This window comes from Lolium rigidum, unplaced genomic scaffold, assembly GCF_022539505.1.
Source record: "Lolium rigidum isolate FL_2022 unplaced genomic scaffold, APGP_CSIRO_Lrig_0.1 contig_28943_1, whole genome shotgun sequence".
Lineage (NCBI taxonomy): Eukaryota > Viridiplantae > Streptophyta > Magnoliopsida > Poales > Poaceae > Lolium > Lolium rigidum.
This window is the reverse complement of record NW_025900101.1, coordinates 105162-177250: the sequence shown is the minus strand read 5'-3', so window position 1 is coordinate 177250 and position 72089 is coordinate 105162. Positions and strand designations below refer to the sequence as shown.

At 45.2% G+C, this 72089-nt stretch overlaps 3 protein-coding genes across 3 annotated transcripts; all 3 read left to right on the top strand.

The window, feature by feature from the left end:
• The first annotated feature begins 11950 nt into the window (after positions 1 to 11950).
• LOC124680816 (hsp70 nucleotide exchange factor fes1) lies at positions 11951 to 15784 on the top strand. The gene is made up of 6 exons (XM_047215855.1): positions 11951 to 12191; positions 12799 to 12941; positions 13664 to 13714; positions 13816 to 14037; positions 14423 to 14525; positions 15084 to 15784. Exons 1-6 carry the CDS (start codon positions 12091 to 12093, stop codon positions 15595 to 15597), a joined length of 1134 nt encoding a protein of 377 aa, XP_047071811.1. The 5' UTR covers positions 11951 to 12090; the 3' UTR covers positions 15598 to 15784.
• An 18856-nt stretch (positions 15785 to 34640) lies between these two features.
• LOC124680823 (sugar transport protein 8-like) lies at positions 34641 to 36437 on the top strand. The gene is made up of 3 exons (XM_047215865.1): positions 34641 to 34785; positions 34884 to 35839; positions 35938 to 36437. The coding sequence occupies exons 1-3, from the start codon at positions 34641 to 34643 to the stop codon at positions 36376 to 36378; spliced, it is 1542 nt and encodes a 513-aa protein (XP_047071821.1). The 3' UTR covers positions 36379 to 36437.
• Positions 36438 to 37117: 680 nt separating this feature from the next.
• LOC124680807 (purple acid phosphatase 23-like) lies at positions 37118 to 57818 on the top strand. The gene is made up of 8 exons (XM_047215846.1): positions 37118 to 37195; positions 37366 to 37506; positions 42904 to 43373; positions 52215 to 52604; positions 56317 to 56540; positions 56620 to 56810; positions 57271 to 57552; positions 57687 to 57818. Exons 1-8 carry the CDS (start codon positions 37118 to 37120, stop codon positions 57816 to 57818), a joined length of 1908 nt encoding a protein of 635 aa, XP_047071802.1.
• Positions 57819 to 72089: the final 14271 nt, after the last annotated feature.

Genomic DNA, 72089 nt, shown 5'->3' with positions numbered 1-72089 from the left:
TAACATTGATTCTTAAATTGGTAAAGCTAGAATTAGTATGATTGGTCTCTCTCTCATTTGGGAAGGACTTGCATATTACTCTAGGGTTCCTCTTGAAGATGATAATTTGAATACTTGGATGTATATCCAAGGTTTAACTCAAGGTTTGTTATTGCTTCTTTAATTATTAATATAGAACTCTCACCTCTCTAGGTTTGATGTATAATAACATGGAATAGAGAAAGATAAATATTTCTAGGGTTGATCTCCTTGTCATGATTCCATGAATGAAGTAAAATGAATACCATGGGGTTCATGGTAGAATCAAGGATTAGTTTAAGACATGGGAAAGATAAGTCTAGAATAGTTTCTCCAATTATTGTTACTTGATTTCCAATTAAATTGATGTTCATATGTTATGGCAAGGAATACCATGTTGTGATCTTTAATAAGATCAAGTAGTTGATCCTTGATTAAAGGGTTGTTGTGTTAGTTTTAATTCCATTTGATCTAACCCCTTAGATCAAATCATCTCTACCCAAAACAAGGGTTTAGCAAAGTCACATTGAGGTTTATAGCGCTTGACTTGATGAGCTACTTCAATTCCACCAAGGTCAAGTGAAACTTCGCTATCATGTGACTGTTTTACTTTAAAGCGCGAAAATTCCCCAGATTTTCTATGCATGAATGCAATGCACACATCTGTTTCCTCTATTTCTGTAACCCCATTACCTGGGATATTACACTCGTACTCATTCTATCTCATTTGAACCCCCTTCTTAGAGCAAGGCACCGAAGGAGAAACTACCGTGGAACTCAAAGACAAAGAAGTCAACTGCAACGAGATGAAGAATCCAATCAAAGAAGTCAATGGAGTCAACTCCTGCATCAGCTATAATGGAAACCTAGACTAGTAATAGATGGGAACCTTTCCCTAATCATAGCACCTAAGTAGCTAGATTTCTATAGCAAGCCAAGTAGCTCTTGAACTTGAGTTAGCAATAAGATAGATTACGAGTCGTTCTTCTGGAGCTTTATTTGAAGTTTTACCTCACTGTAAAGTAGGAGGTTGTGTTGATCTTATGTAAACAGTTCGTGTGTACTTCTATAGACATACCTTGGACTCGCATATGTTTCTGTTGTACCACTCTGAGAGATGTAATATAGGTGGAACGGTGTTTCACTTGTGTTATGTCAACGACTTGTGTACTACACCATGCAGTGGTACGCCGGGTCACCACAACTGGTATCGGAGCAAATGCTTTGACCTTAGGATTAAAACCCTTTAAAGGAGACCTATAGGTTTGGTAGTGTCTATAGGAAGTTGTCTTAGTTAAACCAACTATTATTTTGACTTGAGATGGGTATTCACTTGAGAATAATCCTGACACACTTGAGTCAATCTTTCTTATCTATTTTCTTAAGTAAAGTTAGTTAGTTATCTTGCTTCATTCCAAATAATTAGAACACCATTGGAGTTTAAGATAAATGGTAGTAGTAGACCACAGTTGGTATACAATACATGGTAGTCCAAAGAGAGGATACAACCATAAGGAAGATATCCTATTGGAAGAAGTATACCAATGCAAGTTATGGTTATGTAGGAGTCATTAAAAATGTCAAATGACTGATGTTAAGTAAGGGAGATAAGTTATATAAGGTAGTATATGTCTATGATGAGTCAATCATAGGAGGTAAGGAAGAGTGATAGGAGTTAAATGAGTCTACTTTCAATAATAAACTAGTTACTCATATATGATTCACTTGAGAATCATGGTATGATGGAGTAGAACATCATAAGTACGATAACAAAAGGATGATAAGGAGTAGGATTTAGGGAATAGTTCGAAAGCTTAGGCCTTAAAATCCTATAAACTGTGTCAAGAATGTTAGAACCATAGTTCTTAATTTAAAGAAGGCTTATTTAGAGCATATCACATAGAGAAATCCTAGAGTTATAGGTGGTATATTCTAAACAATCATGTGTTTAGAGTAGACATATTAGAACTAATTATATTATAGGAAGTAGTCCTCAATAGCACATATATATGGTATACTATTTTGTTAGTACTTCCAAAGAAAACTAGGTTAACTCCAACTATCCCAGGCCATTTTGTTTCAAGTTTGTCTCATTGCAAATGTGCAATTTAGATAAATGTTGAGACCACTAGTAGAAATTCACGTATTCGTGCTAAGTATCACGACCTAAACCTATGTAATGTGGTGTTATATATTACACATCTGATCCTGATGTTTAGGGATGTCTTACGCAATTATTATATTCAGGCATATAAGGATGTGTATTATAAGCACAAAGCTGGATTTTCTTGAATTTTATTGGATTTTCATTGTTTGACTAGATCCATACATGAAGTTTGACTTTGATATGCAAATGCATGTTGCAATATCAAGCTCTTACTTGATGTTATAGGTCTAGAGGGTAAAGGTATTCGTGTGAGGAAGTGACGAATTCGAAGATTTTGAAGATAAGATGAAGGTTCACTTGAAGAAGGAAGTAAAGTTGTGGGAAGTAACCACAATACTCCGAAGGTAGGACCAATCAAAACTCACTTTTATCCTTAATCAAGGAGTACTTCAACATGGAAGTATCATGAAAGTGAGGAAAATAGTGAATATGGAGCAGAAGAAGTGGAGCCATATTCATTCTGGAAGAAGGGAATGCAAGTGAAGTCACTTATAATACGAAAATTCGTCTTGGCTCCCGGGAGCATTTGCTCCCGGATTTTTGGGGAGCAAATTTGTTTTTTCAAAACTTTTCAAAAAATTCCGAAAAAAATCATGCACGTACCTGACCATGGCACGCACCACCTTGTGAAATTTCGCTGCGAAATGTCATCGTATGCGTCCTGGGCAAAAATAACAAATTTCCAAATTTGAGATTCAAATTTTTGGATCTCATTTCATGTCAGAAATTTGTCATTTTTGCCCAGGGCGCATACGATGACATTTTGCAGCGACATTTTACACGGTGGTGCGTACCATGGTCAGGTACGTGCATGATTTTTTCCGGAACATTTTGATAAATTTTTGATTTGTTCTGATTTTTCGAAAAATCCGGGAGCAAATGCTCCCGGGAGCCAAATCGCCACTCCCCTTATAATACTATTTTCATAGTATCAACAAGTGGTTTTCTTGCAAAACAAACCCTGGAAGAAGGAAAAATAGACAAGTGAAGTCGTAGCTGGTATAATAAGACCGCAGCTAATATAGGATAACCATGAAGAGAAAGAATGTAAAGTGAGGTATATCCTAACCAAAATTATGTAAGTAGCCACAGCTGGTAGGTAGATATTACCTAAAACCATAACATAGTCACAACTGGTATCCAATAAGCCACATCTGGTGCTAGATAGTCTGCAGCTGGTATCAGATAGCCCCACAGCCTGAACATATTTTTCTTTACCCTAAAAGAAAGGGGGATTCCGCAGCTAGTATTCCACAAACTGGTATTCCGTAGCAGGTAAACATTTAGTCGGGAGATTCACATCGGATACCCACAACTGTGTGGATACACCGCAAAGAATTCTTCGTAAGACTTTAGAAAGGTACAAAATATAAACCAGACTTAAACCAACTACCTAACCTTGGAGTTTAATGATTAGAAGAAAGGAAGTTTGAAGATCATTAGTAAACTCCAAGGAGGAGAGGAAGGCTGAAGGAGAAGTATTAAGATATAATATTTGGATAAAGATGGACCAAGAAGAAGGTCTGAACTGAGAGGAAGTCCGATCTTATTTTTATAAGGTTGTTGGGAAGTACCCATATAATAGTACTCTCAGGAGGATGTCAGACCAGAAGCCAAGGTTCATATCTCGAGGAAGTAAGGGTTAGACCTTAACTTGAGTGGGTAATTGTAATTACTCGGAACCAAGAGAACTCAAGTAAGTCCAAGATAATGAAGTTGGATGAAGAAGTTATCAGAGGACAATCAAATCCTAAAAAGATACTATACAAAGGACTTTGACCCTACTAAGACATAAGCCTGTTAAAAAGATTCCTTTCTTGGAACCTAAAGAAACCAAAGGGAAGATAATTAGTATAAACTAGAAGCCATGATTGGATGGACTAAATGAGTCTAATCCATTCGTAGGACTAAACCACCAGGACCATGCCTATTGTAAATACCTTACCAAGTACCATTACTTTCGTTATGGTAGTAAGGGAAAAACAATACCTTACTTTAAACAAATCCTTTAGAATTAGGTTTGGACATCGCAGCCGGTACACCATAGTGCCATATTACATCGCAGCTGGATTACCGCAGCTGGTAGAACCAAGTTTTAAGTACCTAAATAGGAAGATGTCATCACAACTATTAGTAAGGCTCATTAACACAATAAGATGTCTTAATCCAAGAATCTTTGGATAGTAAACCTATAAGCTTAGAGTGTTGGAAGGAATCATAGAAAAGAAGAAAGTATCAGTGCCAGACATCAGAAGACTTCCGGAAGAATCTGGACAAGGGATATATCCAATTATATCTAGTGTGATCACCATGGAGTTGAAGGATGGTGATCTGTTCAAGACATTTCAACATTCCGAAACTTGAGAGCGTTCGAACTTCGGGACGAAGTTCAGTTTAAGGGGGAGAGGCTGTAATATCCCAGGTTTAGAGGTAATAAAATGAGAGAAACACCAAAGTGTGCATTGCATTCATGCATAGAAAATCCGGGGGATTTTCGCGCTTTCAAATAAAACTTACCACGATGAATCGAAGTTTCACTTGACTTGCTGGAATTGAAATAGATCATCAAGTCAAGCGCTATAAACTTCACTCGTGATCTTTGCTAAAACCTTATTTTGGGTAGAGATGATTTGATCTATGGATTAGATCAAATGGAATTAGTTTTACAACAAACAACACCTTAAGTAAGGGTCAACTATAAGATCTTATAAAGGATCTCAACATGACATTCCTTACAACAACACATTCTTTAAGAATCAAACACTAACTTATTAACACTTCAAAGTTAGCAACTACTTTTGTGTGTAATTTAATTCACTTCTAAACTTATTGATAAATAAGGTAAATCACAGGGTCTAAAGTGCATAAAGGCTACACATTCTTATTTAAATCATAACTTATTAAATATATGGAATATCATAAAACTAAATCCATTTACATTACGAATTATAGTTCAAACTATTTGAATAAAATTAACTATGAGTACTTTGAAACTCATATGATCATGCTTTGGTGAAATCAAAACCAACTATCCAAATTTGAGGAATAACCTTCAACCTTGATCTTTTGATCAATATTATAATATAAATCCAATCCAATATGATATAGTGACTCATCCACAATAATAAAACCATCCACAAGATATTTAGTAACAAATGCCACTTGGCTATCCAAAAATAAATCATATGAGAGGATAATGATCTTGCCACATAGGAGAAAAATATCTACATGACTTGCATCCCAAGCTTTGCCACCTCATGCTCAAAGGATTGCTATGGATGAGGGCATGACAACCAAGCACCTTACTCATCAAACCAAAACAAGAGTCACCCACCTAGGTGTCATGACACTAGAGCTTGCCCAAGCCTATAAATAGAGCCCCATCCTTCATCCATTTGGTCATCAAGTACCATCATACATGGGAACAAACACCTAGAGCCACTCCATGTGAATTAGTTAGGATCAAGATGAAGAAGCTAGGAGGTGGAGGCATACCACAAGATGCAGGTTTATTCAGATTTCCTGAAGAACAAGCTACATAAGATACCAAGGTAGAATTCCTAGGCAAACCATATATTTAGAGGATCATATCATCATCTCTTGAGTAGGACCTTAGGCTATTCCAAGACATTGAGAAGTGAGAGAAATTATAATACTAACCATAGCCATGTTCATACAAGAATATTAGAAAAATACTAATCCTAGTTGTTCAAGTCAATATTTGATCTTGGAGGTGAGAGCCATGTCCCATTAGTAAAACATAACCAAAGCTTATGCCATATCCTAATTCAAGTTGTGTATCATATTGGTGGTCACAACTTAAACCCTAAACTACATGAGAATTCCAACCCATGGATTACTTTGGATTATAATTATAACCCTGCCATGCCTCATGCCTATTTAATACTTCAATTAGTAAAGCATCACCAAAACCCTAAACCTTTCACATAGGAATCACTTCACATAAAATATTAAACCCTACCTTTCCATCCTAGTAGACCAAATGAAGTAGTGTTCTATAAATTAAACCATCATTAGCAAATGCATTTCTTATTATAAACATAGGATCCATCTTAATTAGTTCAAGCTAAAGTTTACTAAAACCAGATTAGTGATTATAGAACTTTCTTAACCATCTTCTTAAAACCTTAGGAATAATTCTCCACATAAAATCATGAACCAATTCCATACCCTTTTCCATTTGTTAAACCCTAGGCATAATTAAATTATATGTGAATGATCACTATGGTTAAGCACTAGAAAAATAAAATGTGTTCACCATGCACATGTTCTAAATTTCAAATCATTTAAATAGATATGGTTCCTAAATTAAAAAGGAAATTGAAATAAATAACTAACCCATTTCTATTTTACTCAAGCAACACAAGATATCAATTAAATCCTAAACTAAATATTTTTTAAACAACAAAATTATACAGTGAGCATTGCTATCAAGTTATATTGATATTCAAATGTTTTAGAACCTGCAAAGCAAAACCAGAATTTAAATTTGAATCCAAATAACAAATAGAAACCAGGAAATAAAAACAGAAAAGAAAATGGAAAAGAAAAGAGGAGAGAGGGGCTTACCAGGCTTATCTGTTCGGCCGAGCCCAGCAACGCAGCCCACCAACCTAACCCAGCAAAGGACCAGGAGCAGCCCAGCCCAAACCAAATACCGTTTCGGTTGCTTTAATATTCGTGCGAGGAGAAAAGACTCGTCGTCGTCGTCTCCGAGCACGACAGCGCGGCGAGGACAGTAGGCCACGACCTCGTCGACGATAAGCACGCCTCGGACGTTGCCAGACACTCAGAACCACGCCCAACCTCTCTCGCGTCCGAGCTTATCCGCGGAAGAAAAGATCTTCGCCAGCTAGAAGCTTCCAGAACTGCCACCTCTTCGACCATGGCCGTCGCCGTGTCGAGGCCATAGGGCTACCCTTGGCCTATAAATAGGTGGAGAGCATCACCGTCCATGCCTTGTTCACCTCCTCCCTCCATTGCTGCTCGGACACCTTCTATCTCTCATACGCATCCACTCTCTGTCGCCGGAGTCGAAGACGAAGCCGACGGAGGAGGCCACCCCAGCCTCCGGCGTGTGGTCCAGGAGGAGCGCCTGGACTCAAGGAGCATCTGGGAGGATCCCAGCATCAAGGGGAGCACGGAATCAGGGCAATTTCATCGATCCCTTCTGCATCACATCGCCGGGAGATCTCCAATCGTCGTCGTCTCCGACCACCAACATCGTCGCCGACCACACCTTGAGCTTCACGGTGAGATTCCGCGTCTGTAGAGCATACTCACGCATCCTATCGACGTCCGTAGCCCCGATTAGCCACCTCGCCGGAGTGCACCGCCGCAGGACATGGTTTCCGACGAAGCTCCGGTGAGTCCCCGCACAAACCATCACCACCAGTAGCCTTGTTTCGTTCTTCTCGTTCGATTGGTACAAACCACGCATCCGGGGTGCCTTGTAGAGGCGGCGCCGTCTTCGTCTGACCGCCGGCGTCAAGCCGCCGGTAGAGATGACGTGGCCGTGGGCTCCCCGCACATGTTTGACTTAGTCGTTGCCCTCGTGGCAGGTGACCTGGACTAGGTCCCACCTGTCTGTCTCTAGGGCTAGCAGTGAACCGGTACCTTTAGTATTTAGTATTAATTTCAAATTCCGTAAAATTGCGTAAACTTTGTAAAATCATAGAAAAATAATTTCAACTCAGAAAAATATGAATAATATATCAAAATGCTCACAAAAATAAACTCTATTCAAATAAAATATAAAACAAAAATGTGTGACAAAATAAAAATCCATTTATTTTTAACCTTATTAATTATGCCATTTCATTTATTTACAATACAATTTCAATTCAATAATTAGTGAAGTTTCAAAATTAAATTTTAACTATTCAGTAACTAAGTAAAATGTTAAGCTTAATTTTCTTTATCATATTTGCATTAACTTAATTATTAGTGGTAATCCATAAACCCTAATTAACAAATTACCATTTACCATTTTCTTTAAATAGTAATAACTCAAGAAAATATTATAAGCCAATATTATTTTGGTAAATCAAAACTTATTTACTTAAACATCTTTAGTTAACAAGTTAATTATTTTAAACCCTAATAACAATTATTAAACCCTGATTCTAAATTAAACCTAAATAAGAATTACCCTAATTATTAAATCTTGTGGAGATTAATAAAATGTTAAACCATTATTAATTTGACTCAAAGTAATTAGTAACCACAACTCTATTACCAATTATCATTTTAGGAGTTGTGCCATAATTTAGAAACCCTAAGTTTAATTTAAGTAAGACATTGATCTCATTATTTCATGTGTTCATCCATAGTAGTTGCAAACCTAAAACCCTAAGGATTTAACCCATGTGATCATTACACTTTAGTAGTAACTCTAAAACCCTAGTTGCTTATCACATGTGATCATGTGAGATTCATCTATACCTATAGAACCCTAGTAAGAAACCAATGAATGCATGCTTATAATCCATCAACATAAAACCAATTCACATGTGATCATCATTTCATGTCTTTACTTTTAGTAAAACATATATGATCCACTAATGCCACCTAGGTATAAACCCTAACTTGTTAAGTGGATTAGTACCATTGATCACCACTTCTATATGTCATACCATTAAAATCAACCTCAACCATCAAACCCTAGTTAAACCATGATGATAAATCCTAATACCAACCTTGTGTAGCAAATCACATCACATGTTCCTATCCAACTAAACCTTACTTAGGAAATGATAAACCACTTAGCTTAGAAACAATTAGAGATTATTTAGTAAAGCAATTGTGAAACCATAGTAAACCCTAATAGCTAATTTATAGAACCATCTTAAATAACCATCCTTTGATATAATGCTTAGAAGAAACCGTAGCAATAAACCTACCAATACTTGCTATATGGAAATCCATTCCAAGTTAAAAGCCCAACTAGTTCCTATCCAAGAACTAAATGAATTCAATAGTAAACCCTAGAAAGCCATAACACCTATATATAATAGTTCATGTTCTTAATTAACCTGTTCTTCAACAGTTATTCTTTTGAAGTACAAATACCAATCAAACCTTAGAAACCCTAATCCTTCTTTGAAATACTCATTAATTCTTAAACAACATGTTCTTCAAAAGTTATTCTTTTGAAGTATAGCATAAGTAATCATCAACCATGTCCTGTAGAACTTAAAATTGACAACTGTTTTTTTATATATTGTTCCACCACTATTCTTTATATATATGATTGTTATAATGACTTATATCACTTGGATATGATGCTAATATAACCAAAACCTAATAAGAACCTTGTTTGAGAACCATTCTAAAAGTGCAACCAACCCTAAAGAAATCTTTACAACTCATAGATCCTAAATCATCGAGGTTAGGTTACGCTCGGGACGATTGCATCTCATACTATGCATTATAGCATCTTTGCCAGTTCTTTAAACATTGTCCTTACCGGACAATGATGGTATTTCAGAATTTGGAGTTATCACGTATCGAAGCTTTTGCCTGCATAATCTTGCAGTCAAGAAAGGAAAGTTCATCGCTTGCTCATGTCATTTGATTATTTTTATCAAACTATATGCCAAGTATTATACTTATCACTCATGCATTGAAAAGCAAATATTATTTTACAATTATGAATATGACTATGTGGTGGGCAATGGAACCATGGTATGTGTTGATATGGTGGAGGTTCCATTGCATGGGTTTATATCACCCTAGGATTAATTACCAATGCCGTCCAGGTGATTCTAGCGCCGTACAAACCGCGTTGACCATGAGATCTATAATGGCTCGGGGAAGCCAGCCGTATCTTTTCCCTTCTGCACGCCAACGGATCGGAGAGCTGGTGGGGTGCTGGAGGCACTGCCGCAATAGGTTGGGAAATCCTTTTAAATCCCCATCCATTAGTGATGATAAGCTCAACGATCTATGAGGGATTGTCCGGAGTACACCATGAGTAAAGCCGTATTATCGGGGGAAGTCTACTGGAGGTGTACGGTCGGACAAAAGGGTGGGTTTGCGGTCGCGGAGAAGGCGGTGTGGGCTTGGATCTTACACCCGGCCTCACACCAAAGGAAGTGTGGACGGGAAAGCTTGCACCTGGTTGGCAACAAGGATAAGGTCTCTTATGGGAAAAGTAACGCACCTCTCGCAGAGGATACCGAATTGTGATCGTCACTCCCTGTTCCGGGAAGGGAACTGCGAACGCGGCAGGAAAGGAACTCCACGAAGTTCCGTTCAACTCCGTGAAGACCGACGGGCATAGTTTTCGTAATAAAATAAACCTTTTGAAGAAATGTTTACAAAAACTTGCATTGGCCTATGACTTTCTGGTCTATGGCTGTAGCTAGTGCATGATACACATATTTCCTAATATGAACTTGCTGAGTACGCTCGTACTCATTCTATCTCGTTTGAACCCCCTTCTTAGAGCAAGGCACCGAAGGAGAAACTACCGTGGAACTCAAAGACAAAGAAGTCAACTGCAACGAGATGAAGAATCCAATCAAAGAAGTCAATGGAGTCAACTCCTGCATCAGCTATAATGGAAACCTAGACTAGTAATAGATGGGAACCTTTCCCTAATCATAGCACCTAAGTAGCTAGATTTCTATAACAAGCCAAGTAGCTCTTGAACTTGAGTTAGCAATAAGATAGATTACGAGTCGTTCTTCTGGAGCTTTATTTGAAGTTTTACCTCACTGTAAAGTAGGAGGTTGTGTTGATCTTATGTAAACAGTTCGTGTGTACTTCTATAGACATACCTTTGACTCGCATATGTTTCTGTTGTACCACTCTGAGAGATGTAATATAGGTGGAACGGTGTTTCACTTGTGTTATGTCAACGACTTGTGTACTACACCATGCAGTGGTACGCTGGGTCACCACAGAAACCGATAACACACACCCTTAACCTAAGGCTTTTGATGATCTACCATTTGCCAGATTGTCCCAACATCAAAACAGTGGAACGGTGACCATGAGGAGGGTGACTTCCTCCTACTTGGCCGCAAATGAGAGCCACGACACAGGAAACACATATGCCTCTAGTTAAGATAGATCGAACCTAGGGGCAATAGAGTCCTAGAAGAGCGTCAACATCGAGTTGTAGAGTGCAACAAATTCGAACAAGCTGGTGTTCTCGGCGCCATGCCGACGAGGGTGATCCTTTGGTAGAGCGACCCAAGACTCAGTGCATTGCAATGGGAACCCCACATGTCTCATCTAGTGCATTGTTGGGAAAGTTCCTTAGCTGTTTTATAGGAGTTCATTGGGTTTTAGTCTTAGGTCAAATAGGTGTTTGTATCTTCCTAATACATGGAGCTTCCAATTTCTCTATAGCGCGGTTTCTCACTTACTCGAGTCATTAGCGAGAAAAACGAAAGGCTATTCTTAGGGAGATATTTTTTAATGAAAGTAATTTTTTTCTAGTGGAAATCTATTGCAATTCTATTATGCGTGGGTTTTGATTTTTTAATGTCTTTGGTATTGTGTGGGTATCGATGGACCTGAAAAACACAATCTAGGCCCACACAAGAATCGGCTCAACTGAGTGAGTATAGCCCAGCACTGCCCACCCAACACAGCTAAAAATCCTGTGGGCCTTGATGGGGGAAACAGAAAGGCGGCCCAAGTCTCTTCTCCTCCTGAGGAAACACCCCGCAGGTTCGGGAACACTCTAGAGTCTGGACTCCGCCGCCGCGTCTCTCTCCCTTCCCCTCCCCTTCCCACGAAGACGAAGAGAAAGAGAGCGCTACAAAAGGGGAGGAAGGCCACCGAGAGGTAGCAGCTACAACTTCCCGCGACCGCGCACACCTCAATCCAAACCCATCGCTTCGCCTCTCCGGCAGCAGCAGTAGCAGAGGATGGCCAAGGAAGGAGCGGGTGGAGGGCCCGACTGGAACGGCCTGCTCAAGTGGAGCCTCGCCCACGGCGGCGACGGCACCACCCCGTCGCGCGTGCTCAGGTCCGTCCAGATCCCCCCGAACCCTCCCTCTCCCCGATTCAGATTTTAAGGAAGGCTAGAGTTGCTGCTGTATCGGTCAATTGGGATTCAGATTTTACGGCTGGAGTTACCAGTGGGTTCTAGTGTGTATCAATCAGTCGGGGTTCAGATTTCAGGGCTAAGGTTACATGTCAGTTCTAGTGTGTATCAATCAGTTGAGGTGTTTTGGTTAACGGTGTGGTTCCCGACTGCCTCCTCCCGGTGTGCTGTTTTGTAGCAGTATCATACCTGCTACCAGAGTCATGATTGATACTATTGTCTGTAGCTATATTGTTTCGTGAAATTGTGGTCCTACTTCCTGTTAAAATGCTGTTCTATTTGGATTGATGAAGTCCAGTGAGTCACATTTTAGTACTGACTATAATTAGTGAAAAATGAAGCTGTAGTAGCCGTAACACACTGAGTCATCAACTTGTTAGTTTTGTCTAGAAGTCCAGGTACTACTATTCAAGCCTTCGAAATTTCTTGCTTGGGGCCGATGAGTTTCCTGGATTTTAAATGCTCGAAAGACATTCCGAGCGGGGCAGGTATTCCTGTTGCTAATACTCCCTCGACATTCCGTTTGCAGCGAGGAGGACAGGAAATGGTTCATGGAGGCGATGCAGGCGAACACAGTCGACGTAGTCGGCAGGATGAAGGAGATCGCCCAGGTGATGAAGACCCCTGATGATGTGCTGCAGTCTCACGGCGTGACTACAGAGAACATTGAAGGTACCTTTTTCATGTGATCATGTTCTCTTCTTGCCATCTCGATTCGTTCTCAAACAAGCATTTGCTTTATCATGGCTTCTACATTCTGGCTGCTACATAGCTGTTGTTTTGTTGTATACACAGTTTATTTATGTACCCAACACACTGTTTAACTGCTAGTGCTCACATCTAAGAGCGTTTTCATCATTGCAATAGAACTAGTGCTGTACAACATGCAAACCTTTCATTAGTTATATAACTAGGACCTAGGAAATTTACTCAAGTTCATAGTATTTCTGAGCTAGAGGATATGGTAGATGAACAAAACGTGGCAAACGGACAAGTGGCTACAGCGATGGGCAATAATTCCTGTTCTGAACTTCTGATTTTTACGCAGTTGGCTTGCTTTTCTGCTGCCTTTATGATGTAAATTTGTTTTTCTTTTACTTGATTGTGCAATTGTGTGCCTTGTCGGATTGTTTGACACTTTATGATATACATGTGGTTTGAGGGAAACATTGTTGCAAGTGCCATCAAGTTTTTCTGCTATGTGTTTCTGTATCTATTTCCTTCCTGCTTGGCCACTTCATGTTGTAAATGCAGTATATGACCATTTCGACTAGCTACTGCTTTTCCTTTCATACCCTCTGTACATGTATAGAATTCCCTTTTGCACCTGAATCTGATTTTTATGTGCATGCTAAAAGTCCATTGAGCTAACCATTCTATAACTTCATGCCCAGATATGTTGGATGAGTTACAAGAGCACGTGGAGTCCATTGATATGGCAAATGGTACGATCATCGTTGTCGAATCAAATGATCTCTCTCATCTTATATGGTCATTTTGTGGTTAATCATATGAAATTTGTTAAATATCTATCTTGTCCATGCAGATCTTCATTCTATTGGTGGATTAGATCCTCTACTTGGTTACTTAAAAAATTCACATGCTGGCATCCGAGCAAAGGCAGCAGAAGTTGTGAGTACAGTTGTGCAGAATAACCCGAAAAGCCAGCAACTTGTCATGGAATCTAATGGACTGGAGCCACTGTTGACAAACTTCAGGTCTGATCCTAGCATGAATGCACGCACCAAAGCTCTCGGAGCTATATCTTGTAAGTTGTTTCTCATTTGTTTTCATCTTTCTGCATTTCATATACTCCCTCTGTTCCTAGATATAAGCTATATAGTTTTTTGAGAAAAAGTCCAGAATATAAGGTGTATTGTATGTACAATATTTTTAGAAATTTGATTACGTTTTCTTATCTTATGCAAGGTTTTCTATTAGCTCATGTTAATTGCCTAGGGTTAATCCCCTCCAAACATGGTGTAATTTTTCCGAAATTTGCATGCTTCAATTTCCGTGCCAGAAACTATATGGCTTATAATTAGGAATGGAGGGAGTATATGACAAATAATAGCTTGCAAGGACCACTAGGTCAATTTCTGGTAGATTTGTTCATTCATGCTAATCATTGGGTATCATTCCCTCTGTTGCAGCTCTCATTCGCAATAACCAGCCTGGACTTGCTGCGTTTCGCCTAGGAAATGGCTATGCTGCTCTGAAAGATGCACTTGGTTCTGATGATGCTAGACTTCAGAGGTACGTCCTGTGATATTCGAACAGCCATGGCACACAATCTGTCCCTGTAATACTCCCTCCGTCCCACCAAAAGTGTCTCGAACTTTGTCAAAATTTGGATGTATCTAGATACATCCAAATTACGAGAAATTGTATCGTCTGGTCAGCAAGGATGAATCTCATATATTCATTGCAACCATTCAATTTTAATCATGCTATCCATGCTTTGCTTCTGTTCTGATAGGATGGCCGTTTATTGTCATAATAATTTCTAGGGCAATGGTACTGCGGCAACAGGGTTCTTTATTCAGAAGTGGTCCATGTGCACTTCATTAAGAATCCTAGTGCTATAACTAAAACATGGAACATGCGTACATGTGAATCAGCCCATGTTGGATAAATCTCCTGTGTGCTGTTCTAACTTTGGTACGAAACTATCATATCAGCATATATGAAGGCATTGTCTGTTCATGCTGGTGTTCTTGTCTTGAATTTTGGGGTTCTTGCTCAATTTGCACTGCTACTTGATTTATGTACCTGGAATGTCCATGAACTGTCTTGTTGTCTCTATCAATCCAGGAAAGCTCTGCATCTCACACAGTACCTGCTGGACAACAAGGCGGACAGGAACGTTGCTGTAGAGCTTGGTCTTCCTAATCTTATGGTGCACCTCGCATCCAGTGATGATTCTGGAGTCCGAGAGGCTGCCTTAGGCGGCCTTCTTCAGCTGGCGCGGGACAGAACATCGGCTGCAGGCAACACTCTACCTAATCAAGACAAGCTGAAGGACATCCTCAGGAGCCGAATCGAAGGCATCAGCGCCATGGACGCTGACGACCTCCAAGCAGCCCGTGAGGAGCGACAACTTGTGGACTCCCTCTGGAAGGAATGCTACGATGAGCCATCATCTCTCAGGGAGAAGGGCCTCGTGGTGCTTCCTGGGGAGGACGCACCACAGCAGCCGCCACCAGATGTTGCAGGTAAAATGTTTGAGCCGCCACTCCGGGCATTTGCTGCACCGAGGCCTGCTCTAACGGAAGACTCCGATTCGGGTAGTGGGAAGAAGGATCCACCTTTGCTCCTAGGCCCATAAGTCTGTGACCATCTCCAACTCTCCCAGCTCCATCTTGTTGGACTTCATAGAACCTATTGGAACCCTGCCTGAGAGTAGGCATGTTAGAAGTTGGAACTTCGATAATTCTGCGTGTACAACTCTTTAGCGTTTTATGCCCCTTGTACTACTGATCAGTTATGTGGTTGATGCGAATGTTTTGCTTCTACGAGGCTGAGAAATGCTTGTGCTAGTATTGTTTTTAGGCCCTTTTCTTTTGGGCTCATGCTTATAGAGCAGCAGTTTATGGAAAACCAGTAGGAATAAGATGCGGTATGGAGAAGCTACTAGAAACTGATGTCCCTCTTTTTTGAGCTTATATGTCAGTAGATGAGTTTTTTTTTTTTTTTTTGAAACTAGTCATTAGATGTGTTGATGTTTTTTTTTTGCTGATAAGTTGAGTGACATGGATACGTGAAGCTATCATGTGTATAACATGTAGTAACATTAAATAAGATGAAAACAGGTTGTTATGTACGTGTTAAAATAAAAACACGGCATCAATGCAATATTCAGTACATGCCAAAATACGTAGGCTTGGTAATTAGGAAAGTTTCAATAATGACTCCATAAGCGACCAAACTTCAATGGCGAACTTTGCGTCAATTCATCTTAGAATGGCAAACCTTCTTTCAATAACATTTTGGAGAGCTGAATAACGATGGTTGAATTACATGTTATGTGGTGTTGCCCTTGCCCCTTCGAAATCTGGAACACGGTATCCAGAGTTAATAAGAGTGTGTTTGTGGACAGGGTGTTTCTGCACCTGGGTGCATATGCACCCTTTATTTGAAATACATATTAAATATATTTACAAATGTCAAAAAAATATAAATAAAAATGCCGCATGTATACCTTGACATGTTACATGCTCACAAAGTTGTCTCAGCAAAAATCAAGATGTTTTGTACTCTGTGCAAAAAAGACAAATTTTTGGTACTAAAATAGTCTATTTCTCGAGGCATTATTTGTCTTTTTTACACAGGGTATAAAAATTGTCGGTTTTATGTGAAACTTTACGTGCACACATAGAACATGTCCCTCTACATGCTAAATTTTTTTCCTAAATTTTTTATGTTTTTGAAATATGTTTTATACATACCGGGTGCATATGCACCCGGGATCAGTTTTGGTTTTCTGTGTGTTTTGATTCTAGAGTCAACAAGATAGTATTTTCCTGTACAGACGAAATAAGAACAACACTACACAATATATATGAGCAAATATGTTATGTACATATTGCATATAGAAATAGATCACCATGATGGGGTGCGGAAAAATGGAGAAGTGTGGGCAGGCATCAGTGCATAGACAGTGTTGTGAACAGATTCAGGCCATCCAGGAACAGCTATGGTGAACCTTATGTCAAAATTGCACATTGATAGAACATTCTGGCTTGTATAATTTTTCTTGTTTATGTATTTAATTTTGCCCTTCTCAGCAACTATGATAGGAATGTGTGTTCCATCAATTGCCCCAATAACATCTCTGAAAAAGGGCCAGAATTTAGGATTTCTAAGTTTAAGGTGAACTTGGGTGAAAGTAGGATCATTAGGTACATTGTAATCACCAACCATTCGGTCTATACTGACCTGTGTAAAAGATGATGAAACACAATGCGCTTAAAACGGGACTAGTTTTCAGGTTCCCGGTCTTGAACTGAATGAATGCATTTCCTAGCATATATTTCCTGGCGTTGTTATTAGCAGCAGCAGCAACAAGACAGAAATCGGTGGCGTGCCGACCAAACATCGCTGGGAGTGAGAGCTTCCATGAGTGCATTGCTTGTGAGCGGTCGAGTTCCTATGGTGGATGCATTTATCCGGGCGGGAGCGTGATCTCCGATGTCGACCACGGCGGCGGCTGGTCGAGCAGCGGGAGCCTGAGTGCCTCGTCGATACATCTTTCTAACAGCGGTTAAAGAAAAGTGTGGCAAATCATAAAATATCCTAACAGAGAGGGCGGAGCAAAAGGAGGCGCGGGACTGGCGAGGGGAGCGTTGGAGCGCGGCTTCCGTGACTAGGAGGATTCGACGTCCACCCGTGCGAACCCTAGGCGGCGGCATCGCTCAGCAACCTTGCAAGGAAGAGAAAGAAATAACGGGTGGGGGAGCGTACGGGTATGGTCGTTTCGGGCCAAACGGAGGGGAAAACTGGAGAACTATTCGGCCTATGGGTGGCACTTTTGTTATAATTTTCTCGAAAAATAGGGGTATCGGTTAGTACCTATTCGGTGTTACTATTGTGAAGCTCGGGAAGCTTCCTTCTGAATGATTCCGTAGTCTGCCAAAATTTTACTACTTTGATAGTTTAAGGTGACAAAAGCCCGACATAAGGAGGCATTTTGTGGAGCTTCTCCGGTGAGGAACCTATAAGCCACTCATAAAAGCTCAAAAGAAAGAGGCATTAGTCTCTTATTGATGATCCCATTGCTTACCTGCAGGAGGATATGTCTACACATTTTTTTTTTTTTGGAAAGGAACTGTTTTTTGCTTGTTATATGGAGTGAGATGAAAGGAATGCCCTTTTCTCGGTATATAACATCAAGACTTTGCCCATGCATTGCGACATATTGATTTTCTATTTAATATTTTGTAGACCGTGAACAGTTAATTTGGGCTTGAGTGAGTACTGAAAATTAGAGAAATACTATTTCTCGAAGATGCGAACTTACAATAGCTGTCCATATAAGCAAAATTTTATGTCATTCTGACAAAACTTGGAAGTACTGCATCTTGATAGGATAACACAATTTCCAAAGAAAAACACATTTATGCAATGGCAGTAATACAAAGTCCATAAGAAATTCCATATCTAAAAAAACATTATATGAGACATGCCTCACCAAAAAATGTTCTTGCATGGAAATTTATTTGACATTGTGTTTTCTATGTTAAATGAAACAATTATTATTATTATTATGGAGAATCTGTTACTGTATTACAACAATATCATGAAGAAGATTAACTTTTTTTCTTGAGGTAACTACACGATTTCATCTGAATTTTCAGTACTTGCCACTGATGTGGAAACCATCGCCTCGACGCCCAATCAGACACCGCCCCAGCAACAGGAATCGCTGGTGGTTTTAGTAGCCAAATCCATCCCAACTAATGCTCTCTTTCCTCTATGCGAACTCCACGGACTCTTGACCAGCACGAGAACACGCATCAAGGGAAGTGAAACTAATCATCAATTGCTCACATGCTAATGCTGCTAGGTACCATCGCCTCCTATGTACAAAAAAAATTCAGAGCCAACCTATTCATCTGATTACAGAAACATGACTTTCCCAAACCAGGAAATCTTGTCGATTCCGCGTCAAACCGATTGAAGCAACCGCTGTGCTTGGGCCGACAATGCAGCAGCATGGTTTCATGCAACTCGTGCTTTCTGAACCGATGAATGTGTGCCAAGGTGAAACCAGTCTCATATCCTTGTGCACATCGTGATGGCCCTCCTCACCGGCGTCAGTGGGACGCGTCCTAGCAAGCCGGTGGATCCGTACACCTCTTCGTCGAGCACCCACACGCCGGTTTCGATCATATGCCACCTCCTCATGCCGCACGATGTGTTCGTTGCTGCTCTCCATCGCGGGGACGATCCTTGCATCCTGTGCGTAGGCGACGTATGTCAGCTGTCGTACGCCTTGGAGTTGTCTTGGCCACCACACATCCGCCCGCCGTCGAGATCCTTCCCGCTATGTACCTTCCATCCTCGGTGATCTTCTCTGCCTCAAATCTCGGAGTCACCATCGAGACTGACGAGAGAAACGTACTTGAGCATATCATAGGGAGAGGAGGCCGCTCAACCGTAGAGGCGGGACTGGGCATCGGCCTCAGCCTACCTTTTTTTTGCTGCCGTGGAGGCTCGTCGCAAGTGTAGTCGAGGCGAGCGCGACATGTTGGCTCACGCCAGGAGCCCTCTCGCTGGCTCGGCCGCTAGGGCGTTAGGAGCCGCGCCAGCAGCTCTCTCGCCGACGCCGCGAGGAGCAATGACGGAAGGTTATCACAATCAGTTGTCTTCTTCCATGTCCTGTGAGTTCCGGGCTCTGTGTAGAGTTGGCCGTCAACAACACCGCCCTCCTCCTCCCGATGCCCGACCATGCGGTCTCCCCCCACCTCCTGCGAGTCCCAGCACGGTGGAGAGTACAACTGCAGAAGTCGCTCCCCTCAGGGACCATGGCCTTCCGCCTGGCTTCTCTAGCGGCGGCGCCTAGGTCAATGGTCCTTCATTGCGCTAGCCCTGACACACGGTTCGGCTTGTTGCTTCAACTTAGATGTTGATCGTCGCGTTTGTTGATTAGTTTATATTAGTAATCATCAAGACACGAGTTCCTTGTCTTACACGTTACTCCCGGGTGAGACCAGGGGGCATGCATGCCATGCCTCACTTAACAAACAAACTACTCCCTCCAACCGGCGCCATTTGCAAAACATGCAGTTTCTTTTCTCCCTGTTGATTTAGGCGTCTTAGCATTAATTGCTGTTTAATTAGCGTATAACTCTCCTTCCGCAGCCCCTTCCCTTGGACGGGGTTTTCCTGCGTCCGCAGCCATGCGCCCATCCGTGTGCCGCGCCGTTTCACAACCATCGTACTCTTCCTTTTCTTTCCTTCACATTTAACATTTATCCCTTTTATTGGTAAAAAATAATCGCAAAAAATACCACAGAAATACATGTCTAGTCCCTCCGAACGTGTGATGCCAACGTGCTGGAGCTGATAACTCATTTTTTTTTATAATGGACGCTTTATTACTCATCAAAAGCAATTACAGCCATGGCGGACGACGTTGCTGGAGCTGATAACTCGTGGCGGGTGACGTCGCTCGAGCTGATAACTCATGGCAGCCATCGTCACCGGAGCTGATCGCTCGTGGTGGCCGATGTCGCCGGAGCTGATCACACGCGACCGCCGCCTGGTTAGGCCGGCACCACCACCATGCGCCTCTCTCATCATCATGCTACCATCTTCCATCAATTATTGCTGGTCTTTATCGAAAAAATCAATTATTGCTGGTCAAGGAGGACGTGCGGATGAGGTTCATCGACGCTAGGTATGGAAAATAGAAGAGTAAAACGGTACCCCCTCGGGTTGTCTCCTCTAGGCGACTCAGGGGGCGGAAACCCTAACCCCCCACCCCCCTCCCCTCTCCTCGCCGTCCCCTGAGGCTGCCGCCGACGAAGCAGGCCTCCGCGCTGGGCGGATGGCCCCGAAATCTGGCGGCGTGGTGGCCCTCCTCTCCCTCCCTCGCCTTGGCCTTGCCGGTGCTTGGGTGGTGATACGTCTCCGACGTATCGATAATTTCTTATGTTCCATGCCACATTATTGATGATATCTACATGTTTTATACACATTATATGTCGTATTTATGCATTTTTCGGCACTAACCTATTAACAAGATGCCGAAGAGCCAGTTGCTGTTTTCTGCTGTTTTTGGTTTCAGAAATCCTACAAAGGAAATATTCTCGGAATTGGACGAAATCAACGCCCAGGGTCCTATTTTTACACGAAGCTTCCAGAAGACCGGAGGGGAGACGAAGTGGGGCCACGGGGCGCCGCCACACTAGGGCGGCGCGGCCTAGAGGGGGCCCGCGCGGCCCTAGCGTGTGGGGCCCCCGTGACTCTCCCGACTCCGCCCTTCCGCCTACTTAAAGCCTTCGTTGCGAAACCCTCTATACCGAGAGCCACGATACGGAAAACCTTACTGAGACGCCGCCGCCGCCAATCCCATCTCGGGGGATTCTGGAGATCACCTCCGGCACCCGGCCGGAGAGGGGAATCATCTCCCGGAGGACTCTTCATCGCCATGATCGCCTCCGGAGTGATGAGTGAGTAGTTCACCCCTGGACTATGGGTCCATAGCAGTAGCTAGATGGTTGTCTTCTCCTCATTGTGCTTCATTGTTGGATCTTGTGAGCTGCCTAACATGATCAAGATCATCTATCCGTAATACTATATGTTGTGTTTGTCGGGATCCGATGGATAGAGAATACTATGTTATGTTAATTATCAATCTATTACCTATGTGTTGTTTATGATCTTGCATGCTCTCCGTTATTAGTAGAGGCTCGGCCAAGTTTTTGCTCTTAACTCCAAGAGGGAGTATTTATGCTCGATAGTGGGTTCATGCCTCCATTAAATCTGGGACAGTGACAGAAAGTTCTAAGGTTGTGGATGTGCTGTTGCCACTAGGGATAAAACATTGATGCTATGTCTAAGGATGTAGTTATTGATTACATTACGCACCATACTTAATGCAATTGTCTGTTGTTTTGCAACTTAATACTGGAAGGGGTTCGGATGATAACCTGAAGGTGGACTTTTTAGGCATAGATGCATGCTGGATAGAGGTCTATGTACTTTGTCGTAATGCCCAACTAAATCTCACTATATTTATCATATCATGTATGTGCATTGTTATGCCCTCTCTATTTGTCAATTGCCCGACTGTAATTTGTTCACCCAACATGCTTTTATCTTATGGGAGAGACACCTCTAGTGAACTGTGGACCCCGGTCCTATTCTTTACATCGCATACAATCTACCGCAATTGTTCTTTACTCGTTTTCTGCAAACAATCATCTTCCACACAATACGGTTAATCCTTTGTTACAGCAAGCCGGTGAGATTGACAACCTCACTGTTTCGTTGGGGCAAAGTACTTTGGTTGTGTTGTGCAGGTTCCACGTTGGCGCCGGAATCCCTGGTGTTGCACCGTATTACATTCCGCCACCATCAACCTTCAACGTGCTTCTTGGCTCCTCCTGGTTCGATAAACCTTGGTGTCTTTCTGAGGGAAAACTTGCTGTTGTGCGCATCATACCTTCCTCTTGGGGTTCCCAACAAACGTGTGAGTTACACGCCATCAAGCATATTTTCTGGCGCCGTTGCCGGGGAGATCAAGACACGCTGCAAGGGGAGTCTCCACTTCCCAATCTCTTTACTTTGTTTTTGTCTTGCTTTATTTTATTTACTACTTTGTTTGCTGCATTATATCAAAATACAAAAAAAAAATTTAGTTGCTAGCTTTACTTTATTTACTATCTTGCACTCTATATCAAAAACACAAAAAAAATTAGTTACTTGCATTTATTTTATCTAGTTTGCTTTATTTACTACTGCTAAAATGAATACCCCTGAAAATACTAAGTTGTGTGACTTCACAACCACAAATAATAATTATTTCTTATGCACACCTATTGCTCCACCTGCTACTACAGCAGAATTCTTTGAAATTAAACCTGCTCTACTGAATCTTGTTATGCGAGAGCAATTTTCTGGTGTTAGTTCCGATGATGCTTGCTGCCCATCTCAATAACTTTGTTGAATTGTGTGAAATGCAAAAGTATAAAGATGTAGATGGTGACATTATAAAATTAAAATTGTTTCCTTTCTCATTAAGAGGAAGAGCTAAAGATTGGTTGCTATCTCTGCCTAAGAATAGTATTGATTCATGGACTAAATGCAAGGATGCTTTTATTGGTAGATATTATCCCCCTGCTAAAATTATATCTTTGAGAAGTAGCATAATGAATTTCAAGCAATTAGATAATGAACATGTTGCTCAAGCTTGGGAAAGAATGAAATCTTTGGTTAAAAATTGCCCAACCCATGGATCGACTACTTGGATGATCATCCAAACCTTTTATGCAGGACTGAACTTTTCTTCGCGGAACCTATTGGATTCAGCTGCTGGAGGTACCTTTATGTCCATCACTCTTGGTGAAGCAACAAAGCTCCTTGATAATATGATGATTAATTACTCTGAATGGACACGGAAAGAGCTCCACAAGGTAAGAAGGTAAATTCTGTTGAAGAATCCTCTTCCTTGAGTGATAAGATTGATGCTATTATGTCTATGCTTGTGAATGATAGGACTAATATTGATCCTAATAATGTTCCGTTAGCTTCATTGGTTGCTCAAGAAGAAAATGTTGATGTGAATTTCATTAAAAACAATAATTTCAACAACAATGCTTATAGGAACAATTCTGGTAATAACTATAGGCCATATCCTTCTGCTAATGGTAATGGTTATGGTAATTCTTATGGTAATTCTTACAACAATAATAGGAGTGTACCCCCTGGTCTTGAAGCCATGCTTAAAGATTTTATTAGTACACAAACTGCTTTTAACAAATCTGTTGAGGAAAAACTTGATAAAATTGATATTCTTGCTTCTAGAGTTGATAGACTTGCCTCTGATGTTGATCTTTTAAAATTGAAAGTTATGCCTAATAAGGATATTGATAATAAGATTACTACTACAGCAAATGCCATCCAAGTTAGAATTAATAAGAATATAAGATTAATGGCTGAATTGCGTGCTAGGTGGGATAGAGAAGAAAATGAAAAACTAGCTAAAGAGAATAATGTAGCTAAAGTTTGGACTATTACCACCACAAGTAATGTTGATTCCTCACATGTTGCTGCACCTCCTACTATCAATGGTAAAATAATTGGTGTTGGCAATGTTTCTGCTCCTAGTGCAAAGCGTACAAAACTGCCTGAAATTGCTAAAACTGCTGAAATTGCTTGTGATAAAACTGCTGAAATTTTTTCCAACCTTAGGGACAATGATCCCATTGCTGTAGCTCATAATGATTTAGATTTTGATGATTGTCACATCTCTGAAGTTATAAAGTTCTTACAAAAACTTGCTAAGAGTCCTAATGCTAGTGCTATGAATTTGGCCTTTACAAAACATATTACAAATGCTCTCATAAAAGCTAGAGAAGAGAAACTAAAACTTGAAACCTCTATTCCTAGTAAGTTAGAAGATGGTTGGGAGCCCATTATTAAAATGAGGGTCAATGATTTTGATTGTAATGCTTTATGTGATCTTGGTGCAAGTATTTTTGTTATGCCTAAGAAAGTCTATGATATGCTTGACTTGCCACCATTGAAAAATTGTTATTTGGATGTTAATCTCGTTGATAATGCTAAAAAGAAACCTTTGGGGAGAGTTGATAATGTTCATATTATGGTTAACAATAACCTTGTCCCCGTTGATTTTGTTGTCTTGGATATTGAATGCAATGCATCTTGCCCCATTATATTGGGAAGACCTTTTCTTCGAACCGTTGGTGCTACTATTGATATGAAGGAAGGTAATATTAAATATCAATTTCCTCTCAAGAAAGGTATGGAACACTTCCCTAGAAAGAGAATGAAGTTACCTTTTGATTCTATTATTAGAACAAGTTATGATGTTGATACTTCGTCTCTTGATAACACTTGATATACACTTTCTGCGCCTAGCTGAAAGGCGTTAAAGAAAAGCGCTTATGGGAGACAACCCATGTTTTTACTATAGTATTTTTGTTTTATATTTGAGTCTTGGAAGTTGTTTACTAATGTAGCAACCTCTCCTTATCTTAGTTTTGTGCATTGTTGTGCCAAGTAAAGTCTTTGATAGTAAGGTTCATACTAGATTTGGATTGCTGCGCAGTAACAGATTTCTTTGCTGTCACGAATCTGGGCCTAATTCTCTGTAGGTAACTCAGAAAAATATGCCAATTTACGTGAGTGATCCTCAGATATGTACGCAACTTTCATTCAATTTGAGCATTTTCATTTGAGCAAGTCTGGTGCCATTTTAAAATTCGTCTTTACGAACTGTTCTGTTTTGACAGATTCTGCCTTTTATTTCGCATTGCCTCTTTTGCTATGTTGGATGAATTTATTTGATCCATTAATGTCCAGTAGCTTTATGCAATGTTCAAAAGTGTTAAGAATGATTATGTCACCTCTGAACATGTTAATTTTTATTGTACACTAACCCTCTAATGAGTTGTTTCGAGTTTGGTGTGGAGGAAGTTTTCAAGGATCAAGAGAGGGAAATGATGCAATATGATCAAGGAGAGTGAAAGCTCTAAGCTTGGGGATGCCCCGTGGTTCACCCCTGCATATTCTAAGAAGACTCAAGCGTCTAAGCTTGGGGATGCCCAAGGCATCCCCTTCTTCATCGACAACATTATCAGGTTCCTCCCCTGAAACTATATTTTTATTCAGTCACATCTTATGTGCTTTGCTTGGAGCGTCGGTTTGTTTTTGTTTTTGTTTTTGTTTGAATAAAATGGATCCTAGCATTCATTATGTGGGAGAGAGACACGCTCCGCTGTTGCATATGGACAAATATGTCCTTAGGCTTTACTCATAGTATTCATAGCGAAGGTTGAATCTTCTTCGTTAAATTGTTGTATGGTTGGAATTGGGAAATGCTACATGTAGTAATTCTAAAATGTCTTGAATAATTTGATACTTGGAAATTGTTGTGCTCATGTTTAAGATCTTGCATCATATACTTTGCACCCATTAATGAAGAAACACCTAGAGCTTGCTAATTTGGTTTGCATATTTGGTTTCTCTAAAGTCTAGATAATTTCTAGTATTGAGTTTTGAACAACAAGGAAGACGGTGTAGAGTCTCATAATGTTTACAATATGTATTTTATGTGAGTTTTGCTGCACCGGTTCATCCTTGTGTTTGTTTCAAATAACCTTGCTAGCCTAAACCTTGTATCGAGAGGGAGTACTTCTCATGCATCCAAAATCCTTGAGCCAACCACTATGCCATTTGTGTCCACCATACCTACCTACTACATGGTATTTCTCCGCCATTCCAAAGTAAATTGCTTGAGTGCTACCTTTAAATTTCCATCATTCGCCTTTACACTATATAGCTCATGGGACAAATTGCTTAAAAACTATTGTGGTATTGAATATGTACTTATGCACTTTATCTCTTATTAAGTTGCTTGTTGTGCGATAACCATGTTCCCGGGGACGCCATCAACTCTTTGTTGAATATCATGCGAGTTGCTATGCATGTCCGTCTTGTCTGAAGTAAGAGAGATCTACCACTTTAATGGTTAGAGCATGCATATTGTTAGAGAAGAACATTGGGCCGCTAACTAAAGCCATGAATCATGGTGGAAGTTTCAGTTTTGGACATATATCCTCAATCTCATATGAGAACACTAATTGTTGCCACATGCTTATGCATTAAAGAGGAGTCCATTATCTGTTGTCCATGTTGTCCCGGTATGGATGTCTAAGTTGAGAATAATCAAAAGCGAGAAATCCAAAATGCGAGCTTTCTCCTTAGACCTTTGTACGAGCGACATGGAGGTACCCCTTTGTGACACTTGGTTAAAACATGTGTATTGCGATGATCCGGTAGTCCAAGCTAATTAGGACAAGGTGCGGGCACTATTAGTATACTATGCATGAGGCTTGCAACTTGTAAGATATAATTTACATAACTCATATGCTTTATTACTACCGTTGATAAAATTGTTTCATGTTTTCAAAATAAAAGCTCTAGCACAAATATAGCAATCGATGCTTTCCTCTTTGAAGGACCTTTCTTTTACTTTTATGTTGAGTCAGTTCACCTATTTCTCTCCACCTCAAGAAGCAAACACTTGTGTGAACTATGCATTGATTCCTACATACTTGCATATTGCACTTGTTATATTACTCTATGTTGACAATTATCCATGAGATATACATGTTACAAGTTGAAAGCAACCGCTGAAACTTAATCTTCCTTTGTGTTGCTTCAATACCTTTACTTTGATTTATTGCTTTATGAGTTAACTCTTATGCAAAACTTATTGATGCTTGTCTTGAAGTACTATTCATGAAAAGTCTTTGCTTTATGATTCATTTGTTTACTCATGTCATTACCATTGTTTTGATCGCTGCATTCATTACATATGCTTACAATAGTATGATCAAGGTTATGATGGCATGTCACTCCGTAAATTATCTTTGTTATCGTTTACCTGCTCGGGACGAGCAGAACTAAGCTTGGGGATGCTGATACGTCTCCGACGTATCGATAATTTCTTATGTTCCATGCCACATTATTGATGATATCTACATGTTTTATACACATTATATGTCGTATTTATGCATTTTCCGGCACTAACCTATTAACAAGATGCCGAAGAGCCGCTTGTCGTTTTCTCGCTGTTTTTGGTTTCGGAAATCCTACAAAGGAAATATTCTCGGAATTGGACGAAATCAACGCCCGGGGTCCTATTTTTACACGAAGCTTCCAGAAGACCGGAGGGGAGACGAAGTGGGGCCACGGGGCGCCGCCACACTAGGGCGGCGCGGCCTAGAGGGGGCCCGCGCGGCCCTAGCGTGTGGGGCCCCCGTGACTCTCCCGACTCCGCCCTTCCGCCTACTTAAAGCCTTCGTTGCGAAACCCTCTGTACCGAGAGCCACGATACGGAAAACCTTACTGAGACGCCGCCGCCGCCAATCCCATCTCGGGGATTCTGGAGATCACCTCCGGCACCCTGCCGGAGAGGGGAATCATCTCCCGGAGGACTCTTCATCGCTATGATCGCCTCCGGAGTGATGAGTGAGTAGTTCACCCCTGGACTATGGGTCCATAGCAGTAGCTAGATGGTTGTCTTCTCCTCATTGTTCTTCATTGTTGGATCTTGTGAGCTGCCTAACATGATCAAGATCATCTATCTGTAATACTATATGTTGTGTTTGTCGGGATCCGATGGATAGAGAATACTATGTTATGTTAATTATCAATCTATTACCTATGTGTTGTTTATGATCTTGCATGCTCTCCGTTATTAGTAGAGGCTCTGGCCAAGTTTTTGCTCTTAACTCCAAGAGGGAGTATTTATGCTCGATAGTGGGTTCATGCCTCCATTAAATCCGGGACGAGTGACGAAAAGTTCTAAGGTTGTGGATGTGCTGTTGCCACTAGAGATAAAACATTGATGCTATGTCTAAGGATGTAGTTATTGATTACATTACGCACCATACTTAATGTAATTGTCTGTTGTTTTGCAACTTAATACTGGAAGGGGTTCGGATGATAACCTCGAAGGTGGACTTTTTAGGCATAGATGCATGCTTGGATAGCGGTCTATGTACTTTGTCGTAATGCCCAACTAAATCTCACTATATTTATCATATCATGTATGTGCATTGTTATGCCCTCTCTATTTGTCAATTGCCCGACTGTAATTTGTTCACCCAACATGCTTTTATCTTATGGGAGAGACACCTCTAGTGAACTCGTGGACCCCGGTCCTATTCTTTACATCGCATACAATCTATCGCAATTGTTCTTTACTGTTTTCTGCAAACAATCATCTTCCACACAATACGGTTAATCCTTTGTTACAGCAAGCCGATGAGATTGACAACCTCACTGTTTCGTTGGGGCAAAGTACTTTGGTTGTGTTGTGCAGGTTCCACGTTGGGGCCGGAATCCCTGGTGTTGCGCCGCATTACATTCCGCCACCATCAACCTTCAACGTGCTTCTTGGCTCCTCCTGGTTCGATAAACCTTGGTTTCTTTCTGAGGGAAAACTTGCTGCTGTTGCATCATACCTTCCTCTTGGGGTTCCCAACGAACGTGTGAGTTACACGCCATCAGGTGGCCGCGGGGTGCTGCTCCTCGTCCAGGTCTGGGGCCACGTTAGCAAGGGCGGCAAGCCTGGATGGCGGAGACAGCGTCGACCTGGCGGCGGGTGGCGGGCGTCCGGTGCTACTGACCGTGGCTCTCGACCGTGTGGGCGGTGAGGGGGCGGTGGGCGTCGCGGCGAGGTGCGGAGGCCACCCCGCTGGGTCTCTGGCATCAGGTGAAGGTTGCTCCTCCTCCCCGTGTGCCCGTCTCACCTCCCCGACCACGGATCTAGATCTGGTGGTTGGTGGATGCGACCGGAAGAAGGGCTCTGGACTGGGAAACTCTTGGCTGACGGTGGCGGTTACGACGTCGACGATGCAGACGGCACCGATCTCCTTCTTGAAGGCAACATCGAGGTCTATTCCCATCCTCCATGACCTACCTATCTCGGGTGAAAGCCCAAAGCTTTGGTTTGGGCGGCGGCGCGGAGCGCCGTTCCCTCGTTGAAGGCGCCGCCTTGAGATAGCAGGGTTGGTGGATGTGCTCGGCGGTGGATGGTAGGTAGCTGGTTGCGGTCTCATCGCATCTTCGTTGTCTTCTCCCGGCAGTTTGGTCTCGTTTGTTGCGGTTGATGCTGCGGGCGACGGTGAAGTCTGTGGATGGGGCGGTGTGGCGAGGCGATTGCGCGGAGCCTTCTCCTCTGGCGGCAAGTGTACAATGCTCATGCGTGCTCAGGTAGAGCTCTCTACCTTTTGACAGGTGCGGCGCCCTTCGATCCTGGGCGAGAAAGCAGGGAGCTTTCTTCAGAGGTGGAAACGGATGTCGTTGAGGCTTGGGTTGGCCTCTGGAGGTTGGCGAGGGTGAATACCTCAAGGACGTCCTTCTTCTCCAACTTCGTGTCATCTTCAGCTGGATGGCAAGGCGGGACAATGGACTCGAAGCTCTAGCTGTTTTTTCATTCCTTTTCTTTTGTTTGCTGGTTGTTCTTCGCTTCAGCATTTTGTATCTCTCTGCCGGCAATGGCCTTATTAATTTAAGGCAGGGCTACGACCTTATGTTTAAAAGGTATGGAAAAGAAAGAGATGAGAATTGCAAAGCCCCACCAATTGTTCTTGTCTGCTGCTGCTCCATAGAAGTTTCTGAGGAGGAAACCACGAACAAAGTAAAATAGACAAGGGAGAACAATAGAGAGAAGGAAGAAGAGGAAAAGAATTCAATCAAAAAAGAAGAGGGAAACAAGCCAGACTTGTGAATTTCAGCAAGTTCAAGGAATTCACGTTTATATTGGTGTAATCTCTAGTAATTAGTTCTAGTGCGCCGCATGATTATCCATACTATTACTATACAGAATTGAGGTCCAGTATAAGATCTGATTGTTCGATTGTTAGCTAGCTCGCGATTGTTCGCCTCTGCTCGTGGGTTTTGTGTGATACCCATGTTCCTCCGGACGCCGGAACACAGGTTTAGAGCATCTCCACTCGTTTGCCCTCCCCACGCCGAAATTCAGGGAAATTTACGTCTGGATTGGACGTAAATTTGGCGAGGAGAGGACTAGTTTCCCAGCCGCGATCTCAGGCGAAGACGCCAATCCAAATTTGAAAAACGGAAACTTGACAAAATACAGCAAAAAACGATTGAATTTAGACTAACTTTAATGATATTTACTATATAGGGGAATACAACTCTAAATATTAAAACACGGCGCTCTACATGCCGAAATGGCGGTAGAACACCGTGTAGTCGCCGTCGGCGCCATCATGGTCGGAGCCGTCGTCGTCGAACTGCGGTGGCGCCGACGCCGCCTGGCTGCTGCCTTGGCCGGCGTCTCCCTACCGGCCACTGGTGCGAGGCGGAGACGGCGATGGCTTGTACCAGTCGTCGTTGGACTCCTCGAGGTCGATGACGGGGACAGCGATGCCGGATGGAGGAGTCGCAGGCCGGCGGTAGCGAGCGACGTCCTCGAGGAGCGTCGCCTGCCGCTCCGCCTCCTCCTTCTCCCACTGCTCCCTCGACCAGGCGCAGGCCTGGTCGAGGGGTATGGCGGTCTCGGCGGGGACGAGGTCCTGGAGGGACCTCGCCATGACAGCCTCGAGGATGGCGGCGTCCTCGGTGCTTTCGGCCTCCTCCACCTTCACCTTCGCTGGTTTGCGCTTCCGCTCGCCGGAGGTGTCGGGTTCGCGCTTGGGGCGGAGCCGACCTTGTGCCGTCGAGGGCTCGCGGATGACGATCCCGCCGCTGCCGCGCGCGCGGGTGCTCGGCGGGGAAGATGGTTCCTTTTTCACCGGCGCCCAAGATGGTGCCGACCTGGAGATCGACCTCGATGCCGAACCGGACGACGAGGAACTGGTAGCCATGCTTCCACCGACGAAGAAGTAGGAGTTCCACGCCGTCAGGTTGTCGGGGTGGTAGCGTGGCTCGGCGCGGTCCTGGTCCGACAATGTTAGTCGGACCTCCTCGATGGCAGCTTCGAGGGCGCGTCCCTGAGGCGGCGGCGGGATTGGCACGCCGCCCGCACTTAGCCGCCACCCGCCGCCGGGAGGCCTCATGTCCGGCGGGCAGGGGTACCCCACGTGGTGGAGGAGGTGCCCCTCCCACGGGTGGAGCGACCGGCGGGGGAAGCCGTTGTTGGCCGTGCCGTCTTCGTCGTTGAACGCCATGGATCTCGTCGAGGGTCGAGGGAAGAAAGAGGAAGAGGAAGAGGAATGGTGCGACGCGTCGCGGCGAGCGGGGTATTTAGGCGGGGCTGGAGCCGGTGATTTAATGCCGCGTGGATGCTACGCGTCTGCAGCGAGCTGACCGGCGGCAGCCTTTACTCCGCGCGGAAGACGATGCGTCTGTCGCTGACCGGCCGGGTCCATCTCTCGCGCGGAAGCCGAAGCGAAAGCGCGGGAGATAAATCTTGGCGTTTTGCGCGCTTTCGCTTCGTCCGGAGTCCCCGAGCACGCCTCGGGGGACCGGGGATGGCGTGGGCTCGCCGAATGTATTTAGGCCCAAATCCGGAGAAAAACGAAGAATCGAGGGCGCGACTGGACCGAAATTCGCCGTCCGGATGAGAAAAACGTTGCTCGGGGTCAAGTCGGGGAGACGAGTGGAGATGGTCTTAGAGCATCTCCACTCGTGCCCCCGTCGAGGCCCCCGGCGAGCGTTTTTTCCATCCAGACGGCGTAATTCGGCCCAGTCGCGCCCCCGGTTCCTCGTTTTCGTCCGGATTTGGCCCTTCATCCATCCGGCGAGCCCACGCCACCCCCGGCCCCCGGGAGCGCTCGGGGACTCCGGACGAAACGAAAGCGCGCGAAACGTTCCCGCGCGTCTGGTGGCCCCAACTTGTCGGCGAGAGACACCGATCGTCGTCCTCATCGCATCGTCTTCCACGCGCTGTAAAAGCCTGCCGCCGGTCAGCATTCGCCGGACGCATAGCTTCCACGCGGCGAGTTAATGTCGTCGCCTCGGTTTCATGCGCGCCTACCGCTATTTATCGCCGAACTACCCCAGCTGCCCCGCATTCACCTCCTCGCTCGTCTTCCCCCAAATCATCCCCGAACTCGAAGGAACCAGCAATGGCGAACGACGGTGCGGCCAACAACGGCTTCGGCCGCCGCTCTCTCCACCAATGGGAGGGGCGACTCCTGCACGCGGCGGGCTACCCTGCGCCGCCGGACTTCCGCGCGCCGGGAGGCTGGAGGCTGAGCGCAGGCGGCGTGCCGATCCCGCCGCCGCCAACGGGTGGCGGCGCACTCGAAGCGGCGATCGAGGAGGTGCTCGTCACTCTCAGTGACGAGCAGCGCGCGGATCCGCGCTTCTTCCCCGACAACCACGAAGCGTGGATCGCGTTCTTTCGGCGAAGGTACGAACGCGAACTCGCCGCTTACGACGGCCCTCCTCCTCCTCCGGCAAGGAACAACGCCGCCGGCCGCCGCCGATGGTGGAGCGCGCCCAACCGCACCCTCGAGAATGTGCTCGCGCACATCGAGGACGGGAACTCCCCTGTCCTGGGGATGCCGCCGCCGGTGGAGGTCGCCGGTTCCTGGATACCGAGGAGGATGGCGCCGTCCTCTTCGTCGTCGGGCTCGAGATCGGCGTCTAGGTCCGGCGGGTCGACGCCGGCCACTGTCAAGAAGGAGTGGCCGTCTCCGGCCACCGTGAAGAAGGAGCCGACGTCTCCACGGCGCAGCAGCGGCGCGCTCGTCATCCGCGACCAGCCCTCCTTGCCGCAACGCGGGCGGAAGAGGAAGACGGCGAAGAATGAGGCCGCCGCGGCCGCCGCCAACCAGCTCGCCGAGGAGGAGGCGAAGCGCGCGGAGGACGCCGCGGTGGCGGAGGCGATCGCCAGGTCGCCGAAGGACCTGGTGCCCGCCGACAACAGCCTCCCCATCGACGCCGCGCTGGAGTGGTCCAGGCGCGACTGGGAGCGCCAGGAGGCGGAGCAGCAGCGGCGGATGTTGGATCTGGCCGCCGCGCGACAACTCGCCGCCCGCGCCGCCGCACCGCCGTCCTCGCGGAACGCCGTGCCCAGGGAGGTGATCAAGCTCGAGGAGAGCAGCGACGACGACATCTACCGGCCGTCGCCTCCACGCGCCGGCGACGCTGGCCAGGGCACGAGCCGCTGGTACGAGGCGCCGCCGCCCCAGGACGACGCCGGCTCCAGCGACGACGACGACGGCGGCGACTACACGACCTTCTACCGCCATTTCGGCATGTAGGAGGCCGCTTTTAGACGCAGGCAGTTTGCCAATCGCCGAATTCAAATATATGTACGAATTCGGCCTATTTATGTACGAACTCGCCTCTATATGTTAAATATCATTAAATTTCGCTTATGTTTGAACGAATTCGCCTATTTTGTCTGAATTCGTCGTATTACGTTGCATCCATCCTGGGCTCGCGGCTGGGAAAATGGACCTCCCCACGCCAAATCTTCCTCCAATCCGGACGAAAATTTCGCTGGATTTGGGCGTGGGGAGCCCAAACGAGTGGGGATGCTCTTACAGACGCGGTGCTAGCAGCCTTTGGCTCAGGTGATCGGCTCCTCCTTCCGTCTGCAAGGGAGCCGCCGGCCGGCCGGCCGACGCCTGCTGGTTGTTTGTTGACTCGATAAATACGGAGGGAGTCCGTATGATCGATAATCCGTATTCACTTACCTTTTCCTTGAAAGAAAATATCTCTAGCAGAGGAAAACGCGGTCAAGTCGTTGGATGTGAGCGGCGCACTGATGGCGCATGGCCGTTGGGCGTAGACAAGCCCCGTCCCTTCCTTTTCCCTTCTTTGCGCATCATGCGGGTGTAAAACGCGGACATGCAAGTGTCATGCAACTAATATTTCGTCTCCAGCATTTGTTTTCTCATCATTCAGCGAGACAAAACAGCTCCACCTCTCGTTTTTCACAGCGCAATATTTCTAGTACGCGGGTTAATCCGATCCGGAGAGAATAACTACTTCAGGTGTGAATAAATGATGTACCGTGATGTGTGGGTTGGCTGCCGAACGTTTTGACTGCCTACTTTAGCCTTAACCAGATCAGCCATTATCCAATGTTTATCCATCCAACGCACACTCCAGCCATCTATATATTCGTGTGCACTCCTTGTTGCTTTCATTATCTCCACACGTGACTGTCTTCTGCTGGACATCAACATGGCCGGAGGTTTTGCAGTAGACGGTAAGGTCAGCGCCGGCTGCCACCGAGAATTTAAGGCAAAGATTACATGGTATGTATGGATCTGTGGAATAATCGCTGCTACCTGTGGGCTCATGTTTGGATACGACATTGGGATCTCTGGTATAGTTGTGTCTCTTCTCCACTTTGATGTGATTTATTATTGCGGATCTAGTACATCCAAGTGATTCGATCTGATGGATGATATTACGTTTGCACAGGTGGTGTGACGGCCATGGATGATTTCCTGGTGAGGTTCTTCCCGGCGGTGTACGCGCGGAAGCATCGTGCCAAGGAGGACAACTACTGCAAGTTCGACGACCAGCGGCTGCAGCTCTTCACGTCGTCTCTCTACCTGGCCGCGCTCGCCACCAGCTTCGGGGCATCCCTGGTGTGCACACGATTTGGCCGCAAGCGCACCATGCAGGCCGCCTCCATCTTCTTCCTCATCGGTGCTGGGCTATGCGCTGGCGCCATCAACATCGTCATGCTCATCATCGGACGCATCTCCCTCGGCATCGGCGTCGGCTTCGGCAACCAGGCGGCGCCGTTGTTCCTCTCCGAGATCGCGCCAGCGCACATCCGCGGTGCACTCAACATCCTCTTCCAGCTCAACGTCACCATCGGGATCCTGGTCGCCAATGTCGTCAACTACTACACCTCCAACATCCACCCGGCCGGATGGAGGTACTCGCTCGGCGGCGCAGGCGTCCCGGCGGCGGTGCTCTTCCTCGGATCCCTCATCATCACCGAGACGCCCACGAGTCTCGTCGAGCGCGGGCACCGCGAGGCCGGCCGCACCATGCTGGAGAGAATCCGCGGCACCGAGGAGGTGGACGATGAGTTCGACGAGATCAAGTCCGCGTGCGAGACGGCGGCGGCGCTGTGCGCGGAGGAGAAGCCGTTCCGGAGACTTAGGCGTCGGGAGAGCCGGCCGCCGCTGGTGATCGCCATCGTCATGCAGATCTTCCAGCAGTTCACGGGCATCAACGCCATCATGTTCTACGCTCCCGTACTGTTCCAGACCATGGGCTTCGAGAGCAACGCATCGCTCCTCTCCGCCGTGGTGACTGGTGGCGTCAACGTCGTCTCCACCCTCGTCTCCATCATCCTCGTCGACAAGATCGGCCGCCGAAAGCTGCTCTTGGAAGCCTGCGTCCAAATGCTCATCGCCCAGGTCCGGGCACTGACTAATTAATCAACACCCGAAAATTCTTAAAATCCTCATGCATGGCGCGTGCTCATCTAAGATTATATATCTGCATTGCATTGCAGGTGACGGTGGGTGGGATCATGTGGGTGCAAGTGAAGGCGAACAACAGCCCTAGCCACCCGTGGGCGCTGGCCATTGTGGTGCTGATCTGCGTCTACGTGTCCAGCTTCGCGTGGTCGTGGGGTCCACTCGGCTGGCTGATCCCGTCGGAGACGTTCCCGCTGGCGATCCGGACGGCGGGGTTCTCCTTCGCGGTGAGCTCCAACATGTTCTTCACCTTCGTCATTGCGCAGGCGTTCCTGTCCATGATGTGCACCATGAAGGCTTTCATCTTCTTCTTTTTCGCTATCTGCATCGTCATCATGGGGGTCTTCGTGCTCGCGCTGCTGCCGGAGACCAAGGGCGTCCCCATCGACGAGATGGTCGACATGGTTTGGCGGCGGCACTGGTTCTGGAAGAGGTACTTCAGTGACGCCGACGACGCCAAGATCAGTAACTGCTAGTGCTAGCTGCTGCTGACGATAAGACCAGATTCAGTTGTGTATTTATCATTTGATATGATGATGATGGTGATAATTTCTGGGATGCGAGTAAACGATACTCGCTGGAATACTGCTGGCTAGTAGGAATTTACGCTTCTTTTGGTCAGAGGATTCTGCTACGGTTTTTATTTAAACCCGGCAGGATCTGAGGCTAACAAGAGTTCACATTACAGCTTTTATTTTTTTGAAACATTCACGGGTACACCTTGGAGACAGTACATGCAAGCCAGATTTTACACAATCTTTACTATTAAGATGAGACTCGTGAATGCCTCACGGTGTCACACTTGGAACAATTTACAAATAACATGCCACCTACGGTTGTTATTCCGCAAACTACTGGAACTAAAAACCAGGCGACTCCCGAACAATATGCCACCCTTATCCCGCAAACTCTCTACAAAACAGACACCTCATTTATCTCAACAACGAGTAACAAATATATCATACTCTGCTACCATCGGTACACCTCGTTTATCTCAACCAAACTGCTGTAATCTAATCGCTAAAGGTCGTGCCTTTTCCCGTGTCAAACCCAATTCTTCGATCCTCCCCAACAAACCAGTAGTTTTCAATCTCACCCCGCCACCAACAGAGCAGCCTCCACAGCCACCGGTAACAGCCAAGCAATTCCAGCTGCAACTACCGCCGGCGAGGTCGATGAAGCACGCAGCCCCGTCCGGTGTCGCCGCGTCGGGCGATGCAGTCGTTCGGGATCGGCGTCTGGCTTTTGTCGAGTTTGGAAGGAGCAGGCCAACACCAAGTTACAGTCAAGACGGTGCCACACGGCAGTCCATCAGTTCCGCTAATCATCCTCCCATCCTCGCGTTAATTAATTCTAAATTAATCACATACATGTCTCGTTTTCTCTATGGATGTGGAGGAGGAGATTGAGGCTGTAGCTGCACAATCCAGTTCCATAGCCTTTGAGAGTCCCGGGCTTGCCAGGCAGTTGAGGCCGAACAGAGCTACCGTAGCTTCAGCTTCTTCTGCATCAGCACAAGTGGCCAAGGGACAGTAGGTAGCGAGCAGGACAGAGAAGACAAACTAGGTGCTGGAATATTTACCAAGAGGCAAAACTACGTCTGGGTAACCTTCATGAGTATGTCATTAAGCTATCCAAGAGAGAATGAAACATAGTTGGGGAAATGCACTTTGGCTCATAGAAGCATATGCTCCCATTATGTGAATCCACATTTTAAAGTGTTAAAAAATTCTATACTAAATTTTTTCATGTACATCTAGACATTTTATGTTGGTACACAAGTTTTTAAAAGAAAAAAACATTTTTCTACGGCTCATGTAAAAAAAGACAAATTTTGATGCTGCAACACGACTACGTACATGCCATTTTTTTTGTCTTTTTTGTACACACCACACAAAATGTTGTGTTTTCACAAAAACTTGTGAACGAACATAGGATGTCACGATGTATACCAAAAAATTTATGTCATATTTTTTTGACATTTTAAAAATTGTTTTTTTTATTATTTTCTATAATGGGTGCATATACACGCGTGTGCCAAAACGCCATCTCCACATAGTTGTTGATTCACTAGCCAAACTAACCAGCTCCAGTGGACACCAAATGTTGAGAGATGATCTCCCACTCTCTGATAAATAACTTGTAATGAGCAATGTAGACTCATGTAACAATCCTTAATATATAAAGTTCTCTGTTCTAAAAAAAAATATTTTGCTCCTACGATCTTGGCTATCACTCGTCTCTTGTGACAATGGCAATGAGCCAGGTACACCGAGATACAGGTCGGTGGCGGCAAAGCCGGCTTGGACGACCAGCTGGTGATCAACTTGCTGCGGCGAGTTGCGGGCTGTATCCTCTTTTCCATTGATTAATTGTTAAAGATTTCGAAGAAATATTCATTTTTATTGCATGCACTCCATCGAACAGTAAAGGATAAGTAGCTATTTTATTGACACTTCAGGCAGTTCATGAATGAGTATTGGCAACTATTTCTGTGAATTTACCATGCAAGAGTGAACTGCAATTTATTCTGCAGTCATAGTACTTATGATGTTCTGAGTGTGTCAAGCAAGTCTTCTATTCTAAGGGCACCTCAGCGGGCCGACGCATTTCGGACGTCCGAAATATCCGTTTGCGTCGGCCCGCGGACGCGATGTTGCCCAGGGCGACCGTTTGCGTCTGCGGTACCTCCACGGTGCGGACGCATTTTTAACCGGGGACAACGTCAAGCTCGCTAATAGCGTTTTACGTCCCGTCGAGGAGTGCCGCCGGCGATTAACTGTTCCCGCGCGATGACGATAGTTCCCGCGCGTGCCCAATACATTGGCAAGTTTCACCGGCGTTTCGCGCGCGCGGGAAACGTCCTGCGCGCCAACGCCGTTTCCCGCCCCGCCGTGGCTATATATGGTGGACACCGGCGGGGGCGACGGGCACACCTCAAGCTAAATCTACCATCCATCCATGGCCGACCACATGAGTTGGGAGCACGTTGTTCACATGTGCCGCCAGCTCCACCCGGAGGAGGAGGAGGTAGCCGCCGCCGGCATTGAGGCCCATCAGCTGGACCTGGAGGCGGCGGCGGAGGCGGAGGTCGCGGAGGCGGAGGCGGCAGAGCGCGCGGAAGGGCGCCTCGCGGCGACCAGGGCGGAGATCGCCAACGCCATGGCCGAGCTCGCCGACGCCAGGGCCGAGCTCGCGGAGGCGCGGGCGGCCATCGCGGGCCCTCCGGCCGACGCCGTCATCCACGACATCATGGACGACGACCCCCCTCCCCCCCGTGCCCATGCGCTTCGAGTGCACCAGCGACCAGCGTGTTCTGCTCGCGTCCTTCGAGTCCCTGGCTGGGGACGCCCAGCGCCATCAGACTTGGGTGGCGGAGGAGGAAGCCCACAACTATGCGATGGCCATGGCTCGGGGGTTCATGTGCTCCGACCTGGACTCGCTCCAGCGTAGGGGCCCTTCTCCCGTGCGGGTCGAGCAGGAGAACCGCGAGCTAGAGGCCGCCATCACCGCCAGGGACGAAGCGGTGGCGGCGGCTAGGGACAGGGCCCGCTTCGTCGCTGACGTGGCGGCGATGCAGGCGGTGGCCCAGGCGAACGAGGATGCGGCGGTGGCGGCGGTCCAGGCGGCAGCGGAGGAGGAGGAGGCCCAGGCGGCGGAGGCGGCGGTTGCCAAGGTGGCGGCGGCCCAGGCGGCGGCCCTGCGGGACAGCGCCCTGGCCAAGGCCCTCGAACGGCGCAGGCGGCAGGACGAGATGTCCGTTCGCCGGCGTGCGCGGTGCGCGGAGGGCGTGAAGCGCTCCCGCTTCAACGACGGCTCCGGCCCTTCCGGCGGCCAGTAGTAGGGCGCGCGACTGCGAGTAACCGAGGCCGGTGTAGGCCGCGCGACGGCGAGTAGGTACGGCCGTTGTAGTTTTAGGTTAACTCGACTAACCATCTCTGTAGAGATGGTCCTTTTGGTCAATCAATAGTAATGAAAAAATCTTTTACTTAACTACTCACTGCCGACCGGGTCCGGATGCACCCAAGGCGGACAGATTCCGCGACCGCGGAGACGCAAACCTGGCATATTTGGGCTAAGTTTGCGTCTCCGCGGACGGTCCGGTCACTTTGCGTTGCCCTGCTGGAGGTGGTGCCAGACGCATTTCCGGTCACGGCGGACACAAACGGTCGCTCAGCTTCCGTTTGCGTCGCGCCGCTGGAGATGCCCTAATGACAACTAGGAACCAGATGCAAATGGACTTCATATGGTGACTACTACAGCGGATGCTATTGCTTCCTAGATGAACGGCTTTTTCATAGTGTACTCTATCATTTCCATGATTACATATGGTTATTTCACTCGCATCCTTATAACCCTTTCTATTTATCAGGTTCCATGTCCTAACATTGAGTGTCAATCAGAATGTCACGACCAACCATGTTCGGAACTGAAGGGTATGGCAGCATGGAGTAACCCTTACAATAGCAAAAAAAATTAATACTCCGATTCATATTAATTGATTTCAATATGAATGTATCTAGAACTAAAATGTATCTAGATACATCCATATTAGAGTCAATTAATATGAACCGGAGGGAGGTAGTAGTTTTTTTTGGTCTAACTATTGTGTTACACATACAATGAGAGTTTTCTTACATATATAGCATTTTAAAGCCTGTTTAGATATGTTACTCTCTCCTTTCATAGCGGAACCAAGATGACACACTATAAGATCTGTCAATCTTTAATTTTATCAAAATATTCATCATATTTTCATCAAGATAAGCTGCATCGCAGGCCAGAAGCTTGGGCGCGTGCCCATGCTTAGTGACGGTTGGATCCGCCATTGACCTTTCCACATTAGTTGTTGAAGAGGGAGTAGTTTGTAATTGATTATTGAGTCATTTATTCATAGGTTTCATTGCTTTTTAATTGTACACTGTAAGTGCACTAACACGTGAGCTGCTGGCTATCAATATTTTTTTAGAATTAAAATTGTTGCCACATTAAAAAAAGGTTAGCTCATAACACTCTGGTGTAGATCCTAAATAGCTTTTTTTTAACAATATTGGTTGATTTTTATTTAAGAGCTACTTCACGTGTAGAGGAAGATATTAAATTTGCGTACACATTTTGGTTTCGAAATAGGTTGGCAAAATTAGAAGATCTTGAAGTCCATAAAGGAGAGATAGTCAATAGTTTTTTTTTCCATTCTCCCGTTTCACATGATCATATAGTTAAAGCGCTTTTTGCGAGGGGATTTGAGTGTGCCTTGGACTCAGTTGCGTTGTGAGTAGAGGTGCGGGTTCTTGCTACACCGCATGTACTCGGCAAAGTATTGTGTTGTCCGGTTTGTTATTTCTAGAGATTGATATCTTGGTTGTATATAATTAGGTGGAACCGCTATCTGCGAAAAGAGAGGCACCCCGAGTTTTTTTCATTCAGCTATTGATACGCAGGTAAAATTCCATTCTTTTTGTCCGTAACCTAGGTTAGCCTCTCTATAACTCTTGCCCCTCGACTTTGAATAAACATTTTATAGTTTCCCTCCTTTTGCTGAATATGGTCCAATGACAAAAAAAATCCTTACATAGGCTAATTTACTTCCTTCTGCTATTAGTTTCAGACAAAAAAAACTTATTCAACTTGCCATTATATTAGAGAAAATGTTTATGTTTTCCTTTTTTGTTGTCCACGAGGTCGTAAATTTGATTGTATGTACCATCCCAGTGTTGATTCCATAAGACCATAATATGCATTATCATATATATTTCAATTTCGCCTCTTTTTATAGGAAAAAAGTGAAGTAATATATTGAAACATTTGTGTAACGGAGATCAACGATTCAACTACCTCTTGTTTGCATGATAGAACTTGATGCGCAAAATTGACAGTTTGCTTTCTTTTGCATTCTCGAAGATGGGCATACATGTGTATTCACGATTTTGGTCTTCATTATCTCTTCTAGCATCTTTCCGATCTTCTTTACCTGGTTGTAGAAAAATAGTTTAAAAAATGATAAGTTTGATATGTGCAATTATGCGATAGAAATACTTATTTTATGTGCAATGTGCCATCAGATTTTGTCATGTAGTAGTTTTATTTCACATTCCATTGCCAACTTTATGATTCTTTAGAAACAATGTTGAGCAGTATAAGGTTGCAACATTGTATTTCATTTGGACATCTTAAACATTTCAAAAATCGCATTGATCTATACCAATCTCACCGGCACACTGGCACAGCGAAGCGCACATAGCTATAGCTTGCTAGAATTAGTGTTGAGTTACAACTTTATTGGATTGTACCTATACTCCTATAGTGAAGTTAAACCTCAATGTTTTGGAAATATCATGCGACATCTTTTAATACACGTAAATTTTCAATTGTATTGTATTGACATGTAGTGCGACGAAATAAAATTTTGCTGAACCATAGCAATGCACGGGCATTCAACTAGTTTAATAGTACTTTTTCAATGTTATGTAATTATTCGGCGATAATTTTTGAAGGTGCATAGGCAATAATCTTTAGTAGTAATTTCTCAATCTTAACTCTGCTATGTTAACTGCGACAAACAAAATACTCCACTATTCGCCGCCTCTTTTATCCGAAAAAATATCAATATCTTCCATATGAGATTAATACTACCTTCTTTCACGGCAACTTTAACAAAAATTTGCTACATTATCTATTGCTTCTTCTATTAGAGAAAATTGTTACTATGTTTTTATTGATCACTTGATGATTACCTTACGAAGTGTGCCGCCGTGCCAACGCTTTCTAGTAATTATATATAACTTCATCTAGTAGGATTAGCTAGAGTTCATGCATGAACCGTATAGTTTATTTACCTTTTGTTAATAATAATAAGATATACACGTCAGGAACTGCACGTCGCCTGCATCTTTTCTTTTCTTGTTCAAGAGACGTGCACAACCGAGAATATGGCGTATATGCATGGAATATCCAGTGAAGCATCCGCTCCGCCCTCTGATAGTCCGATTCCTCCTAGGTAGGTGCGCTGCGCATTGTCATCCATGGCCAGAGGCAGCACCCATGCCCGCCACCTCTACCACCATTGCCTCCTCCAGCTCCTCCTCTTGCTGCTACCATGCCAGCAGTTCGCTTCCCATCTCGTCGATGGCGGCGGCATTCCGACCACGCTGGACGGGCTGTTCACGCCGGTCACCCGCGCATTCGACCGCTCGCTCCGGCAGGGCAGCGCGGACGTCCCGCTCTCCGATCCCCGGTTGGCCCCGCGCGCCCGCCCGCCGTGCCCGGAGCAGATCACGCTCGCCGCCTCCGCCGAGCCCACCTCGCTCTGGGTCTCCTGGGTGACCGGCCGCGCCCAGGTGGGCTCCCACCTCACCCCGCTCGACCCCGCCGCCGTCCGCAGCGAGGTCTGGTACGGCGAGCGTGCCGGCCACCACCCGCGCGTGGCTACCGGCTCGGCGGAGGTGTACAGCCAGCTGTACCCGTACCCGGGCCTCCTCAACTGGGCAAATAGCTCACACGCGACGTTTCTCACCGCTATTGTCTCTCATGCGACATAGTTGACGGGAATAGCTGCCATACGACGTCTGTGAGCAGCAAAATAGCTCCGACCCACCCATGTTGATGAAACGACCGTGTCACTTGTTTGGGCTGGTTAAGGAGTCATGAATTAGGGTTAGGGACTGCGGGACCCACTCCTTTAGGCCGGTTGAGTCAAACCATCCCCGACCGACCGAGCAGGAACCAACCGTGCCGAAACGGAGCGCGCCATCTGAACGGCAGATCCCTCTTCGGCGGCGGCGGCGGCGGAGCTTCCCTCCCGGGCGTGGCGGTTCCGGCATCGGCGGTGAGTCAAATGGAGCCCATTCTCATTACTCCGACCCAATTTTGGCGAGGAGCTTCCGAATCTGACCCAATTTTGCCCGACACGCGGACATTTGAGGGGAGGGGCGGCGACGGCGGTGGTGGCAGCAGCAGGGCGGGCAGGCCAGCAGCCCCGCATTGGATGGAGCCGGAAGATTCAAATTCGAGGTAATCCATCACCCTCGTGCTGATTTAGCTTTTGATTAGAGCTCGTTCGGTAGCATTTCGTCTCACTCCCGCGCGCCGAAAACAGGGGAGATGGCCGGCGCCCGCGTAGCTTCGAATTGTCGATCAAGTTCTTTGTATCTACGGCGAAGCTAGCTGATGGTAGCTTGAGGAACATCGAGAATGGCAGATTAGTTAGTTGGGAGGTTGAATTAGAAGAGATGGATCCACAAGAACTAGTTCTCCAACAAGAGCAAGCGGTGAGGAATGTTGTGGAGAAATTAGGGGAGAGTATTCCTTGGGGTCCGGCGCAAGAAGTGGCATTGCTATGGTACAACGAGAGTAAGGGCGAGTATTCAAGAATTGAGGATGGCGGATCGCTTGTTGATGAAATTGATCGGCAACAGGGGTGGGAACGCGAAAGTGCTACATTTCGGGCCGAGCTTATTGATCTAAAACCAGATTCACTCGGTTGGATATGTGCCATCAAAGTTTGCTGTTCAGATTGAGGAGGATGAGTGGGCTGCAAGTAGACAGATAATGCCCATTGTAACCGAGCCGACGGTGTTAGCTGATGATGCACAAGAGGGCTGTGATGGTGCTGCAAATGGGGCTGTTGTTGACTGGAATTCAGTAGAACTCGCCGAACAAACTGATTTGGTCATAGCACCAATGGATGATACCGAGATGGCCAATCTGTTTGGAATTCCCAGTAGATGAGAAAGACAAGAAGAACAAGAAGAACAAGAAGGGGAGGGATGCAGCTGATAGTTATGAAGATGTGGATCCAGAGTTGATGAAGGAAGCTGCAGATGATGTTGATGATGCAAATGTTGAAGAGATGGTAAATGTGTATGACAGAGATAACCCTATAATTGAAGTTGGAAAATATTTTCCAACCATGGCTGAAGTTTCGGATGTGTTTCAAGACTTATGCAGTGAAGAAACAATTTGACACCAAGACCCCGTGGACAGATAAAAAGAAATTTTATGCGAAGTGCGAGAGGATTTGATGGGGGTGCCAGGCCTTGCAAGTGGTACATATCCGCCGGACGCCAAACGGATGGAAGTAGCATCGGGGTTAATCAAATCCCTCATGAACATACTTGTATTACAAGCTCACAGAATGTATCAACCATGACATCACAGGCACTGGGTTGCACAAAAAATCACTCCAATTTTGGCCAAAAAACCAAACACTACCGCAAAACAACCGAAAGTAGACATGGAAAAGGAATACCCTATTAAACTCAATTATACCACGGTGTGGAAGGCAAAACAGAAGGCAATGAAAGAACTATATGGTGATTGGGCAAATACCTTCAGGATGCTGTATAGTTTCAAGGCAGAGGTTGAGAAGAGATCACCTGGTAGTGTTGTGGAGATAGATACCGAGGTTGCACCTGATGGCAAAGTTTATTTCTCCAAATTTTTTATGGCTTTAAAGCCTTGCATCGATGGCTTCAAAGCAGGGTGTCGGCCATATTTGAGTATAGACTCATCTTTTTTGACCGGAAAGTGGAATGGTCAATTGGCGAGCATGCAATGCTCTAGATGGACACAACTGGATGTTTCCTGTTGCTGTTGGCATGTTTCAATCAGAGACAGAGGCTTCATGGACATGGTTCATGATGCAGTTGAAAAGATGCATTGGGCCGGTGACACCTTTGGCTATACACACAGATGCTTGTAAAGGCCTAGAAAATGCAGTCAGAATTGTATTTCCACATGCAGAGCAGAGGGAGTGCTTTGGTCATATGTGGATGAATGTGATCAAGAAACATAGAGGAGAAGAATTTGGGCGACTTTGGCCAGCAGCCAGAGCTTACCGTAAAGAGACACATGATTATCACCTTCGCAAAGTTCTTGCAAGCAGATCCGAGTTTGAGCATTGGCTAAATGCATACCATTCTCTTTTGTGGTATAGGTCGAGATTTAATACGGCCATCAAGTGTGATCACATCAACAACAATCTGCGAGAAAGTTTTAACAACAAGGTGAAGGACTTGAAAGACTTGCCTGTGCATGATATGGTTGACCAAATCAGGATCATGATCATGCGGCTGTGGGAATTGAGAAGAAGATTAGCTGATGCTCTGCAAGGGGATAAGCTTCCAGCTGTGGTGCGACAGGTGGTTAACGAAGCGTAAATCTTTCACATTTGGTAGTTGACTCCTCTTCATTGTGGGGTGGTGAAGTGAGAGATACCAAGCTTAGTAAGAGGCATGTGGTTAATACAAGTACAGTAAAATTTTGAGGATTGCACTTGCACTTGCCCGGAGTGGCAACACACTCGGAAAACCATGTGGCCATGCCATAATCTTCTTGGCTTCCAAACCAAAATTAAACATGCACCCTTATCTCGCATGAATATTACTCGAGTAGCAAGATTCAAGGCTGCCTATGCAACTCCAATACCAAGCACTTACGGATCAGTCTCGGTGGCCCGAAGTGGATTTTGAGTTTTCTATGTGTCCCCCTCTTGCCAAAAGAAAGCCCGGCAGACCTAGAGTGAGCGAGATACAAGGCTTGGTTTGAGAAAGGTAGGAGTAGTAAGAAGGGGAAAAAGAAAGATGTAGAACCAAAACGATCTCGGAAAGGCAACAAAAATAGATGCAAGTTGTGTCGGGAACTTGGTCACCGAGCTCGGATCTCCCAAATGTCGTTACACTCCGGAAAAGACAAAGTAAGTGAGTTTAAATTGTTGCTGATATGTTACTCTGTTTTATTTTTTTATACTGATATGTTACTCTGTTTTCAGAAGAAAGCGTGGAAGTGAGCTCCCTGTTGTTGAACCCCTTGTTCTTGAAAAGTGTTGGCCAACAAAAAAGGCAAGACTAAATGGGCGTACAAAGAGAAGTCACCAGGATCTGGATGTTCTGATGCGATCTGATTCTGTTTTGCTTGATGTGATGCGATCTGCTTCTGTTGTGCCTGATGTTGTGCCATCTGATTCGGTTCAGCTTGATCAAGTGCCACCTGAAGCTGTTGTGCCACCTGAAGCTGTTGTGCCACCTGAAGCTGTTGTGGTGGCATCTGATTCTGTGCGGCTTGATGTACTGCCATATGACTCAGTTTTGGATGATTGGGTTCAGCTTGATCAAGTGCCACCTGAAGCTGTTGTGCCACCTGAAGCTGTTGTGCCACCTGAAGCTGTTGTGGAAGATGTCATGCAAAGTGAACTGAAACTGTCAACTGTTGAGGCATCAAATGAAGGAGAACAAGAACCTGCGTGTGTTGACGATGTGCACAAGATCTTGCAAGCTGTAGGACATGATGTGCGGCGGCCAAGTCCATCTGATGCGAAGAAAACCAAGAGCATGAGGGTTTTGTGTGGCGTGCCGGCACCATCTAGTGGTAAGAAGAAGAAAAGGTCAAGTGCTAGGAAAACCAAGAGCATGAGTGTTTTGTGAAGCTATTTGTATACTTTGAACCGTGACATGTATGCCACTTACTTGTATCTCGCCACTTATTTGTATCCGCCACTTTTAAATTTGAACCGAATTTGAATAATTTGAAATATTTCAAATGTATGCCACTTATTTGTATCTGTTTTTGGATTAACCGTGACATGTATGCCACTTAGTAGATGTTATGCTCCAAAGGTATGCCACTTGGATTAACCGCGATGTGTTCTCCAAAATGAGCTTAAAAAGAGCCCCAAAGGTAGCCCAAACAGCCCCATTTCTAATTGGACCATTTTTCGACCTTCTCCAATTGGCCTCAAACTCTAGGGTTAGCATCTATATGACCTAAGAAGACAATGTGCACAGGTTTTCCATTTTTTTGATTTTTTTTGAATTTTTTATACTCATTTGAAAATTGGTCAAACCTAGCTTTGACCATGAAAAGCAAGAGTTTGGCACATTGAAATGAAAAACTAAGCTTGGATCCATCTTAGTCACTCCAAAAGGAAGCCATGGCCATGTTTTGGGAAGTTTTCATGATCCAACCCAACATCACCTTTCAAACCCTCGTGACTTAGTACTGGCGAGGTTCACTATATGGCACCCAACACATGGATTCTCATTTGGCTAGTATGTAGACCATATATATCAACATGAATGCTTGCTATATGACCTAAGAAGACAATGTGCACAGGTTTTCCATTTTTTTGATTTTTTTTGAATTTTTTATACTCATTTGAAAATTGGTCAAACCTAGCTTTGACCATGAAAAGCAAGAGTTTGGCACATTGAAATGAAAAACTAAGCTTGGATCCATCTTAGTCACTCCAAAAGGAAGCCATGGCCATGTTTTGGGAAGTTTTCATGATCCAACCCAACATCACCTTTCAAACCCTCGTGACTTAGTACTGCGAGGTTCACTATATGGCACCCAACACATGGATTCTCATTTGGCTAGTATGTAGACCATATATATCAACATGAATGCTTGCTATATGACCTAAGAAGACAATGTGCACAGGTTTTCCATTTTTTTGATTTTTTTTGAATTTTTTATACTCATTTGAAAATTGGTCAAACCTAGCTTTGACCATGAAAAGCAAGAGTTTGGCACATTGAAATGAAAAAGTAAGCTTGGATCCATCTTAGTCACTCCAAAAGGAAGCCATGGCCATGTTTTGGGAAGTTTTCATGATCCAACCCAACATCACCTTTCAAACCCTCGTGACTTAGTACGGCAGGGTTCACTATATGGCACCCAACACATGGATTCTCATTTGGCTAGTATGTAGACCATATATATCAACATGAATGCTTGCTATATGACCTAAGAAGACAATGTGCACAGGTTTTCCATTTTTTTGAGTTTTTTTGAATTTTTTATACTCATTTGAAAATTGGTCAAACCTAGCTTTGACCATGAAAAGCAAGAGTTTGGCACATTGAAATGAAAAACTAAGCTTGGATCCATCTTAGTCACTCCAAAAGGAAGCCATGGCCATGTTTTGGGAAGTTTTCATGATCCAACCCAACATCACCTTTCAAACCCTCGTGACTTAGTACGGCGAGGTTCACTATATGGCACCCAACACATGGATTCTCATTTGGCTAGTATGTAGACCATATATATCAACATGAATGCTTGCTATATGACCTAAGAAGACAATGTGCACAGGTTTTCCATTTTTTTGATTTTTTTTGAATTTTTTATGCTCATTTGAAAATTGCGTCTAACCTAAGGTTTGATCACCTTACGAGCAAAAACGGCAAAGTGAAAAGAAATTCCAAACCCAGATCCTTGTTCCTCACTAAAAGGTGAAGCTACTGAAATTTGAAAATTTTGAAAAAGCTTTTGCAACCCTTCAAACGGTCGAATATACCCAAAACCACTCAAAAACCTTCAAAACCGTGGGCGATCCGTGGGAGCCTTCGTTCGCAACGTGGACCGTCCATCCACTGATCCTCGACCGTGCGATCTTGTCTTCTAGAAGGTTGCTCACACTGATCCATGGATAGGCCGTTCTGCAATCTGATTGGTTAGATTTGTAAGGAGCCGGGTTGGAAAGTGGTGCACTCTATAAACCGTTACACGCATGCAAACTCTCTTTTTTTATCCTTCGTGGGCCCCGCTCCCATGCATGCACGCGCGCAGCAGCCACATGCATTCAGACGTCGCAGCGAGGCTATTTTTCCAGAGATGCCCTGCGCCGCGTTTTTTCATAGAGATGCCCTGCCTCCCCGCTAACCTTTATTCAGAGAGATGCGAGATTCCATGCGTCGCGTCGATTCAGAGAGATGCCCTGCGTCGCGTCGATACAGTGAGGCGCCCGATTCAGAGAGATGGCATCACGGGAGGGAAAAGACGAGCACGAACGACGTGAATACACGGCCGACGAAGCGGCACACGCGTGAGTGACACGTACTATGAGGGCTATTAATTCACCATTGTTTTGATGACTCGACGTTCCGCCGTCCCGCTATAAAACAAGCACCCAAATCAACTCTATCTCTCACACCGCATCCCATTGCCTTCTTGCCTCTTGCCCTAGCTTCTTCTCCAAAACACATCTCAGCCGCCGTAGCCCCTCTCCGCCGTAGCCCACCATGCGGTTCAACGGCCCGACGTTCCGCCGTCCCGCTATCACCGACGAGCGGCGGTACCCACCGGGCAGGCTCGTGGAGAACACCTTGAGGTGCTGGTCCATCTCTAGGTGGAGGCCTGCGCACGAGTTCGCCAGATTCTTCCTCATGGCCTGCTTCGCGCACCTCCCAGAGGGCACGCCGCCGATGTTCTACATCACGCAGGTCCGCCCGGGAGGCAGCGGCCTCCGAGTCACCTTCACCAACCCCTTCGACGCCTACCATCCGCTCGGCCAAGCATTTTGGTGCGGCTGCGAGTTCATCGCCTTCACCATGTGCAACATCTTCACCCGGTGGGACTACATCTTCCCGCACGCCGGGCACATGCACAGCCTCCCCTACATCCATCCCGACGAGGAGTGAAGGGCGGAGCGACGACGAGGAGCGAGGGCGACGAGGAGTCCGATGAGGCAGTTTCGTACAAGTTGTTTAATGTCATCGAGTCGGTAGTGTTATCGTGTCATCGAGTCGGTAGTGTTATCGTGTCATCGAGTCGATAGTGTCATCGTGTCATCGATCGAGTCAGTCGTGTCATCGAGTCATGTATCCTATTATGAAATATTTGCTATATTTCCTATATTTTATTGTCTATATGGTCTACTCTTCCATACACAAACTTGTCTTATTTTGTGTGCACCAAACTTGAATGATCTCCCAAATACCAAATACCAACAAGAAATATTTTCCATACACAAACTTGAAAGAAATGTGCTAAAATATATAAGAAATGTGCTAATGTGAAACTTCAATAGAATTTGTTCGTTTTTAGAAAAAAATTATTCAAAATGTGCTAATATATATAAGAAATGCCCCACTCACACCATTTGCCCCCTCTCAAAATTTTGTCGGGCTCCGCCATTGTTGAAAGATGCCTTTTGTTTAACTTGACACGTACACACATATGTCTACGTGATCCATCACAACACCACAATAATATTACAGCCAAAACGGACGCAATATGATTGAAACGAAAACAAAAAAAAAACAATTATTCACTAAGCCAAAATGACAAACAAAAAATATATCGGGTAGTACTCACGGCTTGGCCCAATAACGGGCCCAACATAGAGCCCATGAACTGCTCATGAAATTGTCACTTTTTCTATTTCGGAATGTGCTAACTGAATTTGGATTGGGCAGACTTGATAGATTCATAGCTAATTTTATTCGAATTCATTTTACAAACAACATCCTACAAACAGCAGCCCCGCAATCCACAACTCCTAAATTCAAATTGCTAATCCGAACGGAATAGAAACAACAAATAAATGGCAATAATACACATATAGAATGCTCCTGCCATCATGTTTGACTGCTTCTTCAAGTGCACAATTTCGCTCAATTGTTTGTTCAATTTCTGCAACTCTCCGTTCAGCGCTCCATTCACCGCAAAATCCTCCCGAACTGCTCTGTTTGAGATCACCTCCTCCACAACAGATGCGGGAGCCTGGATTGGGGGGGGCAGCACTTCAACTTTAAGTCCTCGAGTTCGAATGTACTTATCCATCCACTCGAAATGGCCGCATTCATCCAATTCCTCGAAAAGAAGATCGGAAACCCTAATTCCCAAATTCCCAAATTCCCAAATCCAAATTCCCAAATCGAGTCAAATCAGGACGAAACCCTACCTTTCCATCCTGGCCCGGGTATGGCTTGCTTTCGCATTTGACGAACTCGCGACCGACGTTGCCCCTCTCCGAGCGCACACATGTCAACCGCTTCGGTAGGTCGACGCGAGGGCGGTCGGGGCATCTACTCATCGCGATTTCTCCGTAACGGGGCCATGACCTCCGTGAGCCGGATGCGGAGCTCGACATCCCTCGCCGCCGCCGCCACGGACCGTTGCTCGGGAGGAGCGGGAGGAAGAACCGGGGAACGGAGGAGCCGGGAGCCGGAGGAAGAACGGCGAAGAAACGAGGGAACGGAGGAACAGGGGATCCGTGCTCGGGTCCTTATCCGAGCTGGCGAGCTGTGGGCCCCGCATAGCAACGGTCCACTGGTGGGTCCCGCGTGGATATGTGCTGGGTCCTTGTCTGAGCTGGCGAGCGATGGGCCCTGCATAGCAACGGCCGACCGGTGGGTCCCGCGTTCAAACAGATCAGCACAAGTAATCCAGATTCGTTTATTCCTTCGCTATTAATGGGCGTGTCGGGCCGTGGCTATTTGGGCCGTTCAGTCTGTCGTGCGCTAGCTATTTCGTCGAACGACGTCGTTTTCCAGCGAATAGCGGTGAGAAACGTCGTGTGTGAGCTATTGGCCCTCCTCAACTACACCTCCGGCGTCATCCACCACGTGCGCCTCGTCAACCTGACGCCGTCCACCCGCTACTACTACCGCTGCGGCGACGGCTCCCTCCCCGAGGGCGGTCTGAGCGACGAGCGCTCCTTCCGGACGCTGCCAGCACCGGCGCCCGACGCGTACCCTCGCCGCGTCGCGGTGGTCGGGGACCTGGGCCTCACCGGCAACTCCACCTCCACCGTCGACCACCTTGCCAAGAACGACCCTTCCCTGATCCTGATGGTCGGCGACATGGCGTACGCCAACCAGTACCTCACCACCGGTGGCACAGGAGTCTCCTGTTTCTCCTGCTCCTTCCCTGATGCCCCGATCCGGGAATCCTACCAGCCACGTTGGGACGGCTGGGCAAGGTAAGTTTCATGCGAATTTTTTTTAATAATATATTTTTACGTTATTTTCACAAATAATACTCGTTTTAAACAAATTTCACAAATAAATACACCGTTAGGATAATGTTTTCCGATTAGTAGTTATCGAGCAAACGTTTCCGACTACTCGAAATTCGGTGGACAGTCTGATATGGAAAAATATATTTCACAAATAAATACACCGTCAGGTTACTGTTTTCCGATTAGGTCATCTCCAACGGGGCGACGCAAAAGGACGATGTGCGACTGTTTGCGTCCGAGCAGACCGAAAATGCGTCTGCACCCTGCTCCAGCGGGGCGACGCATTGTGTCCGGGGCATCCGCAGCGACGCAAACGCAGCGCAAATATGCGGCATGATTGCGTCTCCGTGGACGCTGCACGGTCGCGCCGAGCGTCCGCTCGCTTCCCCCACGGGCCCGCCTGGCAGCGACCCTGTATCAAGAGCATCGCTTCTGCGGCCAGTGCTTCCGCGGTCAGCGCTTCCGCGTCCGCCTGTTCTCCGCGCGCACTGGCGGGCGGCGGCTAGGCTTCTGCGCCGCCTTCAATGGTATCGTATCCCGCGCGCCGCAGGCCTTAAAAGTCGACCGGCATAGTTTCTGCCCTCGTCTGCACCTCCACTCCCACCTCTACCACCGCGCGCCGCCGCAGCACCATGGGGAAGAAGAACGACTTCGAGGCGTCCGGCAGCAGCACCAAGAAGGGGGAGCGGACTGCCCGTCAACGTGGGAAGGCTGATGCACGGGAACTGGACGCCATGCGACGCCTGGTCGGGCGTACAATTGCCTGGCGGCTCAGCTACCACCGGGTGCCCGTCCCTCCCGTGCCTGCGCGCGAGCCAGATAGGACCGCCAAGATCCGGCGAAGGAGGTGGTACCTGCCGCCGGACCTCCACGCCCATCCGACGTACACCATCGACTCCGACAGCTGGCGCACGTATCTCGTGTCCGAGAGGGATCCGAGGAGGAGGGCGGGCTTCATGGGCGACAGGGACTTTCCCTTCGACCGCCGCCACCTCGTCCTCGAAGACAGCAGGCGCCGACGCGTGCGTAGTACGACGACGAAGGCGACGATGACGAATACGACGACGACTACATCGAGGCGTTGGCGTACCACAACGAGGAGGTCAAGGACGACAACGACGACTACGTTGCGGTCGTCTTCCAGGAATGGCAGCTGACCATGGTGGAGGGCCGCAAGTTTGAGTACCCGGACAACATGACAGACGATCAGATCGCGAAGCTCGGTGTCCTCGTCTCCGAGAACAACCGACCTGTGCAGCCGCCGCTGCCCCGGTACGCCACCGGCTTCATGCCGCCGGGCGTGTCGGAGGATGAAGCACTACGACTGGCGCTACAGGACTCGGCCACGCTACAACCGCCGCCTTACAACCCCTGGGCTCCTCAACCGCCACCACATCCCTGGGCGCCTCCACCGCCGCCACAGCCCTGGGCACCTCCACCGCCGCCACAACCACAGCCCTGGGCGCCTCCACCTCCAGCACCGCCGACGCGCCCGACGTACATTCCGCCGGTTCCCAACTGGCCGTGGGTGGTACCGGAGCTCATCGTGATCGACAGCGACGAGGAGAAGCAGTAGGCGCATGTGTTTAGGGTTTATTTCCATGTGAACAACTATGTAAACTATGCTTTCATGTTATAAAAAAAATGGAAATTCGAGCAAAAAATGCGTCGTGCCGCTGGAGCCACCCTCGACGCAAACGGACGCGTGGTCGATTTCGACCATTTCGGCCGACGCAAACGGACGCGCGAGGACATTTTCGGATGCTGAAATGCGTCGCGCCGCTGGAGATGCTCTTAGTAGTTATCGAGCAAACGTTTCCCACTACTCGAAATTCGGTGGACAGTCTGATATGGAAAAACATATTTGTAATAATATATTTTACCGTTATTTTCACAAATAATACTTATTTTTAATAAATTTCATAAATAAATACACCGTTAGAGTACTGTTTTCCGATGAGTAGTTATCGAGCAAACGTTTCCAAGTACTGCCGGTCCCATTCAATGAATTAATCTTGTCAGGCTGCTGCAGTCCACAAGGCGTGAGATGTGGAGTTGCTGCTACCTATGCTACACAATAATAGTACGTGCAAATAGTGTTGCACTGTGCACCATGAGCAGCTGCCGGTGAGCTCGGGCTGGCTCACGCGCTGCTGTTGGAGCGATGCCAAAAGCGAGGAGCAAGCTGAATCGCTGAATCTCTGGCTAATCAGGTTACGACAGACCGATTAGAACTAGTCCGGTTCAGCTAGCCTGGGTAGTGTGCACGGAATCACGAGCTTTCGAGAAATGTTTGTCCGATAAGTACTAATCGAGAAATAGTACCTGACGTGTATTATTTGTGAAATTTGTTAAAAACGAGTATTATTAGTGGAAATAAAGAAAAAATTGTACTATTACTAAAAAAATTGCTAACCTTTTTTTTTTTGAACAAGAGAGGGGTCCGGAAGACCCCAGAGAGAATTCATTGCATACGTGGCGGGCACAAATTACATCTAGGCCCTTTTACATCACTCGCACTGAGAAACCTAGAATTTGAAGAAAGGATCTCGAAAATTACAAAAAACACCCTGGAACTAGAATAGGAAAAGCAATCAGACCCAAGGATGTCTCCGCCACCAGACGCCGGCGATCTCCAGACGTCTCCGTCGAGATACGGCACCGATATGCCCAGCAGCACGCTTCCGGCGTTGCTTAGCATCCGCCAGCCATCTCCCCTCCTCCGGGGACGGAACCACTTGTCGGTGGAGAGGCGTTGAGCTCCGGCGAATGAAGCAGAAAAGGCCTCTGTCATTGAGGTTGTAGTTGGGCTGCCTTTTCGGCCAAGGATCGCGCCGTCGACGAGGAGCGACGCGTGTTCCGCACGAAGGAGCTACGAAGATGAAACTCCGTAGCACCCAGCAGGCATGCGCTGACGAGGAAGCATCCAATCCGTTTGCCCGTCACTTCTCAGCTTACCACCGCGGCAAACCAGAGAAAGAAGAGGGAACGACGAACTCGGACAGCCTCCACACCAGCAGAGAAGGCAGGATCCATCCCCACAGGCCAAAATCGGCGAGCCCTTCCTCTGCTCCTCCTCGCCACCATGGCCGGCCAGGAGAGAAGAAGAGACACACCTCACAGCACCAGGACCGCTCTCCCCCACGCCACCACGGCCGGCCAGGAGTGCATCACTTGTGCTGAGATCCAGGGAAGAAGAGGAACCTGTAGCCACCAGCTTATTGGGGAAGGCGATGCTGCTCGATGCGTCTCCTCCCTCCAGCCATCGGAGTAGAGGAAGAAGCAGCAGCAGCCCTAAGATGGCCTGGATCTGGCGGCGGAGATCCCGGCCGACGCCTCCACTAAGGGGCATGCGCCCAAACGGTGGCATACGCCACAAGCACACAAAGCAAACCTAAGATCTACACCTAGACTACTCCGGCGCGTCACCTTCACCGCCTCCGGCCGGCTATTCCGGCGGAGTGGCTCCGGGTCGGCCCGGTCAAGGGAGGTGGATGACCAGCTACTGTAGAGAGTTGAGAGCTAACAGGGGGGGAAATGAGACCAGTAAATTGCTAACTTTCATGTCGATCATCGACCAATGGCGTCACCGTTGATTTCTTCCTTTTCGACCGAGCGGGTTCTCTGTATCACGTTTTGATTGTGCTTGTGCTTGCGTGCTGGACTCGATCAGATTCATGGAACCGCTTGCGTCGAGGGTCCCGATGATGGTCATTGAAGGGAACCACGAGATGGAGCCGCAGGGGCACGACGGCGCAGTGACGTTTGCCTCCTACTCGGCACGCTTCGCCGTGCCGGCTGAGGAGTCTGCTTCCAACACAGAGTTCTACTACTCCTTCGACGCTGGCGGTATCCATTTTATCATGCTCGGCGCGTACGTCGACTACAATCGCACAGGTATAATTATTGAGTTGATTCATCACCGCCGATCCTCGTGCATGAGTGAAAAAAATGATCTACATATATATATATGTAGGAGCTCAGTACTCGTGGTTAGAGAAGGATCTGCGGAGAGTCGATCGAGTAGTCACCCCGTGGGTCGTTGCTTCTTGGCACTCGCCCTGGTATAACAGCTACGCCTCGCACTACCAGGAGTTCGAGTGCATGAGGCAGCAAATGGAAGGGCTCCTGTACCAACATGGCGTCGACATTGTCTTCTCAGGACATGTAAGTCTGTCAGCACATTATTCATTTACTTTGTCAAATGGTTTCATCACCCTGAAGAAAGAACCTGCCCATTTTACTTATCCAAATGCAGTAAGAGAGAAACAACCTTGATCACTGTAAGAAAGAATCAAAAGACTGTCTTTAAGATCTGTTATCTCCGTTCTAAATTACTCCTTCCGTCTCATGAAACTACTGTCTAGATACATTTCAATTCAAATAAACTTCTGACATATTTCATGGGAAGGAGGGAGTAAAAGCTTTCTTAGAAAGTTAGCTTAGCTTTCTAAAACAGCTTATGTTTTGAAACGGATGTAGTATTATTTACTATTCATCTAAAGAGGACATATAACCACAACACATCCATGGTAAATTAAATCCAAAAACCTCTTGATTTACTTGATTCTCCATGTTTGTTTCATCCAAATCTGATTTACTTGATTAAATTTATTGGTTGATTAAGGTACACGCATACGAAAGGATGAACCGGGTATTCAATTACACGCTCGACACCTGTGGACCGGTTTACATTACGATCGGAGATGGCGGTAACATTGAGAAAATCGACATTGATCATGCGGATGATCCTGGAAAGTGTCCCTCCCCAGGTGACAACACCCCTGAATTTGGTGGGATCTGCCATCTGAACTTCACATCAGGTCCTGCGAAGGGGAGGTTTTGCTGGCAGAGACAGCCGGAATGGAGCGCGTTCCGGGAAAGCAGTTTCGGCCATGGGATTTTAGAGGTAAATTAAGTTACTTGACTATCTAATTCTCATCACCTATTGCTTTTCTGTGCTTACAAGGAACTGCATATGCTGATATGCATACTTGACTCTCTCCTTCTCATCATCATCGTCACATGCTAGAGTTCATACAGGTTGTGAATTCGACATATGCCTTGTGGACATGGCACCGTAACCAGGATACATATGGAGAAGACAGTGTAGGGGATCAGATCTACATAGTACGGCAACCCAAAGAGTGTCTAATTCAGTCTAGGAGTGTGTGACTTCACCCGAATGGTGATAATTTTACAATAATTCCACTTAGTTTTTTGTGTTGAAATGTTGTATGGGGCAGTCCCGATGCAGGGTGCCCCTCTTCGTTATTGAGTAGCAGCCCAGACGCTAAGCAAGCTGCTATAAGTATCCATCCCGTTTGGACTATGAATACAATCTAGATAAAGACTATGCATCGATTGATGTAGAGACTAGGGCGTACTCTTTGAAAAAATATCTCTTTTGAACTACATGCATGATTAATCAGTACAGTTTTCAAAGACCATTTTGGTTCCTACTCCTAGCTTTGAGTGGGCAAGAAGCCATAGTGTTGTGGCAAGATTATAGCTTACCTTTTGGGTAGTGTTGGTGTTGTTGTATCTATTTATTTATTTTAATAGAAGATTTGTTAAATAATAATTAGTGGCAATATATCTAGGTGTTACAACCACAAAAGAGTTCAAGTCCTCGGTCCGGGGATGTACACATCCAAACTGCACCAAACACCAAAACAGAAACAAACCCGACAGAAAACATTATGTCGCTAAAGATAAGGACACACTCTTGATGCTAGTTGTAAAGTTAGGGTGTCTTGGTGCAAAGACTAGGGCATCCTCCATGTCGGGTAAATAGGTCCTGACAACCATCTCTAGTTCTGGTAATGCTTAGGAGATATTCGTCAACTAAGGAGCCGCTTGGTTCATCATCGTTCGCCATTTTGTTGGTGTATCCATTTTCCCGTCGCTCTTTTCATGCATCGTGGATCCGGAATTTCCCAACAAAACTCGGCAGGAAATATTTAGCTCGACGTATGAGTTCTTTTTTGTTTTTGCCTATATGGGGAGCTGCTGGCGCGTTCATGGAAATGGGGGCCAGCTGGCTCCCATCCACAGCTTCAATACAATAAAAAAAGTTAAATAATACTAAATGGATATGCGCACTTCGCCGCGCCGCATATAATGTATTTTAGCACTATGTGGTAGGCGTAATGATAGTGACACGTTTGGTTTTCATCGCCCACATTAGTTCCAATATCAGGTTTCATTAGTAGAAAATGTGCCATTAACATGTCAGACATGTGGGAAACCGAGAGGTATGAGGCACAACTTTGTACTTAACACATAAGCAGTTGGACTATCAACTGATTAATTTAGTCAATATATAATTTATATTCATTTTATTGTTAAGAGACACACTTGTATATACTTCATATATACATTCCAAATTCATTGGTTCAGTAAAGTGTACATGAGAAGGTATGGCTGGAAGTTGCTTCGACTGTTTAAATAAAAGCAAGATCTAGTATGAAGTCAATTTTGATAATTTATGCATAGCAAAATGAAAATAGAGGGTCTGACCTTGTTACACATATCCTAGTTCACTTGATCCATATTATTTTACCATATAGAAGTTAAAGCCACCCTAATTTTGATTCCTTCAAGGTCGCATTATTTCATTGTAGATTACATAATTACGAAGATAATTTACTCAAACTGTCGATCATCAGTAATCATTCTTGGAGGGCACACCTCAAGACATGGAACACAACACAAACAATATAATAATGCCAGCTACAAAATTATAAGACACTAATTCAATTAAGTGTCACAGTGAAGTACTATTTACATATATGAATTCGTTGTGGTTATGATTATCTCCAGAGCCAGGCACACATGGAAAACACTTGATATAAATGCTATATAGAGCCTTGTGAAGATAATATTTATCAACACCTGATAATTACTTCACTGTGAAACAAGGCAAAGTGAAATTGGGGTTACTGGACGTCAGGAATAGCATGCAAGTATGATATATGTTTCAACTGATGAAGCCTACAATGCGAAAATAAGGAACATACGAATTTGTTCAACCTCTGGGAAAAAAAAGAGTATTAAAGTATGTCATACAACATTTTTTTTTTGCGAAAATTTCACCGATCTATTAATAATCATCAACAGTAGTACAAAGATGCCTAAAAGTAATAAAAATTACAAAAAGGTCATTGGACCACCTAGCGACGACTACAAACACTAGCACGAGCCGAAGGCGCGCCGCTGTCCTCGCCCCTCCATCACGGGAGCCAGGCAAAGCTTGTCGTAGTAGAGCTTGTTGTAGTAGACAGACGGGAAGTCGTCATGCTATGCAAGTATGATATATGTTTCAACTGATGAAGCCTACAATGCGAAAATAAGGAACATACGAATTTGTTCAACCTCTGGCAAAAAAAAGAGTATTAAAGTATGTCACACAACTTTTTTTTTTTGCGAAAATTCCACCGATCTATTAATAATCATCAACAGTAGTACAAAGATGCCTAAAAGTAATAAAAATTACAAAAAGGTCATTGGACCACCTAGCGACGACTACAGACACTAGCACGAGCCGAAGGCGCGCCGCTGTCCTCGCCCCTCCATCACGGGAGCCAGGCAAAGCTTGTCGTAGTAGAGCTTGTTGTAGTATGGAGAAAAAAAAACAATCCAAGAGCAAGGTATTTTGCCAGTGTAAAGATTCAGGAACCATAAGATATGAAATCAGTAGTCTATCATATGTTTTTTGTTTACAAAAGGTATTTTTTTAGATGTAGTAGTGTAGTACTTAATCAGGTGGGCTAAATCGCCCTCAACAAACCCAACAACGTTTGCTGGTACACCACTAAACCGCATTCCCATAAAGAGGAGAATTTGGATCACATCTAGCCTAACTTAGCAAGATGGTGAGCTACTTTGCTTTCCTATTACATACATCATTGACACAAAAACAAAACCATGACTTCATTTGCAACTTCATAACGACCTCGATGACAGTGGCCGCCCTGTTCTGCAGCGCTTGCTGTACCAGGAGTCTCAAGAAGCCCAAATCAGCTGCCATGTTGATCGCCTCTTTAGCTGCTCATAGCTCAGCTAAGAAGGCGTCTCGGACATGTTCAGAGAACGTTTCGCCTTGTCTTCGATCACTACTCTATTGGCATCTCTAGCAATCATACCTTATCCTCCATGGTCCTCTCCAACAGTGAATGCCCCATCCACATTGATTATTATCGTGTCTGCCTCCAGAGGCTCCCAGCTGGCCTGCTATTGTAGTGCAGTGTTGTGTTTTGTTGGCACAAAACACTGCCAAGTATTCGCCTACATAGCATACTATCTTGTGCACTGGATTTTGCACCTCCATGGATTCTTATTCTCTCTAGATATATTTCTTGGAGCCAATAGCCAAAATACCACACTTCAAAACCACAAGTGCCATAATACCACACTTCAAAACCAAAATGCCAAAATACCACACATGTTCAGTTTTTCATTGCCAAAATACCACTTATGTCAATTGTCAACCCAGTCAACAAACGACAAACCTGCAGTATGCCGAATATGCCCTTGACTCATCTAATGAAAAGAAGAAAAAAAGAAAGAGAATCGTGAGCTCGTTCCCAACCCCTGCAGTGGCGATGGCCGCCGCCGCGGCTCCCCTGAAGACCGCCGCTGCTCCCTGAAGGCCGCCGCTGCTGCTCCCTGAAGGCGGTCGCCGCTGCTCCCTGAAGGCGGTCACCGCTTCTCCCTGAAGGCTGTCGCCGCTGCTCCCTGAAGGCCGTTTGCCCCAACCGGTGCCGCCCCGCTGCCTCGTCAAGCTCTCCCCAATAGCCGCCACCTCGCCCAGCTCCCACGCGGCCATGACCCGAACCGGCCACGCCCCAACCCGACTGCCTCCCCTGCTCCCACGCCGCCACACCCCAGCCCGGCCCCAATATTGAGTCCATTCACATGTCAAGTGCAGCAGATTCCTCACAACAGTAATGGTTTTTACTCTCTTTCTAGCATAATCTTTGATTGTTGTGTGCAATATTTGGATGTTAGAATGTGTTGTGTTATGTTTCAGATTTCAAGTAGAAGTACAAGTTCAATCATATTTGACAATTGTAGAGGGCAGAAAAGTGTATAAAAGAGGCAGAACATGGTCGTTTGCGATGGATCGTGCTATGTCCGTGGACAATATAAAGCAAGTTGGAGTGGAGAATTTCCAATGGTCAGATGATCAAAGATTGACTGTATGGTATGGTCAGGTGATGATGTTGTGCCTTTGATTTATGAATCAGAGATAGCACAGCTGTTTGATAGATGTGTTGGCTCAAGGATGCTAAGGTTTGGTGTGACAATTGAGAACAAACAACAAAACAATGGTCCTACTAATGTCACCATTGATGATGAGAATGATCAGCCTGTCCATGCGCCTTTCTTTGCATGGCCGAAACAAGCATATGAGGGGGAGTACGAGGATGATGAGCCTGTGGGATTTAATGAAGATAACAAATATTTTCCACATGAGGAGAAGGCTGAACCTGAGGTGGTTGTTGCAGGGGTTCCATTGGGAACACTAGATGTTCCGAACTCTTATGATGCGTAACATGTGGTAGGGGATGATGAAAAGGTGCCTCCCATGTATATCCATGATAGAAACAATCCTCAAATTGAAGTAGGCGCCACATTTCCTGACTCTAAATCATTTAAGTTTGCATTGAGACAACTCACATTATCACAGAGCATAGTGACACAAAGAGATTCAACGGGAAATGCACCGATCAGGATTGTCCGTGGAAGATACATGCCTATAAGATAAATAATGCTAGTACCTTCATGGTATGGTTAAGATATTTTCTGCACCGTTTTTTGTTCTTTTACATTGCAGTTTAGTTTATAACAACTTTTCCATGTTACTACATGTATCAAAACTTCCTTTTCTCCATACTTGTGGGAGTGCCAATTGCAGCAAAGGAATGGCAAACAGAAAATGGTTGGCTGATAAAGGGAAAGCTGCAATTCAGCATGATTCCACAGTGAGTGCAAAACAGCTTAGAGAAAATTTGCAAAAGGAGTTTGACATTAAGCTTCAGTACAACGATGTTTGGAAAGGGAGAGCTCTTGCATTGGATCAATTGCAAGGTACATACAAGGAGAATTTTCAGTGCTCTTGTAGAAGATGGCAGATTTGTGGTAAACCATGTACCCATGCTCTCCGATTCATATTCTCCAAAAAAGCAAAGTTGGAGGAATATGTTGATGAGAGCTTCTTGGTGGCAAGATTTAAAGCAGCATATGAGAGAATTCTCACGCCAATTAGAGGAAGGTCCCAATGGCCTAAGGTAAATCTTGGGTTTGATATGATTCCTCCCAAACTCACGAGGAGTGTTGGGCGCCCAAGAACTAGGAGGATAAATAATTATAGTGAGGGTGGAACTGGTAGGAAACATAAATGTAAAAGATGTGGATAGCTAGGCCTTCTTAAAAAGACATTCAAAGAGCCCGAGATTGATAGTGATGCTGATCGAGATGCAACTCCTTCTCCACGGTAATTATGTGATGGATCTCATTTTTTCACTTGCTAAATATCTCTTGCATGCTAATTATGTGTGTTGCCTTGTAGAAAAAAACAAAAGGCCGAAGCAAGCATGGTGGCCACTTCTCCTAGGACACCAACTAAGCAATGCACTTAGCCGGTTACTCCTACTACAAGTCTAATGACAAGAAGCATGGATGCAGCTATTGCACATGCTTCTACACCTCTCAGTGCGTCCACAAGGAGCAAATCAGTTGCTACTAGCCCTCTTCAAAGAATTTAGTGCTTTTGGGTGTGAGGACCATGATGTTTTGCTATGTATTCGAAGTGTTGTACTCTGAACTACTTTGGTGCTCTTTTGGTGATCTAAAATCATTATGTATTGCTGCTGAATATCTATCTTATACTGTGTATATTTTTTTGTTGAAAGACTACTGAAATATAGTCAAAATGCTGTCAAAATGCTACTGAGATATAGCCAAAATGATGTTGAATTTCTATTATTTTGTTGCTGAATAGGTTGTGCTGGAATGAGGAGCGATGCTGCTGAAATGATGCTCAAATGGTGCTGAATAGATTGCATTGACATGTAAAAAGGTAAAGGCATCTCTGTCTTTATTTGAGAAAGTTAGTCACTAGTGGTATTTTGGCATCAAAAATTGAAAATGTGTGGTATTTTGGCACTTTGATTTTGAAGTGTGGTATTTTGGAACTTTTGGTTTTGAAGTGCAGTGTTTTGGCTATTGTCTCTATTTCTTGAGGCTTGATGCCACCAGAGCAACCACATGACGATGACCTCCGTTCTCAGTCCTAGCTCCAGTCTCCATATTTTATCCATCACAAAAAAATGTTCGCTTTTATTTAGTAGAAACATGCTGAACTGAATATAAAGATTTTTGCCCATATGAGGTCAGCCTTACTGATGTTAGAGAGCACAAAGAGAATGGTATAATCAGTTGGGCCTCAGAACCATCTTATTTAGGAAAAACATGCTGAACAAAATATAAGAAGATTTTAGCCCATCTGAGGTCAGCCTTACTGATGTTGGAGAGCAGAAAGAGAATGGTGTAATCAGTTGCGCATCAGAACCATTAAAAGCACAATCTCGAATGAGGGCATTGACCTACTGATTAGACACATTGCAGATGCAACGCGCCAACAACTAAAGCTAGATAGTAGTAACAATTTATGCCTTCTAATATTGTCAAACACAAACTTTTGACATGAAGCTAACCTAACGGAGTATATATAAAGAATACTACATATCTCAAGCATCATGGGCTGTGATGTTGCGAGAAAATGTGCAATGCAGTATAGAGGCTTAGCAAAAACAAAATATATATGTGCCCATACAAATGTGATTTACAAACATGACGACAAATTACATATGCCATTTAGCTAATGCCACATTTAGGCAGATTATTGTTTACTTTGTATCGAGGATGCTTAGCGCTTAAATCAAACCGCATATGTGAGAAAGAAGGCCCATTCACACTTCACAGAGAAATCTAAGGAGAAATTAGGCATGGAGGAGGTTCTTTATGTTACTAAATCATTTTTATTATATGATACATGTTAACAACAACAAAAAATGGTACCAAATTATTAATTTTATTTTCTCAAATTAGAGGTGCATGTAATCATGCCCATAAATTCAACGCATGTAAGAAATCACATGGACCTTCCACAGACATCTCATAACTCAAATCAAAATAAAAACATGTAAAAGTCTCACGCTCATTTAGTCATATGCATTGATTCAAGGTGATAAGAAAAAGAACGAAAGAAAATGATTGTCTAATTAAGGGCTATGAAAACCTTGTTTCCCTCATGTATCATTTTATTGCAATGCTAGCATTTAACCAATTTTCCAGAACGGTGAAGCTGGGTATTGTGTCAATTTGGAAAAACTAATTAGCCACAATTTTGCATCCAGAAGATATAATATTAGTCATAGATCATACATTAAGGAGTTAGATACCTCATTCATATGCTTACTGGCTTTGCCTAATTATATCCCTTTCAGGTACTAATCTACCACACTTCCTAAATAAAATAAGTGCATCACCAACAACAGTATCTGAAGGTTTTGGTAACCCAAATTCAGATCATGAAGGGCAAATTATCAAGCTTGATGAACTAACTATTCCCAAAATAAATATTTGTTGCAAAATCTAAACCTTTTCACAAGCCCCGATCTAAATGGTTCTCATGTAATAATAAAATGCTCAACAAAGATAGGCAAGATATAATAAAATTATGTGTAGATTAATAATGTGCTCTTTTTGGCCAAAGAAGAAGGTACAAATTTAAGTGCATATCAACTGACACGAAGTATGGATAATTGGTGGCTTGGCTTGAGGTAAGTTATGTGTTTGCAGTAGCACTCATCTATATCAACCTTAAAAATAGGTTCTTTAGAACCACCAAAGAGAAATATGTTAATTCCTTTCCCCCGCAAAAAAAAAGAAATATGTCAAACACAAAGAGATAATAATTGAATTATTTTCATGAGCTAAAATAAGAATAAAATAGGCCTTTCCAAAGGAAATAAAGCAACCTTGTAAGGTAGCCTCGATTCATGCATCTTCCATATATTCCATCAACAAATACATATAGTGTTCCATTTGATATTTGGTAAAAATTAGTACCTTCTCTGTAAAATACTATTAAAATATAGGGATTTCTATTTTCGTGCCCTCAGGTCCTTAGTTGTGCTCAGTTTTCCCCAACCGCTTAGTTTTTCCTCAGTTTTGCCCAAGCCCTTGTCTGAAACCCTCACAAGTGCTGGAACGGCTGTTTGCCCGACGGGTCAACAACTTTGACCGTTATCTACTGACTAGTGGGGCCACGTAGAGCCCGCAAAGACACGTCAGATCATCCATCTTTGTTTGACCGTAAGCATTGCCGTATCCCTGACCAAAACGCGGACGAGTGGTGCTTTGGTATATCGATTGACAAGTGGGGCCATGACGCTGACACAAGGGGCAATACACGTGTAGGATTAAATTTTTAAACGGAGCTCTACAACGATGGCACAGAGGAGGTGGCCTGCGGGGTGCCGAGATGAGATCGACGTCCACAAAGAACTGCATGAGGCGAGACCAGACGCATTAGATAGATATGAACTAGACACGTTTAACCAAGCAAAGAAGAGAAGAAATGGTCGAGGACATCGACGACTACCTCAACAGTTTGACTGACGGTGTCGGACACGAACGCGAGCAACGTAGAGATAACTAGTGTCTCTCCTTTCTGGCGTGTATAGATGGGTGCTAGGGGAGTGTGGTGGCAAAGGGAAAGACCTCGCGGTGGTCTATGGCGTCCAGCATAGCGGGGAGGCGCGGCCGTGCCCACAGCGGCGTGCATGTTCGGCATTGGCATCAGCATGTATGTTCGGCAGTGGCCTCGGCGGTATCTCTGGTGTGTCAGTGATCGAATGAGGGGACGGGATTGAGGGTGCATCCCGACGGTGACCTAGCAGTGGCGGCGAGCATAGCCGTTCTGACCATGCCGATATCGGCATCGGCATCGTTTGGAGGCTGTGGTGCTCGAATCAAGGTGGGATTTGTTTCTTGTACGCCAAAATGACTTTGAAACAAGTTTCCTGTTGAAGGTTAGGTAAAATACGAAAGTTTGCAACTAAAAAATTTACTGGCACCATGGTGAGGTTTTTCTTATAGAGCTATACGGTTCGGCAAAAGTTTTTGACAATTTTTAGATATTCCTGTTGTTACACGTATGGCATCATGTATGGCAAATTTGGGGTCATTTATTGGAGATGTTCGAAGAAATCAATTTGCTTAAACGCATGATGTTTGGTCTCACTAAAACCAGCTTTTGTAACAAGTTAGGTTTTTTTCGACTTTCTCTAAATGACCTCAAATTTCATACATATGATCTTCTATACGAAGATAGGTAGATTCTTTCATTTTTACAATTTTTTGAACTTTTATTTCCCTTTATAATACCTAGTTGATTTTCAGGTCGAAACCTCAAAAGTTAACATAACTAGATGGTGAACCCTCCCAAACTTCAAATACAGAGATAGATAGATTGTTTCGTTTATTATTTTTAGCGTGAAAAGTAATGGCTACAAGAAATTGGTGATGGTTTATCATTTTTAGCGTGAAAAGTAATGGCTACAAGAAATCGGTGATGGTTTATCATTTTTAGCGTGAAAAGTAATGGCTACAAGAAATTGGTGATGGTTTATCATTTTTAGCGTGAAAAGTAATGGCTACAAGAAATTGGTGATGGTTTATCTTTTTTAGCGTGAAAAGTAATGGCTACAAGAAATCGGTGATGGTTTATCATTTTAGCGTGAAAAGTAATGGCTACAAGAAATCGGTGATGGTTTATCATTTTTAGCGTGAAAAGTAATGGCTACGAGAAATTGGTGACGGTCTATCATTTTTTGCGTGAAAAGTAATGCCTACAACAAAATGGTGATGGTTTATCATTTTTTGCGTGAAAAGTAATGGCTACAACAAATCAGTGATGATTTATGATTTTTTGCGTGAAAAGTAATGGCTACTCCCTCCATACCGGTTTATAAGCACATTTCGTGATTTGAGAAGAACTTTGACCATTAATTTGGTCACCAAAATATGAAATATATATCAATTTTTGCGTGAAAAGTAATGGCTACAAAAAATCGATGATGGTTATCATTTTTTACCGTGAAAAGTAATGGCTACAAGAAATTGGTGATGGTTTATATATCATTTTTTGCGTGAAAACTAATGCCTAAAAGAGTTTATAATGCCTAAATGCCGACAGAGAAAGAGAGGGTGGTGGGCCCTGATCAGAGAGAGAGAGGGGTTATCCTGCCCGTTAGATCATACGATCAACGGTCGGCGGGCACGATCCGCGTGACAAGGAGACCAATCTGGGCAATTTGTGGTAAAACATGATTAATATATGATTGTTATGATTCCCAAAGTGGCAGGTCGCGTAAGAAGACTCCATGAGTAAGTGCCACTATGGTTTTATATTTTTTTGTAATTTTTTGCGCATGAAATGACTCAATTAGATAGCTTAATCCCATTTGTTGACTCTCTGTTGACCAGCCACTTGAGGGTAAAATTGAGTATATTGCACTAGCCAGTATTAGTACTCGAGTGGAAAACTGAGTACAGATATTTTACCAGTGTAAGACACGAGGGTAGAACGAGTACACGTAACCACGGACGCGTGTCGCGGTGTGCAGCGGTTGGGCGGTGCGCAAGTTGAGACCAAACATGTAGTTTTTGGAACTGCCGAGACCAACCGTCACCTTGCCTGTACAGAATTCCTCTCTCCCTGACGCACGCAACCACGCCTCTCATGCCCCATCAACTTCTCCAAATCGAAAAAACCCCAACCGCCCTACGCGCGCTCCCCTGCCGGCGATGGAGAAGAAGAATGCGCCGGCGACCGTCGCCCCCGAGCACGTCGCCTTCGAGCCCATCGCCTCTGAGCCAGTCGCATTTGAGCCCGTCGCCGCCGAGCCTGTCGCATCCGAGGCCGTCGCCGCCGAGCTCGTCGCCTCCGAGGGCGGCGCATCCAAGCGCGGCGCCCCCGTGAACTGGGCCTCTCTCTCGGCTGACGGACCACTTCACAAGATCGGCGACTGCTTACTGGCTAAAGAGGAGTACGTGGACACCTACTATGTTTTGAGGCAAGTTTGTGCAAATTGGCGCTCAGGTTTACCTGAGCCCGACGTGCACCTGCACGAATGGATCATGGTAGAACACGCCCTTCCACGCGCCGCTGAGTTCACCTTCCTCCACCTCCGCAAATCCCGCTACATCACCATCAATCTAACGGAAGTTCATGCAAGGTTCAAATTCCTCCTGATCTATAGGGTTAATCTATTTTTATTTTCAATTGTAAACATCTTAGTGTTAAATGTTATCTTCATCAATATCTTTTAGATACTACTTCATCGGCTTTTGCCGTGGCGTAATCGTGCTTACCTAGAAGAACCAGCCGCACAAGATACGGCTTCTGAACCTACTCACAAAGACATTGAACACTATGTTTGAGGCGCAGATGCCATCTGTTTTTCTGTACTCAGTCGATGTAATGAAGTCCCCGACTATGATCTTCGTTTCCACACATTACCCGGAGGAAATTACTTGGGTCGATGAGAGCACTCCAACTAAGGATATAGATGAAGATTGCGGAGAAGTAAGATTTTCGATCGAGCACCATACTCTGCGTTGCATTACCCCGTTCAATGGTGAATTGTATGCAATAGATGTGGACAATTTTGAGTTCGGAAAATTAGTGTGCACCAACAGTGTCTAGTTGGAGCAACGCGCGAGCACTGTCAACATGGAGACACTATTTTCATTTCCAGAACTTGGAAATGACAAGTTCTACCTTGTGAACTCGGATGGTGATCTGCTGCTTGTGTTGTTGGACAACATGCATTTGGAGGAAAGTCAAGCACCATTGGTGTACCGTGTGGATATTGCGAGCCGCTCTCTCTATGCCGTCAGTAACATTGGCAGTTGTGCCTTCTTCGCCCATCATATCCGGTGTATCTCCGTCGACACGAGAGTACGTGCACCCGACACTTCGACCTAGCTGCATCTACTACACGGATTTGGGTTATATCAGAGAGTAATTTGATGATATAAAGGCCTGGGATGATTGGCCACGACGTGTGGATAGATTAGGAAACTACGGTCTGAGAGATGAATAAAGGCCATACCGTTTGGAGGATGTATTGGCTGCACACTGCAGACGGAAGGAGTTCAATAAATATTTCTTTCAGATACAGGAATGGAGCGACGAAGAAATATATGATGAATGAAGAACTGATTCATTCATCCTGGGGCTAGTCTTCATGTTGGCCATACATTGCGTCTTGTATTATTTTCAGCTTAGTTTGTTGTGAACATTAACATCGTTATTGGTTGCTTTTGGCTGCTGTATGCAGTTTATGTATTATACTTAGTTTTCGTGATTTATTATGTTGCTGTGAATTTATCATAGCTTCTAGATTTGCTACTAGATTTGTTACCATATTGGGCAAAAAACGAGAGCCAAAAGGCAACAATCATTGAAGAAAAAGACAGAAATAGAAGCTTCTCTAGATTTGATACTAATTTAGTGAAAAGAGAGAGAACTGTTACAGAGAAAGAGGGGAAAAAGATGCTCTTAAAAAGGGATATACCAATTTTGGCCGAGAGAGAAGAATCCAGCTCCTGCTCACATACAACCAAACACGGTCTCGTCCTGTCCCACACGGTCCCTTTCTACCAGCCCCACGCGACGCGGCCCCACACGTCAGCACGCAACGGTCAACTAAATAGAATCCTAGACCTCTTTCCGCGGGTTTTAGACAAGGGGTTGGGGAAAACTGAGGAAAAACTAAGGAGCTGGGGAAAACTTAGTACAACTAAGGAACCGAGGGCACGAAAATAGAAAGCCCTAAAATATAAAATGCCCAACCGGCGGAGCAGAAGAAGGAAGCGACAAGAACAACAGGAGCACACACCAGCCAGAAAGATCCCACCACCCCAAACAACGCCTCCAAAGATCCAAATCAGTCCCAGGTAGGCAGAGACACAGAGAAAAGCAAAAAAATAACCTACCGCCCACCAAAAACAAAGTCGATGAAACCATCAACGGTCCACTACCGCTAGACGCTTAACACACCTAGATAATTAATTATCAGACCAACAAGTAGTTACATGAGCACCACGCGCCAGGTGCATCACCACTATAGTAGGAAAATTCTCATTAGTGGCGTACCAAAAACGATATTCTGTGGCGCATGGGTGGTACGCCACAGAATCTTCATCACAAAATAAGAATTATGTGGCGCACCAGCTCATGCGCCGAGACGGTGCGCCACATAAATAGGATGTTTTGTGGCGCATGTGGCCCCGGTGCCACAGAAATAGGTGCGCCAAATTTGTTTCTGGTGCGCCGCAGAATAATCTACATGTATACACGATTTTGTACTGCCCGCTGTACATATACATGTTTTATACAGGATTATACAGTTATATATACAGGTATATACAAATATAATATAGACATCATGTATACTAGACAGATATATGTCAACATTATACATCATCATCACATTACTTAGAGCTCGATCGAGTTATACATATAGCTCCAAGTGCCAAATTTATACATACAACTCATAATCCATATAAAGTTCATCATCTCGAGATACAAATGAAGTGACACCAGCCGCCGCCTACACTAGGATGAAATAGAGTACCGCCGCGACGATGGTGAGCAATAGCGAGAGCACAACGAAGGTCTTCATCTTGCTCTTGTTCGACTGGTGCTTCCTCCACTTGGCAACCACCTCGTGTCTCGTCGTGTATCCTTTGTAGCAGGTGCCGCTGAACTTGTGCACCTATTTCTTACAGTCCTCCCACTCCTCGTAGACTCTTGGAACCTTCCCCTCGAACACGACATAGTACATCATCTCTATGGATACAAGTCATATTAGTATATAATGCAATGGAAAGAATTAGAGGGTTCACATGCATGTATATTCACAAGAATTAAAGCAAAGAAATAACAATAAACCTAAAAGATATATAGCATCGGTATCACATAAGTAATTAATTAAGTTCAACAACAACGACTACAATAGTAATTGAAGTCCAACAACGATGAACGTTTCGAGCAAATTAAGCAAGTTTAGTTTGCAACACACTACACATTGTCCATCGATTCAAAGCTACAGTAGGCACACCGACCTCGATCAACGAGACGTCTTCTTCAACGGCTCCGGGAACGGCTTGTACATGTCCTTCGTCGTCCACGTCCTCCGATCAACCCTGCCTATGTAGGCGTTCTTCGATATCCCTCTTACACAACCCTTTGACTTGGTGTAAGAGCCCTCCTCTGTTGCATACATCTTCTTTGATAATTTCAGATAGCTTTACTTGGATGTGATGGAAATCTTCTCTAAGATCAGCATCGTTGATCTCCCC

Coding starts and splice junctions, on each gene's coding strand:
- LOC124680816 (XM_047215855.1), top strand. CDS start 12,091: ATGGCCAAGGAAGGAGCGGGTGGAGGGCCCGACTGGAACGGCCTGCTC. Junction 13,715..13,815: donor GTCCATTGATATGGCAAATG/GTACGATCATCG, acceptor TTGTCCATGCAG/ATCTTCATTCTATTGGTGGA. Junction 14,038..14,422: donor AGCTCTCGGAGCTATATCTT/GTAAGTTGTTTC, acceptor CCTCTGTTGCAG/CTCTCATTCGCAATAACCAG.
- LOC124680823 (XM_047215865.1), top strand. CDS start 34,641: ATGGCCGGAGGTTTTGCAGTAGACGGTAAGGTCAGCGCCGGCTGCCAC. Junction 34,786..34,883: donor ATACGACATTGGGATCTCTG/GTATAGTTGTGT, acceptor ACGTTTGCACAG/GTGGTGTGACGGCCATGGAT. Junction 35,840..35,937: donor TCCAAATGCTCATCGCCCAG/GTCCGGGCACTG, acceptor ATTGCATTGCAG/GTGACGGTGGGTGGGATCAT.
- LOC124680807 (XM_047215846.1), top strand. CDS start 37,118: ATGCAGTCGTTCGGGATCGGCGTCTGGCTTTTGTCGAGTTTGGAAGGA. Junction 56,811..57,270: donor ACATTGTCTTCTCAGGACAT/GTAAGTCTGTCA, acceptor TGGTTGATTAAG/GTACACGCATACGAAAGGAT. Junction 57,553..57,686: donor TCGGCCATGGGATTTTAGAG/GTAAATTAAGTT, acceptor GAGTTCATACAG/GTTGTGAATTCGACATATGC.